Raw genomic sequence first — 63,017 nt, forward strand, 5'->3', positions numbered from 1 at the left:
GTTCAAAAGCCCCGCCTGGCACCTCCCCTGAGAGGAGGGCTGCTTGCTCATCAGCAGCTATCTCCACCCACATCTCAGTGGTCCATATTTGATGACAAGACAGAGAAGTAGCTGTGGCTCCATGTGGGTGTGAATCACTAGTGTCTGAGTTGCCAGAGCATGGCCTGGCTTCAAGATAGCTAAACAGCTCACTCCCGGGAACAGCCACGGAAATGAAAACTCTGAGAGCTCTGCCATCCATGGAAGGGGTTGGCTCTTCTGAGTTGCAGGTGGAAGGAAGAAGCAACACCTGGAACGAACAGAACTGGAATGTTTTGGAAAACTTGGCTTCAATGTCGTTTCCTTCTCCAGGGGATCTTCCCCACCCAGGGATCAAACCTGGGTCTCCTGCATTGCAGGCAGATTCTTTAGCATCTGAGCCATTGGAGAGCTTTTAACGCGCAGACAATACTGAAGAGCACGGGCCAGCCCTGAACCTCCAGAGAGTCCTGGTAGATGGGCGGGAGAGGATGGACAGGCAGAAAGCCTGCTGGCTGTTACAATTCTCTGCAGCCATGCTGCTGGCTCATTTTAATGTCAAAGAACACTTTTAACCAGGCTTGATTCATGCAACCATATTGATGCAGCATATTTATGCAATTTGCCTCAGTTACACTGTCTAGGGACCAGCTTGACAACCCATTCATCCCCTGGTAAAATATCTGATAAAATCAGAGATGGATCGCTTAGCATCCCGAATGTCAGCAGCTCCCATTTTCTGGAAAAGGAGTCAGAGTGCTTGACCTTCTGGGAGGAGGCGGTCGGCTTCGTCCTGTGTCCCCAGAGCCTGGCCTCCCCGCAGTCTGGCCGCTGCCAAGTCACCGCTCGCTGAGGAGGGGCTGCCCCACGTACGCGTGTGTCTTGCCACCAGGTAACTGTAGCCCAGCGTGTTGCCCAGTGTAGGTCACAACAGGAGGATGTGCAATTAAAGGGACAAAAATACCCCAAGGAAATCAACACAGGACTTATTAATATCAGACCCGTAGGTGACAACTGTCAGACAATCGGTCAACAAGGGGCCTGTGTCTGCATGATCCCGGCTAACCCGTCATGATCTTTATGAAGTGTCCTTCTGGGGGGTCTGGATCTGCAGATATGAGGGGGAGCCCCTTCCCTTTTATTAGCAGCTAAGCTCTTTATACTTGGACCATATTGCAGCAGGTTAGAAGTCTAAGCTTTATTGTCTTATGTTATTGAAAATCCAGATTCCGGCAGGCTTCTCCCTCAGGTCACGCTTTGTCTGCGAATACATTCTCATTTTTCCATGTACAGAGACCGTCTGGAGAGAGGCAGAAAAAGATTAGGACTGTAATATACTTAAATCCAATTTATTTGCCAGGCCAGAAACTTCCGCCCTCCACAATTGCTTCCAACCCAAGATGCTATCTTTAATTCTTTCGTGACAGAGAGAAACATGGGTGCCAACCCCACTGGGTCCAGGTGAAGAGGAAGGACCGGGTCCTCCTGTCCCGGCCACTCCTTCATGTCTGGTGGCATCAGGACCACCTGGCCCCTGACCCCAGCTCCTGCCCAGGTGTCAGCCCAACAAGCAGGGTCCCTATGGCCGCTGCCAAGGTCCATCTCAGCCTGCAGTGACTTTCCCTCCAGACTTTGCCTCTGGCCACAGGCAGGAAGCCTGGGAGGGACACGATCTGTGTGGGTTGTTTTGTTAGCTAGTGTGCTCACTTCGGGGCTCTCCAGGCTTTCCCATGGCTCAGATGATAAAGAATCTGCCTGCAATGTGGGAGACGCAGGTTCAGTCCCCGGGCTGGGAAGGTCTCCTGGAGAAGGGATTGGCTACCCACTCCAGTATTCTTACCTGGGGAATCCCATGGACAGAGGAGCCTGGCGGGCTACAGTGCTTGAGGTCAGAAAGAGTGGGACACAACTGAGCGACCAACACTTTCAGCTTTTTTGTTTGCTCAGTGTAAATGATAGGATGCCAAGGCCCACAGGGCAAGTGGGGAGGGCGAGGGGGTGTCCTGGAGGGCGCCCTTCCCACTGCCGCCGGGCTGAACAAAGTTGGGTCCCTGCCTTAGCCCTGGACAGCCCAGTTCGTGCATTTGGCCTGGGCGGCCCCTGATCACTGTCTACTAGCCCTGCCTCAGGCAGTCCAGTGTGGCTCAGAGCACACTGACTCTGTGCGCCCTTCCACGCCAGGCTTTGACAAAGGGAGGACGCAGAGGTGGGAGCCCAGAAAGAAGTGATCCACTGGGGGCCTCTGCGCTCAGGGAGGGGGGCGTGGGGACAGTCCTGGCGGCAGGCAGCACCTGGGGAGGAGCTTGGGAACTGCTGCCTAGTGACCAGCTGGGGCCGGTTTGCCTGGAACATCCCTGTAAACTCTGAGAGTCACGGGTCCCAGGAAACCCTCGGTTGAAGACAGATCAGGGCAGTTGGCTGCCCTGGCAGCCAGAACCCAGCTCAGTGCTGCTGTGTCCCATCTGCCCATCTGGGTGACCCTGGAAGTCAGCTCATGACCTGGGCCTGTTTCCTCATCCAGACACCGCGGACAATAAGGAGGCCTTTTACCTCAAGGAGACCTCTTGGCTTTTCACACACTGTTGTGTCTGGGTCCGTGGCCTTCCCCAGTACACTCTGGATGCCTTTAAGGAAGACAGTGGGCTACCACCAGTTTGCCATCCCCAGAACGCCATGAGCGCGATTCATTCAGAAATGCAGCGAGTCACACAGCCTTGAGGGTACAGCGCTTGGGACAGACACCAGCCAGCCTGCGGAAGCAGTCCACGGTCAGCGGGAGACAGCCTGGAAGCTCCAGTCTCTCGACCACTCAGCCAGTCAGGGTGCCCAGGATGGCCTCCTCCTCTGCCTCTCTCCCTCTTCATGGGGTGAAGGTGAGAGTGGACACACAGATGAAGGCGCGAGCAGCCTGAGCCTGGGCGCCTCCTTTTTTAGGGAATTCTAATATCCAGCAGCATGCAAGGCCCGGGTCCCTGCACCCTCAGCCCCAGTCCCTTTGGAGCTAAAGGGCCGCCCCTGCCAGCCAGCCTGTGCCGGCAGTCCTCAAGGAGCCTTCATGACTGTGTGGCAGCATCTGCTGGTCTCTGCAGTGCAAGGCACATGTTAACACTGGGGCTTCTCCAAGGCGGAGGTCGTGACAAGGCTGCTTTTGCAAAGCATCTCAGGCAGTGGGTCATTCGGTCCATGGACTTCAAATTCTGTACCAGCGTCAAATTCTCCTTACTAGAAATGACAGCAATGGATTCCTCGGTGACTCTCCCTTGGCCTGGCCCATGCCGCCTGCATCCCATGGTAATGGGCCTTCTTCAAAAGAACAGAAGGAGGAAAGACCACGGGAGTGAGCTGGAGACCCACAGAGAGGGGGCCCTGAGGGCTGTGGGGGACTGGGGTTCACTGCATGGTCTCCTGGTCCAGAGCACCATTCCTGGGCATGGGCTGACATGCAAAGGGATACTTGGGTCTTGGTCAGACCTCCATGGGGCCTCCTGGGTTGGGTGGGGGGTGCTGTGCCCTCCTACGTGCTCGCATCCCTTCCTGCCACCAAACGGCAGAGTTGGGAAAATCTGTTCCACTTGGAAGGAGAAAGGGTTCCAGGCTGACATCCTGCCAGGAAGATGCTGTGTTTGAGACAGAGACAGGACATTTTGAGTGCAGGAGGCTTCACAAACTGAAACCTCCAGGGGCCTTGACAGGTGTCATTGTCCCCATGTAGGATATTTGACCCCAGAAGGGAAAGAAGACAGTGGTTCCTCCCAAAGGCTCACAATGCAGCTTTGGGCATAAACCTGTGCACAGAATCAATTTTTTTGGAGGGTGACAAATTGAGCCAAGAATAGGGGCATTTTACACATTAAAAGATTTTGCCAATTTGTCTTCCAAAATGAATGCAACTCTTTTCTTTGCTGTCAACAGGGACTGAATGCCTGTTTTCCAACATCTTCACCAGCACCGAGTGTTTTGCTTTTTAAAACTTCTTGCCAACTTGTTAGTAAAATATCTAATAGATCTGACTTTTATTTTTAAACTTACAAGACATAGCTATAGCAAAAACCCAAATGTCTATCAACAGGACACCAGCAACGTGAATTATTGCTCATATAATTGACGTAATATACGTGGGTCTTAAAATAACGAGCCAGATCTGTGCTGATGAGATATGTTCACTGAAGGGACATCCAGGACATGGTGTTAAATGGAAATGAAAGTCGCAGGAGCTGTGTGTGTGATTTTAAGTCTACACACATGTGCACACGCTCATGTATGTACATATGCACACTCATACACAAGCCCTAGGCGGAGGCCTCAGTGGGCATCGGGTAGGGGGAAAGATCAGACAGAGCTGGCCCAGCATGAGGGAGGCCATTGCCTCGGATGTCAGGGCTGGACTAGTGGCGGGGTTAAATCAGAGAAAGTGCTCGGAGTCAGCAGGAAGATGCCGAGGCCACTCTGCAGGCGTCAGCCAGGTAGGGCAGTTTGGAAGGAACCGAGGCAACTGACTGAGGAAATACACTAGAAAACGCAAAATCCACCAGCGGGATTGAACGTACATTCTTAGAAGAGTCTGTAAATTGGTAAGTGCCTTCCTCCTGTCACTGGCCGAGGCTCAGCGGGACATGCCGCGTCCCAGCGCCCGCCCCGCAGAGGGCTGGTCAGGCCTGCTGGCCAGGCCCCCAAACTAGCATCCTCTGCCGCCTCTTCTCCATGGGCTCCAGGGGTCATTAGACCGTGGGCAGGGCAGGGGGCCCGTCCGGGTGAACAAAGCCCACTCCCTGGAAAAAGTGTCGGACCCCATTCAGAAGCTTTGGCTTTCCTGGAGGGCAGGGGCCAGCTCCGTCAGCCCAGGCCTGGCCCCTGGGGGCTCTGACGGCCTCCCCTGCAGGACAGGCCATGAGGGAGGCATCTCGCCTTGAACTTGCACTAAAGGCAAGCCCCTTCCTACTTGCAAGGCTCAGCCCACGTTCCTCAGGAGACGGCCTTCCCAAACCACGACGGCCGGAACTGCTTCCCGTGGGCCAGGCCGTGCCGCCAGCACGTTTGAGAGCAGAAGGGGGGCTCAAGTGTGTCAGATGTCTGGCACTAGTCGGTAATTAAAACAGCACGCCCCCCCACCCCGGTGTGCTGACGACAGGGCCAGCCACAGCCCTCAGGCGCTCCAACACTGGACTTGGCATGTCCGCGGCACCCCGCCCGCCCCGAGCCGGCATCGTTCGCTTAGAATCCACTGCACAGCGCCGATGGGAGCTGCGTGAAGACCTTCATTCCAGAAACATTTCTCTTCTGGGGAATCTTCATCCGAAGCAGAGGCTTCAAAAAAAATGAATGCAGACAAGGAAGTGTGGGGAGGCGGCTCCAGTGCGCCCAGCCACACCCACACGATGGAGGTGAAGTCACAACTCAGAAAGATCTGTCCAAGAGAGGCGGGGGTCATGGATGCCAACACCGGTGTGTCTCGTGTGTGAGGTGACCGTCCGCTAAACCTACCAGATGCGCTCCCCTATTCCCAGGCAGACTGATAAAGTGGTTTGATACAAGTCAGCTGTAGACTAGATTCTGCAAAGCACATTTTCCTAGGAAACCCAATTGCACCTGTTTTGGTTTCTGGGGCGGCATCCGTTATCCGGTGATGGTACAGGAATTGCGCTGCGGCTCTTTGAGTGGGAAGGACGCGATCCTTCATCCGACGAGGGTGGGATGAGACTGCTCGAGGGGGTTCGGCAGGGAAGGGGCTGCAGTGGGCGCCCTTGGGTCCCAGGTTGGCTGGGCAACCTTGCCAGGCCCCTCAGCTGGTGCCTCCCTTACCAAGACTCGCCCAAGGGGCCCAGCCTGCAGGCCATACATCTGAAGGCAGGCGTTCGGTGGAGCTCCCCGCAATTTATTTTAATTACGTGTGACATAAAAAGACCACCTACAGATGAGACAATGCTGCCGTAAGAGTCTCAAGGTTACTGTAGGGAATACTTCATAACTGAAGTGTGTTTTCCCCAAGGACTTATACTACCATTTGATTTAATTTTTAATTTTTACATTTTAATCAAAAATAGATCAAATGGTGGTGGTCTCTCCGGGGAAACATACTTCAGATAGGAAGCCGGCCATGCTCCTTTTAAATATGTAAAGCTGCCATCCTCCTATAAGTCATGGACGGTGCCGGCTGCCAGCCGCCCCTGCCACGCGCTGGGCGTGTTTCCCGAGCATCCAGGCCGCTGGCAGCTCCACCTGCTCCAACGCGGCATGAGCGTTAGACAGAGGACGAGAAGGTCGTTCAGTTGGTCCCCTCCACACCGCGTGGGGCCTCAGGTCTCCGGGGAGAGGCCAGTTAGGTCTCCCACGGGGAGGCCCCTTACCTTTCCAGGGTGGGGCGGTGGGCAGCGTGAATCGCATCTCAGGGGTGTGTGTGTGTGTGTGTGTGTGCGTGTGTGTGCGCGCGCACACTTGTGTTCTGAACGACAGGCAATAAAACTCTGCAACTGCAAGAAAGGCACACGGTCTTATCCAGGTGGGTCTTCCACCCACGAGCGCCACCCTGCTCGTCTCATCGCCACCTTGCGGGTGACCCGCACACCTGCTGATACGTGGCTGGACTCCAAGAGCAGCCACCGACATACTGTGTGACCTCAGGTGACCCACATGTGCACTCTGCAGCCTCTCTGGACTTGACCTTCTCACCTGTAAAGTGGGGACAAAGCTGGTGCGTGCATTGTTGTGTGGCTCTACTGTCCATCAGGGAACAGGATCTTACTGCCGCCGGGGTCATAAAGGTAGCCTGCTCTTTCTCTCTCCTCCTGAGTGTCCCCACAGGACCCTGGAGACTCTTCTCAAGGCTGCGTGCCTGGTGGGGACACAGCCAGGAAAACGGGGGAGACCAGGGCCCCCAGCAGCCCTATGCTTCCCAGGGGCTGCCTCAACCCTGGGCAGTGCCCACAGCTCTGTAAACTGCCTGGATCTCCCATTTATAAGTAACCGAGACACAGCCTTCCAGGCTTCCAGGCTCCAGCTGCATTGCAAAGCAGACCCCAGGAAGCTGGGGGGACGTGGGGAGGGGAGCGCCCCACCCACTTCCTCTAACTCCTGTTGCTGAGACTGGCGACACCCTGGCCACCCTTCCCTGTGTGTGCATTTAACACAGCCCTCTGGTGCCCCAGGTGATGCAGCGGTCAAGAACCTGCCTGCCAATGCTGGAGACACAGGAGGCGTGGGTTCAATCCCTGCATCAGGAAGATCCCCTGGAAGAGGATCTGGTGGGCTACAGAGAAGCCTGGTGGGCTACAGTCCACGGGGTCACAAAAGAGTCGGACACGACTTAGCGCCTGAACACACAGGCGCTGGTGCCCCAGGTGGGGATGTTCCCCACCTCCGTCAACGTCATTTACATAAACATCCACTGGAGGCGTTTCTTCGGAATTAGCTCCAGGAAAATGACGCAGTTCTTCTGAAGAACGGGTGTGCTTTGCCTCTTCAGACCCTCGGGGCACACAGCAGACCACCTCTGTGCCCTAGAAGCCCAGGGGAAAAGTTCCCGCTCAAGTCAGTGACCTGGCGCCCCGTTCCCGCTCCTCCGCTCTGGGGCTTTGTTGTCCGCCTTCATCTCGGTCGGAGCTCACCAAGACTGTGGGGGCAGCCTGCCTATCTGGGCACCCCCCCCACTGGGCAGGCCGGCAGGTTGATTGGGAGCAGGCAGCCTCTTCCCCCCGCCCCGCCCAAGACCAGCACCCCTGCACCCCCACCCGTCACTGCCCTGGCTGGACGGGCTCAGTCTGCTGTGCCCGCTGCTGGGGCCACCGCAGCCTCTTGCACTTCCTCGGGCTGTGGCCCCTGGACAGCTCTCTGGGCCCCCGAATCAAGGTGCAGGGTGAGAGGGTTTGGCTGTTGCTCCAGGTGTGGGGGTCCGGGGAGGCTAAGGCTTGCAGGGAGCTCAGTCAGCTTCAGGTTCTGAGGACCACTGGGATCCACCTAGTCACACAGGTCCCTGAAGTCCACGGGATTTTCTCATGGACATACACAGCCCATGCGTTGTGGAGAGAGCTCACACGTGATACAGGGAGCTGGGACACGCGCTGTTACAGGACTGTGTTACTGACGCAGAGGCCCCCAGCTGTACGCCCTGGAACTGGGGCTCCACCCTCATCACAGTCCCAGCTGAGTCCCTGGGGGCAGCCGGGGTGGGGAGGAGGCCCAGCCTGGGCCTGTGCTCTCCTCGCCTGTTTGATCCCAGCCCTCGGGGCAGTGAGGAGCAGGCGTCCGGTTCCCAGGCGCGGCCTGGACTTCCGCCTCCAACCACCTGGCCCTGGTCCCCGTGTGCTCTGTTTCTGGCCTCCGCAGTGCACACGCGCGGCTTTTCTCAGCAGGCCAGGGTCAACCCGGACAGAGGCAGGGAGGGTCTGGGGACGGGAAGCAAGTGGTGGGCTCAGCCGGGAGGTCGGAGCTGTGGAAATAGGACCAGGAGCTGGACTGGCCTCGTTGGGCCCCTCCCAGCAAGCCCCCAGCCCACGCTAGCCAAACACACGGCCGGCCTGGGCTCCTGACTTTCAGAAGCTCATTAGAAATCAGTTCCCAGGGCTCCCCGGCCGGCTCAGTGGTAAAGAACCACCTGCCAATGCAGGACAATGAGGGATCAAGCTCTGATCTGCAAAGATCCCTTGGAGCCGCTCAGCCCGTGAGCCGCCGCCATCGAGGCTGTGCTCTGGGGTCCGGGAGCCACAGCCCGAGAACCCGCAGCCTGTGCTCCGAGCTCTGCACGGGGACGAGGAGCCCCCGCTCGCTGCAACTAGAGAAAAGCCTGCCCGGCAGCGAAGACCCAGCACAGCCAAGAGTAAATTAATAATTTTTTTAAAAAGAAATTGGTGTCAGGTGACCTTGCGGATACTCACTGAAGCGGCCTGGGGCTGGGAGCCCTGCCCGCACCATCCTTGCCTCCACTTGGCCTGAGCAAACCCCACCCCCGCCCTCCAAGGCTAGCCTCCCTCAGGGCTCTGCGAGGGGACCGGTAGATAGAGGTGAACAGGCACCCTGGGACTGGATGGGGCGGGGGGCAAAGGCACCGTGACCTGGCCTCATCCATAACTTATAAACATCACTGAGTCACAAAGGCCAAAGGAGAGGGGGTGGCAGGGGGTGAGATGGTTAGATAGCATCACCCACTCAACGGGCATGAGTCTGAGCAAACTCTGGGAGACAGTGGACAGGGAAACCTGGCGTCCATGGGGTCGACAACAAGGAGCCACAACACGCAGGCAAGGTGGAGGAGAAAACTAGGTGTCGTCACAGCAAGACGCCAACACACGGTTTGTAAAAGGAATGGAGAACCCACGTGGTGGCTCCTGCCTCAAAGACGACGGAGCCGTGTGAACTCGCTTCACATAAGCAGTCCAAGAAACACCGAGTCTGAGGGCCATGTGGACGGCACCCTGGACCTCTTACACATTTATACGAATTGTCTCAATACATCTTTTTTGTTAAGACCCAAGTTTCTTAAGACAGGCAGAGCTTGAGAGGATGTAAATGAGGCTCAGTGGCCTCGGGGATTCTGGGAAGTGCTGGGCCTGTCACTATTGTTCACGTGGTCTTGGGGACACACTCAAGTCTTCCAGGGGGAGCCTCTGGCCTTTCCCAGAGCAGGGTTCAGACCGTGATGGCCCTCACTGGGATATGTGCATCTGTTCAGGTTCTGCTGTTGAATGTGAAGTTGGAGGCCCAGCTTGCTGGCTGTGGGACGCTCTGCGGGCCGGGCCGGCACAACGGCCAGCCAGGCGGCTCCAGAGCCTGGACTTGTGGACCAGGGGTCGTGAGCGCCTCTTTCAATTACCCCGGATGCCAGGGAAACCACAGCCTAAGTGGAACCATCTGGGGGGACAAAGAGGCTTTGTGGAAAGTCCCCTCCTGCTCCAGTCGAGAAGCCACTGACCACGCGGAGAGGGTGGAGGGGGCCTTCGGCGGCCACCACGGAATGCAAGGCCCTGTGGGCAGGGGCAGCACCAGGACTCAGAGCAAAGACCAAGAGCGAGGGCAGCCTCCCCCAAGCGCCCCGCGCTCTTTCTAATTTTATTGTGGTGAGGACACTTAACACGGGATCCAGCCTCTCCAGGGCGTTTTGTGTGCAACACACACAGCGTGGTGGACACAGACACTCCGTCGTGCAGCAGAGCCCCGGGGCTCGGCCACCTCGCGCATCCGAAACTCTACCCGCCCGGCACCCACCGCCCTGCGTCCCTCCCCCAGCCCGGCACCCACCACTCTGTTCCTGGCTGCTATGAGCTTGGCTCTCGTTTCCTTGTATCGGTGGGATCAGGCAACATTCATTCTTCTGTGACTGGCGAATTTCCCTTAGGGTCATCCATGTGGTCACACAACGCAGGGTTTCCTTCTTTTTCAAGGCTGAGTAATATCCCACTGTGTGCATGTCCCACATTCTCTTATCCGTTTATCAGCTGATGGCCATTTAACTGGGCTTCCCCGGCGGCTCAGGTGGTAAAGAAGCCGCCTGCAATGCAGGAGCCGCGGGAGACATGGGTTTGATTCTTGGGTCTGGAAGATCTTCTGGAGGAGAGAATGGCAAGCCACTCCAGTATTCTTGCCTGGGGAATCTCATGGACAGAGGAGCCTGGAGGGCTGCAGTCCACGGGGTCGCAGAAAGAGTCACATGTGACTTAAGTGAGCGAGCACCCGTGCACGGCCATGCAGCTAGTTCCCAGGCCTCGCTGTTGTGAACAGGGCTGCAGTGATGAGGGGGTGCTCTCATTTCGAGGTCCTGACCTCCATTCCTTTGGCTGTATACCCAGGACTGGCATTGCTGATTCATCTGATGGTTCTATTTTTAATTCTTTTGATTTTTTTTGTTCATCACGGATTGTTTTTGCATCAATTAAAAAAAAAATTACATTTTTTTTTTGGCCACACTGTGCGGCATGCATGATCCTAGTTCCCCAGCCAGGAATCAAACTCTCACCCCAGGAGTGGAAGTGTAGAGTCCCAATCACTGGGCTGCCAGAGAAGTCCCTCTATTTCTAACTTTTGGGTGAACCTCCATACTATTTCCACAGCAGCTGCACCGCTTTGCACTCTTATCAACGGGGCACATTTCTAATTTCTCCATGTCTCTGTGAACACTTAGTATCTATTGCACCCACTCCAGCACTCTCGCCTGGAAAATCCCAGGGACAGAGGAGCCCGGTGGGCTGCAGTCCGTGGGGTCGCAAAGAGTCGGACGCGACTGAGCGACTTCACTTTCACTTCTCACTTTCATGCATTGGAGAAGGAAATGGCAACCAATTCCAGTGTTCTTGCTTGGAGAATCCCAGGAACGGGGGAGCCTGGTGGGCTGCTGTCTATGGGGTCGCACAGAGTCGGACAAGACTGAAGCGACTTAGCAGCAGCAGCAGCAGCAGCAGCAGCAGCAGCTATTGCTCCATCCCAGCAGGAGCTCAATGCTGTCTCAGTGAGGTTCTGCTTCATATCTCTGTGGTGATCAGTGATGTTAAGCATCTCTTCATAAGCATCTCTTCATCACACTTTCTGATTTCAAAATATATTACAAAGCTATGTAATCAAAAAAAAAATATGTACTGGTACTAGGGCAGACATATGTAGCAGAATAGAGAGCTCAGAAGTAAACCCATGCACGTAAAGGTCAAGTGATGTTTTTCACAGGTGCTAAAAATACACAGTGGGGAAAGGACCGTCTCTTTAACAGATGGTGCTGGAAAACTGGATATCCTCACACCAAATAATAAAGCTGGACTCATACCACACACAAATCAACTCAAAATGGATTAAAGATCCAAAACTGTAAAACTTCTAGAAGAAAACATAGGGCAAAAGCTTCATGATGTTGATCTTGGCAATGACACGGTGTGGCATGCAGTGAAGTGAAAGCCGCTCAGTCACGTCTGACTCTTTGTGACCCCGTGGACTGTACAGTCCACGGAACTCTCCAGGCCAGAATCCTGGGGTGGGTAGCCTTTCCCTTCTCCAAGGGATCTTCTCAACCCAGGGATCGAACCCAGGTCTCCCACATTGCAGGTGGGTTCCTTACCAGCTGAGCCACCAGGGAAGCCCCATAAGGTGTGTGATACGCCACCAAAAGCACGGGCGACAGGGGCAGAGCTAGGCGAGCTGGGCCGCATCAGAGCCAAAAAAAAAAAAAAAAAAGGAAAAGAAATAATAGCATTTGCAGCAACACGCGTGGACCGAGAGAGGATGCAGAGTGAAGCCAGTCAGACGCCAATGACATCACCTATTACGCGGAATCTAAAAAAAGTGACACCAATGGACTTCTGTGTCTGAAAGACTTACAGATATAGAAGACAAATGCATGTCTGCAGCAGAAAAAGGAAAGGTGGGGGGAGCTAGGATAAATTGATAAGCGTTCGGGGCTAACATATACACACTGCTATACATAAAGTAAATAAACAAGGACCTACTATTCAGCACAGCAACGATCCTCTATATTCCGTCTGTTGCGTTGACACGGACTGTACGAACGAACTAGCGTCTTGAAAATTCACTGCAGAGGAGAAAAGGGGGAGGAAGACCCTCGATCGAGACCCAGGACGGATCAGCCAGCCTGGTACAGGGACCCCGCATGCACCCAACTCAAACACGTCATGAAAAACCAAACAAAATCAAAACGATCATCTATGAAGTTGAAGAGGCAGAGGGGTTTGATCAAAGACTAGAGACTTCATAAATAAGGAATTATTGTAAATTTTGTTTGAGGGCTGACGATTGTATTGTGGTTATGCTTTTTATGCCGCTTCTTTGGGAGGACAGATGGAAATAATTATAGCGGAACTAGTATTATGGCTGGAATCTGCTCCCAGGGCACAGGGAGGCGGAGGAGGTGGGCAGGACTGGCCACGGCGACCTTTGTTGCCGAAGGTCAAAGGCTACAGGGTCTTTGTACTATTGGTTCTGCCTACTTTCCTCTGTGTTCAAGATGTTCCAAGTTAATAACAACAATAAAAAGAGTGGGTTCTATCTGGTGTTGGTGGATGGGAAGGGACATGGGACCACCTTTCCAGATGGCAGAAAATCTGAGTAGACTCATTGACCCAGCAGCACAACTTTCAGAATCTTCTCACGAATATAACTGAAAGACCTTATAAAACTGTATATGTAAGACTATTTATCCAGCAATTTTTGTAACAGGTAGATGAAAAAAGGGAACAAACGAATGAGAAGAACATAAATTCACATCAGGGAGCAAGTGGGGAAACACTGCACTTCCAGTCAGTGGAATTAACACCGTGCAGCGTCCTAACCCAACACTTTTTTCCTTTTTTGCCTCGATGCATGGCCTACAGGATCTCAGTTCCCCGACCAGGGACAGGCCACGCAGTCAGAGCACCAAATCCTAACTCCGGAACCACCAGGGAAGTAAGTCCCTGTGCTGACCCGTAGAATGACAACTTAAACACGCGCTGACTTGAGAAGACGTGCGTGACGGTAACATCCCCAGGACAGGCCTGCAGTTGTGTGCGAGCACACAGAAGTTTTGTGAAGATGCACAATGAAATGTGAGCGTTAGTAATCTTTGTGTCATAGGATTATAAATTACTTTTATATCACCTTTCATTTCCACTTACCTATGGGCTAGTTTGTGCCTTTTTTTTTTTTTTTGGCTGAGCTGCACGGCATGCGGGATCTCAGTTCCTAGACCAGGAATCAAACCCACACCCCCTGCACCAGCAGTGCGGAGTGTTAGCCTCTGGGCTGCCAGGTAAGTCCCATGGTGACATTTTTGGAATATGTGTAAGAAACAAATTTGAAGATTAAACTACATTTTAAAAGGAGGCAAAACATTTCAGGTGATGCTAATATGTCTGTGATAACCATTCGCCATGCTTCTGAATTTTCTGAGAGTTTTGTACGTTGTTTCAAGCTTTAGAAACCAATATAAACTTATTTTGTGAAATGATAAAAGGTATTGATATTTTTGTCTCTACACAAAAAGCAAGGACAGATCATGTTTAAAGAAAGAATGGAAAATTGAATGGGTATCAACTTATGTGTAAGTGTATTTAATACACACACAAAATGCCTGGTGTGCTTCCTTGGGGTGTTCCTCTTTTTGGCAAGAACACAGAGATGGAGCACTTCAAAGGTAAATCATAGTTCATGCTTGTCCCACATGTGTCAAAACCCAGTTTCACAGAATCGGTGCAGGCTTTGCGTGTTGCCTAATCTGTTTCGGTCCCTGTGGGGCTGACAGATTGAGGTGCCGGGAGAGGGGGTCCCTGTGTGAGGTCTCTGGGCAGTGGGTCTGCCTCCTGCCTCTCGCAGCTCCTCACATCCAGGCAGGACAGAGTGGCTCCCCGACGCTTACCTGCATCCTTAGAGCCAGCCCTTCCTGACCGAAGGCAGTTAGTGTCAGAGCCGTGAGGATGACGGCCGCTTGTCCAGAGGTGGGGTGCCCCACCACTTTTTAAAATAACATTTTTTACAAGTTTTACTTATTTTTAAACATTTGTTGCCTGCACCCTTCAGCACGTGGAAACCTTGTTCCCCAACCAGGGACCAAATCCACACCCACTGCCTTGGAAGCGGGGAGACTTCACCACTGGACCACCAGGGAGGTTCCCCATCACCTTTTAAAACGATGCTTTCCCACAAAGACGGGGGAGCCTGTTCGCTCGGTAACATTTGGCTGGAAATAAAGAAGTCTGTATCTGCGAGCTTATTTAGGGTTTGCTGTCTAGTGGCTCCAAAAATGCTGGGGGCAGAAAATGCTTTCCGTCCTGCAGCCTGGCAGTGCCCTCTGACTGCGGGTAATCCGTCCTACAGACGGCGCTTGCTCATCTCCTTTCTGCAGCCTGTCTTCTGGCCTCGTCTGTCCAGCCTCGTCTTGCCCATGACTGCACACCATGATTGCCTACAGATCAGGCTCTTCTGAACATGGGTGCTGCGGGCCGGCTGCTGGCAGAGGACACGGCCACGTGGATGGCCTAGGAAACAAGGAGAGCTGGGTGGGAGGGGAGAAGACCTGTGAACAAGCTGTCACCCAGGGTTTCACTGGGACCCGTCTCGAGGTGACAAGGGCAGCCTGGAGGAGCCTGCAGACGCTGGGGAGCACACCAGTCTCCACAGTCAGACCCAGACGCTGAAAACCCGAGGGAAGATGAGAAACTCCCATTTTAATATAAAAGTGGTCCCGCACCTGGTAACTTCAGTTGGGGAAATCACACGGAACAGACTGGCTGCTAACATTTAGGAGAATTCGGTGCAAGATTACAGAGCATTTTCAATATAAAAATAAGACTTTTAATTAAAAAAGAGCACATAAGCAGAGCTGGATACACCCTCGACACAGCAGAAACGCACGGAGCGGGGCTTTCCATCTGGACGCGGACTCCCAAACTGCACACGACGCTGGAGGCCGGACACTTTCAACTCTCAGATAAAGCCGTGACCATCCCCAGCAGGCTGCGCTGGAAAGGCGGCTTCGGGAGGAGTGAGGTCCACAGGCTCTCTGGCTCTGGAGTGAGGAGGCGGGACCTCCCAACGGGAGCACGGCGGCTGCTGTGGGGACAAGAGGGGCCAGGTCCATCCAGGGGAGCACATCCACCACTGCACGAGGGCTCGAAACCATGGCTGCGACCTTCCTCTCCCGGCGCAGTCTCCTACCGACCCTCCGTGTGGCTAAAGTGCCCCTGCAACGAGAAAGCGGTGCTTCGTGGGAATGAACCTACCTTGGCTTCAGGTTCATAGCACTGAGCTCTGCCTTTCAAATGGCTGGGCTAACACACACTCTGAGCTAAGCACGTATTTACAGAACATACATATAATATTATAATTGAGATATTTAAAGTGCTTCCTACAGTGCTTGGCACATAGAATGTGCTCGATAAATGTTACTTCTCTTCTCTCCTATGGTTCTATGAGAGGGGAAAAAAGAGAATGAAAGTATCATTTATAAATTCATAGTTTTTTTTTAAATGATGTCTGAATACTGAATATGGGTTCAGCACGAGTGCACTGCAGCAGGCTCCTCGCAGGGGGGCCGGGGCTGGAAGTGACCCAGCTTCGCGAGGGTCCCACTCGGGCCTGGCCTCCCTGCCCCCGCAGCAGAGCTCCTGTCTCCTCACCTTCATGCAGAAGTGACTGAGATGTCTCGTCATGCCACCCCACCCCACCCCACCCCACCCTGTCTGGATGGGGTTTATCTGGTGACACACCGGAGGCAGAACAAACAGGACAGGCGACAACTCGACACACGGACACATCAAAAGGAGGATCTGAACCTAGAATCTTCTACACAACAGGACCTGCAGGAATCACTCCCTTAAACCTCTCACCCAGTCTACTCCCTGATACGACGTCAGGTTCCCAATCATCGCGTTTTTCTCCCCAGGGTCCAGTTTGCCGATGTCCCTCTCAAAGCTTAGACCCCTGTCCCTGGTGCAGAAGTGAGGTCTCACGTCCTCAGACTCGGAGGCGGCCACTGGCAGGGACCAGCCCCTGGAGCCACGTCTGATGGGGGGTCTGGGCACTGAGCCCGATTTGACAAAGGCACGAGGGAAGAGGACAGATGTGCCTTAAACATTAGTCTCACTGTTGACAGTTCGTACGTCCACTGCCCGTCTGAGAAGGCTTGAAAAGTGGTATTAAAAGCAATAGTGGGAAACACAACACTTGATAAAACACAATTTCAGTATTTTTCCACCAGGCAAGAGAAGAGTGGTTTTTGTTTTGTTTTGTTTTGTTTTTGAAGAGAGTTTTGTTTTGCTTCTAACACTGGGATCAAAAGAGAGTAAGGTCCAAAAAGACACCTAGGTTCTTCAGAATAACACTGTCAAAACCCAAACAGTCTTGAAAGCGGAAAGAAAGAAATGCCACACCAAGTTGAAGGGATCCTCAGCAAGATTGACAGCTGATTTCTCAGCCCAATTCAGAGTGCTGAAGGTCAACCAAGAATTTTGTATCCAACAAAACTATCCTTCAAAAATGAGAAATTAAGACACTCCCAGATAAACAAAAACAAAAACTCTGTCGTTAGCAGACCTACCCTACAAGAAATACTGATGAGGCTCTTTCAGGTTAAAACTAAAGGACCTTAGACTGTAACTCAAGTCCACAAGAATCCATGAAAATGGCATTTGCCCCCTAATTACCACCTAAGAGTCCCCCCTCCACTGAAGCGGTCTCATTTCAACAGCACTCTCTCTGCCTCGGGTCGAAGCTTCTGAAGCTGCACCCTGGCTGCACCCCTCTATGGACGCCCCCAATAGGTCCTGCCCTCTCCGGAGCCTGTCCCCTGGCGGGGAGAGCCTCCCCACCGGAGGCCTTCTCCTGAGATCAGAGCCCGTCTCTGACATGCTTGCTGCAGGCTGAAAGGTCCACCACGGGGAGGTGGGAGTGGGAATGTGCATGGGAAAGGATGCGACATGCTTGCTGCAGGCTGAAAGGTCCACCACGGGGAGGTGGGAGTGGGAATGTGCATGGGAAAGGATGCGTCTGTGTGCTTAAGGCCTCCTGTCAGTCAGGACCGGGCCTGGGCTGGGGACAGGGGTGGGCCAGGGGCCAGCTTCCCCTCACTGCACCAGATCCCAGCATGGAGCTCCAAGTCCACGACTCCCTATTTGAACCTCGCCTCCCACCCTGTGGTGAAGGCTTGTTTGTCAGTGTAAGTCTGCAGCAGTTGGAGAAGCGCAGAGCACACACCAGGGAAAAAGACGACCGGTTCCTGAGGCCAGGTTCTGCCTCCGTCCCAGACTGTCCTGATGCTCCCAGGCACTGGGACCTGTCCCAGCCCAGTCCAGAGAGCCTTCTAGGGCAGAAGTGGATGGTGGGGACAAGGCTTAGTACTTATGGGTACCCAGCAGCAGCTTCTGGCAAGCAGCTCAGAACAGCAGCCAGCACGCTGTTCTGAGTCTCCTACCGAGTATGTCCAAAGCGATCAAGCCTGGGAAGCGATGCATCTTGACCAGGGGAAGGACACGTGGGTGGCACGGGAATCAGGGGGAGGTGAGCTGGAGCAAGGGGACACCCCATGACCGTCTCTGCTCCTCGGAGGCTGAGTCAGGGGCTCAGGCTGGGAGGGAAAACGCAGGCATGAGCCCAGCCCTGGGCTTCTGAGGGGCCGGGCCCTCCTGCCACAGTGCTGATGGGCAACGCTCCTGCCTCAGACACGCAAGGATCAGGAGCTTCACGGAGGAGCTTGGGCAAACAGGTAGCTCTAAAAATAGGGTGTAAGGATGCATGTATTTTCCAGGAACAGCCTTGCGTTTAAAACTAAAAAAAATTGTATGCACAGCTTTCCTGGACTTCCAAAGCAGGCATGGAGGACACTCTCCAAAATCCACTCAGGCTGTTCTCGTACACAAATTCGTGTTATCTCAAATTCACTACGGTGGGCTGGAAGGGAGGGACAGCCTGGCTCCTCACCAGAGACGTTGACCCTTAAGAGGTCTGAGGAACCTGCTCTGCAAAGAGTCTGAGGAGCTTAAAGGGCCCATTTACCCGCTGCTGCTGCTGCTTTTAAAACAGATTCTTGTTGCTGTTTCATTTTAACCTTTTGACTCCCTCACCAATTTCTCCCACCCCTCATGCACCGTCTCTGGCAATCACCAATCTGTTCTATGAGCTTTTTTTTGTTGCTGTGTTTTTGAGATTCCATGTATAAGACAGAATCTGTCTTTCTCTGTCTGACTCATTTCATTTAGGACAGTGCTCCCAGATGCCATCCACGTTGCTGGAAACGGCAGTATCTCCCTCTTTCAAGGCTGAGTAATATTCCACTGGATAAAGGGCACAATTTCTTTATCTCCTCCTCCATCCTATTTTTGCAAGTTCATCTTAGGGTCAACAATCCTGATGAATATTAGTTTTAATACTTTATCTGCAGATTTGCTGGGATTTTCTATGTAGATGATATCAGGAAATAACAACTTCGTTTTCTTCCTCTCCTAACTCTTACAGCCATTGTTTCTTCTTCCTTATTTAACTGTCTGAGTTAGAAACCCTGCTAAGCAGAAGTGGTGATGGCAAACAAATTTGCTTCTCTCTTCATCCAAAGAAATGCTCCCCCTAAGTGCAGAGACCTTTCAACCTCACCAGGAGAAACCCCCTACTTCTGGTTTTGTCTTGAGTGGGATTTGGAATAACTGGGCAGTTTCTGTCTCTATTAAGATGACATTTTGATTTGTCTTTTTTCCTCCTTTGATCAAATAATGCACTTCTTTTTCTAAAGCAAGTCATCTGTTTGTTCCTTTATGTAGAATTTCTTTTAACCTATAAAACCATCTGGGATGGTAGCTTTTGAGAACTTTCCCAAATTATTCCATTGGGATTCTCTCTTCTGGAGTTAGTTCTGGCAACTGAATTACTGTGAGGGCAAGGGAATTCCCACTGCACTGGTCTCCCCAGCTCTGAGCATGTTACAGACACACGTTCACAGGACAGTCCCCTTAGCATTGCAGAGCGTTATTCCAAGGTCCTTGGTGTCTGTAACTAATGGGGGTCTGCTGTCACTCAAAGCACTGTTCCTTCATGGCTATCAGTTTCTCTGATAGCTGGTTTCTCTCCAGCAGCTCTCCACAATTCTCTCTCACCATGATACATCAGACGTGCAGATACACCAGGTCCAAGACTCACCAGGACTTTTCAGGAATACAAAAAGGTATAGACAGCAATATAACGAACATACACGAACCATTATGTGGCTTACGAGATAAGATGCCACAGGCAAAATGTCATCCATCCTCACTGAAGTATGTGTTTACTGAATAAATACATGCCAGTCCACTTACGCTGGCTCAGCTGGTAACGAATCTGCCTGAAATGCAGGAGACCCAGGTTTGATTGCTGGGTGGGGAAGAGCCCCTGGAGAAGGAAATGGCAACCCACTCCAGTATTCTTGCCTGGGGAATCCCATGGACAGAGGAGCCTGGCAGGCTGCAGTCTGTGGGGTCACAGAGTCAGACAGGACTGAGCAACTGAGCCACTTACCCATTCTCCTCCTGATGGGCGTGGATGTGGTTTCTGGCTTTCTGCTAAGCAAACAGCGCCACAGGTGTTTTGTGCACATCTCTGCAGGCCCACTCCAGGACCAAACCCGACAGAAGCCAAGTCCTGATGACAGCCGCAGGGGAGTGTGTCTGTATCTACTGCCCTGCTTCTCTCCTATGATTAACAACGCACTTAATGTCTTTATCTGTAGCATATGCTGGTTAGTCCAACATGCTTGTAGGAAATCTAAACTCCATTCTTTAAAAAACACGAGCTTTTCTGTGAAGATCCGTTTCACTGTCTCCTCACGTATAACATTTTATCCCCAGAGAAAGAAGTTTTAGTTTTGTTCTTTAGTCACCTGAAGGTTCTCTATTCCTTCAGAACCTGAAATAATCTCAACAACCCAGTAAAAAAAATTTTTTTAACCAATTTTCTGGCATCCATATTCAGAGGAAACGTTTACTGTCAGAGATTCTATTTGAGGATTCTGTCAGCAAGTCTATGCAAACTCATCTATGGCTACACCAACACAGCCAGACTCCTCCTTGGCCCGCTGCCTCTCCCACCGTCTGGGGGACTCAGCCCTGTCTTGGCCACGAAGCCCTCATGGGTCTGGGAAGGATGTCCATGAAGCCCTGTGGCCTCATGGCTGCGCTTCTGAGCATGTCAGAGCAGGCCGCTGCCATGCCCGGTGCGGGAGTGATGGGGCCACAGACCAGCCAGGACAGCGGGCACAGGAGAGGCCTACACTGCGGGCTTGGAGCCCAGCCTCCCCACTGACCACAGCGCAGGGCGGGCCGGTCACCTAGACCCACGGACTGCGTTCCTTATCGGTAACCTGACCGATGACCTCTGGGGTCCCTGCCGAACCCCGGGGAAGTGCACAGGGCACTCTGATTCCTAATGATCAGTGAAATTCCCGGTGACCCCTCTGTGACTGTTGTCTTCTCTCAGGACGTATGGATAAAGGGCCGATAAGATCTAGCTGCTGCTGAAACACAGAGAGTGACCCACTGCCCACGCGTCTGTGTTACTCCATGTCAGAGTCTGCTGTGCCCACCCCGGCCCTGGCTCTGGGCCTGACCCCCGGGGCCAGGTGGCACTGCCCCCATCACCGCAGGCAGGGCACAGAGACTCCTGTCTGCACCGGCTTCCCCCCGGCCCTGGGTCAGGGCAGTATTTATAGATGCCGCAGATGCAGGGAGCAGTTGCTAATGAGACAGACAGGTAAATAAGACAGAGCAAATACTTTAAAGGTCACCTGTTTGGAGATAAGAAGCCGTACAGGGGAAACATGCATCCATCCAGACTCAGAACGGCCATCCTGGGGGGCCCCCCTCCGCCCTCCAGGGAAAGCCAAACCCCGACGGCAGGCTGCGGACCCCTCCCCGGGACCACCCCTCCCGCCCCCCGCCCTCCACTTCTGTCCCCACATCGACCACCTCTCTTCTCCCAGCCCCCCCTGCTGTTGTCAGGCCATGGGTTTCAATGTCAAAAAGGGAATAACGTAGAAGCTCGTTAAGATGCTCCCCTAGTTTTTGCCCTCAACACTAATGAACAGGCTGTTAACCAAGTCAGTTTGTTGGGGATTGGGAGCAGTGGGGTCCCCAAAACCAAAAACACCATTCTGCATGTTGGCTCTTAAGTAGTAACTCACTATCAGCTTGGGTAAAAACTCAGTAACCTGAGATAAACCCCAGCAGAGGGGACTGGCTCCCAAATGCTGAGCCTGCTGGGCAACCAAGACTCCAGGCCTAGTTAAAGACTGCAGGCTTTCTGTTCTCAGGAGGATCTGTCCACTCCTTAGCTGGTTAGCCCAGGTGGGGTCCAGACAGAACAGAGACTCAGGTGAGGAATGTGGGCTTCACAAGAGGAATGTGGGCTTCAAGGTCACAGGTGATGGAAAAGAAGAGCACCCACAGGAGGAAGGGAGGCACCTGTTCCCCAGGAGGGGCTCCCCTCTCAGGCGGGGGGCAGCTGGGAGGATAAAGGGAAGAGATGGGGTGACCGCAGAGCCCGAGGGCTGCCACCTAGCAGAAGCTGGGAGCGAGGGGGCCAAGTCCTCAGGAGCTAGGACCCTGGAAGTTGGGGGGGAGGCCGCCTGGGGTGGGGGGAGATGAGGGGAGGGAATGGTGCCGAGGGGGACTGCCACGCTGACCCATGAGGTTTGGGGGGGCCCTCCCTGAGGAGCTGCAGCACACCAGCGGCAGGTGCCACTCAGAACAAGGGGCGCTGACGAGGCAGCACCCCCCCCCCGGGCCAGCATCCTGAACCCGCTCTTCCTGTGGCTTCCGGCCTGGTGGTGCCCCCTTCATGCACCTTCATGTGGCTATCCTGGAGACCTCTCACAGCCTCGCGAGGGTCCATTTAATGGGAAGAGTTTCTAAGAAGAGCATGATTTCATGGCACCCTTGGCTACCATGATCCCACACTGGACAAAGACTGCTGAGCTGAGTAAGGGAGGGAGCCGGCTGCATGGCAGGCCCAGCCTTGGGAGCACTCGAGGAAAGGAGCCTCCTGCAGGCGGAGACCATTGCCCTGGCCCTGCAGCCTGGGTGGTGCACAGCAGAGGGCCACCCACCCGGGGGCAGAGCAGACACCCTGAATGACAGAACACCACGGCCCAAGAATCAGGGATGGCTTCACCCCAGCTGTCAGTACCATGAGCGGGGTGAAGGAGCTGCTTCTTAATAATAACGTGTATTAGGAGCTGAACCTGAACACTGATCACCCTAAGACGTCATCAATGAGCTGCAATGGGCCAAACGGGAGGCTCGGGTGTCAGCCTGGGGGGTGAGTTTGAGAAGGTCTACAGGGAAAGTCCTTGCGTGCGTGAGCAAGGACTCACGGTGACCATCAGGAAGAGCCTCGTGGGGGAGAGCCAACAGACCCAAGCGGTGAGCTGAGACAGCCACGTGAAAATTCCGAGCAGAACCAACCGGGTCAGCTGACACCTGCCGAGGTTAGAGACACGGCAGACAAGGGGGACCCGAGGAGGTTCTCAGGGAAAAGCGTCCAGCTCGCTGAGGCACCAAAGCAAGCTTCCCGCCAGCGACTCCCCGTGCCTTTCCTAGGGGCGCTGTGGTGAAGAATCTGCCTGCCAATGCGGGAGGCGTGGGCTCAGTCTCTGGGTCGGGAAGACCCCCTGGAGAAGGAAACGGCAAGCCACTCCAGTATTTCTGCCTGGAGAATTCCATGGACAGGGGAGCCTGGTGGGCTACACTCGATGGAGTCACAGAGGCGGATGTGACTGAGCACGCATGCACACGGGGCTCCCACACAACCCCCAGCGTGACCCCTGCTGCTCTCTGAGCCAAGCTCGCCACCGGGGGAAGCCACGGGAACGGCGGGCCTGGACAGGCAGGTTTCCGTGCGAACGGGGCACACCGTGAGCGGAGCCCCGCGTTTAATGAAGTCTTCTGAAATTTGGAATTGCTGCCCATAGGTGATTTACTGTTAAGCACTTCTCCCTGGGATCTTGCATTTCTAAAAATACTATTTGCTTTTTATTTAACACTGAGCCTCTTGATGTTCTGGAATACAAAAATAGTGTCTTATTATTTTAAAAGCTTAAGAGAGAAACTAGCCATATTATTAGAAAAAGAAGATATATGCAGCTATAGTCTGTTCAAATATCAAGAGGTGTGACTTTTCAAATTCACATTTCAATCTTTATTTACATAAGACTTTTAGAAATAGTGGGTGTAAATATTAAATCACCCAAGCCTGGGTGAAATTTTATTGAGAATAACTACAAATAAAGGGAAACTGATTTTTTAAAGTCACTTTCTGAAAATTTAGATGGAAAGAATATCGAGCATTAGTGAAAAAAATGATATATTTACATATCAATATAGGCTTTCCACGCACAGACTCGTCTCCTAGGAAACACACAGAGGCAAGCTTGGGGAATCACAAGGGAAGGAAACCCTAATCACACAGGTGCTGCTGTTCAAACAGAACATCAGCTTAAACGATCCAATCAGCTGCTCGAGCCAAATTTTTTTTTCCTTTAAGCTGTTCATGCCAGAAGACGACCTCTTGGAGCATTAAGAATCCGTACTACATTCCAACTGTCTGCCCAACAGATGGGGGATTTGAAAGACACATTCCATGGAAATGGGACGAGAACAAGGAAGGTTTCAAGTTAGTCACCAGCAATAATGCACTCTACCCACAGTGCGGTCATAATATTAGTTATCAGAATCCAGGGCACATTTGGCAGTTACATGAATCAACCGAAATACAGGAAGTTGCTGGATCTCTAGTTTCAACATTATTCAGGATTACTGGAGGCAAAAGAATCACCTGCAATGTAGGAGACCTGGGTTCAATCCCTGGGTCGGGAAGATTCCCCTGGAGGAGGGCATGGCAACCCACTCCAGTCTTCTTGCCTGGAGAAGCCCATGGACAGAGAAGCCTGGTGGGCTACAGTCCACAGGGTCTCAAAGAGTCAGACACGACTTAGCGACTAAACCACCACCACCTCCACACCACAAAATGCAACACAACCACGGAGGTTTTCCTGATGATGGAGTACGAAAGCAGGCAGGCACATCTCCACGGGCAGGCCCACCTGGCCCTGGTCTTCGTACTTGTCTAAGGACTTCAGAGGCCCCCTGGTGACTGGCCTTTGTTTAAAACAAAATCACCGCCTCCCCCTACAAAACAGTTGCCCACAATGCACCACGTGAAGACTCTGCAATTTACTGACTCAAACGTTTGCTGATCAAAAGCAGCACTGTGTTGCCTCTAAAGATCTTTAGGGGGAAATCCTGAAAACACTCACACACACACACGCTCCTGGTTTCTATGTGGAAATTAAACACAATTCTGTTTTATGGCAATATGAAGACTGCAAGCTAAAAATTAAAAAAAAAAATTATAGAGGCTTCAAAGCTTTTAGAACAAGCCCAAATTTAGGAACAAAGGGATCATGATGCTAACGTGAATGAAGCACAGGGAAGCTTGGGGTGCTTGGGGTCCACGGGGTTGCAGAGCCGGACATGACAGCGACTCAACAGCAACAACGTACACTTCCTGATTTTCTGCCCAGCACAGGGGACTGAGAATCTGACTCTAGTGACACTAAGACGTCCCATTCCTTTGAATTAATGGTGTGAATGCTGTTTCTCCTTCTGAAATTTGGGATTTATGTGAAGTGTATGCAAATAGGAAAGAAAAGCTTAAGGAGGAAAAGAAAAAGCAACACTGATTTCCATTTGGGTAAGTATATGAGTTAAGGGCATTTCTTTAAGAGGTTCTCAAATTAGCTCTATTTTAACCATTTCCAGGACCTGTTCCCTTCTCTAAACCCTGTTTTTAGAAAGAATTTTAAATGTATATTCAATTTGTAGTCTCAGTCTGAAGCTGGAAGCAAATTAGTTTGCAGCCGAGTAGAATGCTCAGAAAATCAACCTGCACCTTTTACTTTACCCCCCTCGTTCCTTAGGAACGAATCGGCCGTCTCTACCACCCTTGTTCTACGGATCCAGGATTTAAGGTCAGGCCTTTCAGGTCACAGCGAGCAGGGGGATGTACTTACAGACTCTCCCGCGATGCACCGCGGACAAGGCTGGGCCCGGCTCCTTCCGCCGTCCGGAGGACCCTGTCCAACAAACCACAGCCGCGGGTGAGCCAGGGCAGCGCTTATTCACACTTTCATCGAACGGGTAAAGGCTGGTCTGCGGGAGCAGGAACCTACCCCCATGCCTGGTCGGCGCTGGCCGCTGTCGGGCCGTGGTGAGGGCAGGCGGCCTCTGCGCTGGGCATCCAGGGACTCGGGCTCCTCGCTGCCCCCGGACGCTGGGATGCGCACCCTCACCTGGGGGCAGTCCCGCTCTGGCGCCGCGGCGTCCAGCCTCCTGCACGCCCGCTTCTGCAACGACAGTCTCACTTTAGATGGCCTTGGAAAGCACACGGCGCTCTGACTGAAGCTGCCTCTGAGAACCTGGCTGCAAACACAGACCCCCGAGGAGCTTGGAAAGTTTATAGGATGTTGGAGAGACAACTTCCAACTTTATCTTCCGAGAATAACCACCATCACTTAACCTCATTACTTCCAGCACAGTCTGATATTTACTTAGCTTTACAAGTTCAAAATAGTCATTTGAAACAATTTTGGTCAAAATTCTTATAATAGACTGTTGTGCCTGGTTTATCGATATCGAGAGTGTACAAGACCTATAAATTTTTGTTCAAGAAACTAGTTATGCGCTTCGATACTTTTGCCAGGTCGGTACTTTCTTAATACAATATCAAGTTATGTACTTTCTTTATACGATATGAATAATTCCATGTGGATAAGTCTTTGTCTTCCTGACACTGAAGAGTGGCTGATTTTATTTATGTCACGAGCTGCACACACAGCCCGTACGGGATAACCTTCGGGAAAGGCACTTGACTTTGGCATTCCTGTGAATTGAAGATGAATTACAAAAGCAGTCTTCCAAAGCTGAAGGAAACGGCTGACTCTCCAAGTTCCAAGTCTGTGCTCCGTGGGGTAAGGATGTGTTCAGCGACACAGAGCAGATGGGCAGGAGGCCTCTGCAGGGGACACAAGGTCCACCCTGTCCTGGGTCCCCGCTGCTGGACGGTGCCCGCCAGAGTCAGGAAACACCCCTGGTTCACAGGTGGTCCCACACTCTCCTCAGTCACCGGCAAACCATCGTCATGATTTGCGCCAAATCTGTTCACGATCCATTCTATTATTTATTCATTATTTTCTAAATGGACTTTTTATTTTATGGATTTATTTAATGTAGAAACCTGGTATCAAGTGCTAGTTTTACTCTTCCTTAACTAACATGTCTTAAAATAGATAGCTGAGGGGGAAAATGGCAAATGCTGGCCTCTGAGCCCCTAAACCAGAGAATAATGCCCTGCGGTAAATACAGTACAGACTCCGGGAGCCTGAGGCAAGGACAGAGGTAGCCAGCCCCCCATCACCCACGCCACCATCCTTCCTGAACACAAGAAGTCCAGAAAGGTCAGTCACTGCTGCAGAACCACACCCGGGCACAACCTGAACCGGAGAAGGCAGACATCTGAGAATACGGCCCGGGGGACAGAAAAGCCACCAGACCCCAGCGCGGGTCCGCTCTGCTCCAGCCCACAGCCTCCAACGTGGCCCTGCCCTGACAAGGGCAGGAGGAGACGCCGTGAGCGGGACAGGACAGGGTCGCCAGAGAGGGCAAGGTGCCCGGACGCGCAGCGAGGAGGAGCCTGAGCCCCAGAGCCCAGAGGCGGGCAGGAGCTCAAGTCCGCATGGCGGCCACGGACACAGCACTCAGCTCCCGGGAGGGGCACGGCAGAGGGGAGGGCTGGCGCCCAAGGGGCCGGGTGGTGGCAAGGAGGAGGAGAGAGAAGGTGAGTCTGGGGTCCAGCAAGTGAGGATGCCCATCATACGAGGGGGCTCACCGCCACCCCGTCCACCAGCAGACAGACAGACACCTGCTCCACCTGCGCTCAGCCACACCAACAGCAGAGATGCCTAGCGGCAATCTTTAAAAAAAACCCAGAACATAAGAATTCCTCCTGAAAAGACATGGGTCAAAAGGAGACTGTAAGTCTAACACTCTTAAAAACATAAACACTCAAACAAACATTTGAGGATACGAAAACCCATCCTGAGTTAGCAATGTAAAAACAGAAAGGACAAAAATGGGGAGAAGCCAAGAGACTTGAATGAGTTCAGAAAAGTAGTGGAGGGAAGTGAGGGAAAAACTATAAAATGCACCAAAGAGGATGAATTCAAGTGAAAATTAATAGAGGACACCAAAGAAGGGCAGGAGCATAATCAAGAGAAGAAAACGACGTAAAGAAAAACAGACGGTTAAAAAAAATGCAGCAGCAGGAAGGGAAGACAAAGAAGCAAGAAACGGTCGCTGAGTCAGAGTCCTGCAAAGAGGAGAGCAAAGTAACAGAGCAAAGCTGAGACTGAAAACTACGGCCCGAGAAAACTTCACGGAAAGAGGAGACTGGCTGACGCTCAAAATGAGGAGGCTCACGGGGCACCTGGGAAAAGTAACCCAGAATGACCAACACGGAGACACCCTAAGAAAGCCGGGGGACTGCAAAGAAGAGACGAGACCCTCAGTGCCCCTGGGCGCGCAGGTCAGAGACAGTGCAAAGGAACTGGACAGGCATCGGGCTTCTCAAGGCCAACACGTGAGTGAGACAGCGGAGAAGCATGCTTTCAAAACTCAGTGAAAGAAAACACAAGCCAAGAATTTAAAGTCGGCCACGCTGTCCCTCAAATATCAAGATTACAGAAACAGAATTTCAGCATACCTGAATTTAGAGACCACTACAGCCATGAGCCCTTCTAGAGGATTCTATGTGAGGGTAAGCTGCATCTAACTAACCAGTGACGACTGGGAAAATTCCAGTGTAAGGATTTTTCGTAAGCATCTGAAGGTATTAAAATGTGCATCTCAGACTAAATTTAAAATAAAGGTGGAATTAGGCTGACAGACAAATGTGCAAATATTACATCCTCTGACATGGTGGAAATAATTCCACTAAAACACGAGAGATGAAGCGAGAGGGAAAGTGGAAAAATTCTGTAGTACAGGTCAGTACTGTACCAGTGACAGTCGTGTATCAAAGGGACCAAGAAAAAGATTAGTAAGTGTTAAACAAATGAGGGAAAGACAAAACCATCACGAAGTAAACACACAGTGGAAAATATTTTAGGCAAGATTTACTAATAGATGCTAACTCAGAAGGCAAAGGCTTAAGAAGAAATATGCTTTCTCCCCCAAGGTATTTATTAATTTATAAAGTTTCAGTTTTGTACATAAAACTGTTTTACATATAGTTTCAACATATATTTTCATGTTTCAACATATCTCCCCCAAGGTATTTATTAATTATAATAAATAATTATAATAGTTATAATTTAATTTATAAATTAAATATAATTTAAGTGCAGTTTCAACATATCTCCCCCAAGGTATTTATTAATTACAAAGAACAGACTGGTAACTTCACAGTTGAAACCATCTTCATCCAGAGACAAGGTCAGCATCACAGTACTGAGACATCTTGACATCACAGTCCCCATAAGATGCACTAAGAAAGCGTAACACCACCTCGTGATACTCGTGCCACAAAGGGCGTGGTCTTAACCTCATCACAGAAGATGCTGGACAACCCACATGGACTGACAGTCTTCTGCCAGATAGCTGACCGCTGCTCCATAGACGTGCCAGGGTCAGGAAACCAAGGACATGTCAGTGACTAGAGGGGTGAGCAGGACTCGGCACAGTGTGGGGTCCTGGAAGGACGCGTCAGTGACTAGACGGGTGAGCAGGACTCGGCGCAGTGTGGGGTCCTGGAAGGACACATCGGTGACTAGAGGGGTGAGCAGACTCAGCGCAGTGTGGGGTTCTAGAAGGATACGTCGGTGACTAGAAGGGTGAGCAGACTCAGTGCAGTGTGGGGTCCTGGAAGGATGTATCAGTGACTAGAGGGGTGAGCAGTACTCAGTGCAGTGTGGGGTCCTGGAAGAGATCCAGGACAGAAAAAGGGTGCTAGTGGGAAATCAAGTGAGGCTGAAGTGAGGCTGGAGCCCGGGTGACGGCCGTGCATGGGGTGAGCCTAGCCATCTGCCGATCGTACTGTGCCCACGTGCATTGTCCCGGTCATTTCTCTATATTACAGTTGCTTTTCCCCAACCTTTCTGTAAGTCTAAAACTGCTTGGAAATGAAGTTTTAAAAATGAAGATAAAATCTCCTGCACCTGCTCTGGTGAATACCACACATCTAGAAATACAGATATAAGCCAAGTCACCTTCCCACGATCCTAATTTTTCCTCTTGAGCGACATAAAGAGTGACGTGTGTAAGACAAAAGTCCTTTCCCACGTGTGAAGACAGCTCTCGGACACCTCTGAGGCTGCTTCTCTCCAACCAAGCATTCCTGCTCTCTTTCACTCTCCCATATCTGAGAGGCTTTCCAGAATCTTCCTCCTCTAGACACCATGTCCTAGAGTTTCTAGATCGTCATTATTCCTCTTGAAATGCACCAAGTAAAATACTCCCAACATGCTGTCACCACTGCGGAGAGCTCCCCCGCCCCCACCTCCAAGACATAGTCCCAAGTCCACAGGGAAAAAAGCCTGGCTGAGGAGCCCCAGCGACCCGCCACCCAGGTCCACACGAGGCCGGCACCCCCCAGCTCACGGCTGTCTCCCCCACAGGACGCACAGCCCGTTCCTGGGGACTATTGAGGGTCCTTCTGCTTTAAATTTAACCCCAGGCTCTGCTACCTAACCCTTAAGTTTAGTTTCCAAGTCTAATCTGATTTCCTTGCTATTTTCCAGTGTCTCAAAGTACTGCCAAATACCGCCACCATCATACGATCACCTTCATGACTGGAAATGGTGCCGCCTTCCGTGTTCCGCCTGCATCGGATGGAAGGGCTGAGGAAGAAAAGACCAAGGACCGCGATCTCCGGTTACGCAGGATCTGCTCAGCCTTCACACTGCAGAAAGAGGCATGCTGTGTAAAGGGGTTTCCTGCCAACCCCCAACTATCTGGGTGGGACTTGTCTGGTGGCCCAGCGCGTAAGCCCCTGTGTGACCACCGCAGGGGGCCTGAGTACCATCTTGGGTCGAGGAATAAAGATCGTGCATGCCAGGCAGTACGGCCAGAACAAATCCAGGCAAAAAGAAGTGGGGATACTGACTGTGCCCCACGTCGTCCACACGCAGGATGTGACCTTCCTCCTGCGGCCACATCCCAGCCCCGTGCTCCTTTCTGAGGAACATCACTTGCCAAAAAGGAGAGCAGAGGGGCGTGGACGGGTGACTGTGAGCAGGAAGCGTGCTTCTCGATGAGGTCTACACACTCCATGTTTCTCGATGAGTTAGAAGGATTCTAACTTCTTCTCTGTGGGATCAAACAAGGCCTGGCACAGCGGGTCAGCAGACCTGTGGCCACCCACGGTGGACACTCCTCGAGAGGCTCCGGTGGTGGGGGCTGGGTCCCCATGTGGCGGGGGAAGGGGAGCCACGCTAACCCCAAGTCAGTCATCGAGGGCTGGGCTCCTCCAGGGAACATGGTGGCCCTCGGCTGGCCGAGGGGATTCAATCATTCATGGTTTCTGCTTTAAACAGGGATTAGTGAAAGCTGGGTGTATATGACACTGACTCGCATATTTACTCGGCAAATATTCCAATTACCATGGATTATGAGGGCTGAGAGGCGCTGAAGTCCGGGACGCGCGTGTCACGTGCCCCGCTCTCTCCACTCCCTTCTGGAGAGGCTTCAGTTAGCCTTCATCAGGGCACGTGAAGGTTTACCATCTAGCTGCAGACAATGACTGCAGCCATGAAATTAAAAGATGCTTGCTCCTTGGAAGAAAAGCTATTTAGACAGCGTATTAAAAAAGCATAGATATCACTTTGCCGACAAACACCCATCTAGTCAAAGCTATGATCTTTCCAGTGGTCATGCAAGGATGCGAGAGTTGGACCATAAAGAAGGCTGAGCGCTGAAAAATTGATGCTTTCGAACTGTGGTGCTGGAGAAGACTCTTGAGAGTCCCTTGGATTGCAAGGAGATCAAACCAGTCAATCCTAAAGGAAATCAACCCTGAATATTCATTGGAAGGACTGATGCTGAAGCTCCAATACTTTGGCCACCTGATGCGAAGAGGCAACTCACTGGAAAAGACCCTGATGCTGGGAAAGACTGAGGACAGGAGGAGAAGGGACAACAGAGGATGAGATTGTTGGACGGTCTCATCAACCCTATGGACATGAGTTTGTGCAAACTCTGGGAGACGGTGAACGACAGGGAAGCCCAACCTGCTGCTGTCCGTGGGGTCGCAGAGTCAGACACGACTGAACAGCAACAACTGACTCTGGCACTGTGTAAACAAAATTCGAGTCCTGAATAAACACAAAGACCCCGTTACTTAGTAACTACAGAAGACCTATCAAGCAGCAATCTCACCAGAGAAGAGTTGAAAAAGAAACACAGTTGAGTAAGAGAAGACACTTGATAGGATGCCCCCTCTGGAAACCCATTTCTCGACTCTGCACGCAAAGAGAATGTGGAGGGTAAAGAAAGAAGATGCCAACTTCCTTGAATGCTTTGACAGAAACACCTTGTGAATTATCTTCAATCAGCACAGCAAGAAAAGTGGCAGGTTCTTGAAGAGCCTCAAGTCAAGCACATGTAATATATATGCTAATGTATGTTAAGCACATATACTCTAAGTTAGAATTCCAATGTAAATTGACAGAAGTTGGTAATGCAATTAAAGGCAACTCTCCAACTACACACATACATGCACAATAATCTCATCTTTCATTTGAAGGTATTTTAAGGATTTTTATTGACCAGTGGAATTTATTCTAAAGATCACTTGTATCATGAATGTGTGATGCTGACTGAGTCCCAGTTTTATCAGAAAGTTGCTGAGTGAGGTATTCTAGGTCCCAGTAAAGAAAGTTCACTTCAGCTGGAGCAGCTGACGCGGACATCCACCAGCTCTGAGACAGAACCGCTAGCGCCGGGGAGCAGGACTGCGGAGGTCTGCAGACTGTTGCTGAGAAAAGCGTGCAGAGATCCCCCCTTGGGGACAGCCACTTGGAAATGACCTTGCACTCTTGGGGGTGTTGCTTTCTGCAGCACAGACTCAACTACAGAAACCAGTGGAAGCAAGGATGCTTACTCTCAACCCTGTGTGGCCAGGTGCCCTGGGACTTCAGCCACGGGGACCATAACGTCGGGATGCTGCGCGTCATCAGCTGCCCTTTCCGGAAGACTCCTCCCCGTCCCGGGCACGGACTTGCGTCCACACCCCAGACCAAGTCCTGCTCAGGAAAGAGAAAGCAACCGACGAGGAGACAAGCGAGGTAAGCCACGGGCACCACCGTGATTCCATGAAAGCTGGCTCCCCAGAGGAAGGTGGTGGAGGAGAGCAAAGAAAAACCACTCTTTTACTTCCAATGAAAATGAAAAGATGTAAACACACTCTACACTGAGCACTAATTTTGCTTGCATGATTTACCAAGGACAGTATAAACCTAAATTATAAAAAAAATCTGCTTACCACAGGTGGGACCTAGTAACTGTCCTTGCAATGATTTAAAAAATAACTACAGCATGGAGTGTTTCTATAGTTGTTATTTCAGTAGCAAACCAGAGCCCGTGCTGCCAGAAAAGCAGGGCATTTTACTTCTATTCTGCACGTGAAGAAGATGAAGTCCACCAACCCCAGCTAACTTGCCTGAAGTCCAGTGACTGGAAATGCCAGACCTGGGGCTCAGCATGCGTTCAGACAAGACTGAGACATATACTAAAGAAGCACTAAAAACTGAACAATGTATGAAAAATGTATGAAAGCTTAACATAAGGCTGCAGGAATCAAGACAGCGCAGTAATGGCACGGGATACACACAGAGATCACTGGGGCAGAACCCAGAGTCCAGGGGAAACCCTTCCCTTCACAGTGAACTAACTTTTGACAAGAGTGTGGAGACAACTCAGTGGAGAAAGAAGAGCCTTCATAAGAAGTGGTGCTGGCGGAACTCTCTATCCACATGCAGAAAGAGGAATTCAGGGCCCTAACACATACCACACACAGAGATGAACTTGGGATGATCAGAGAGCTAAATGTAAGGGCAGAGAACATTAAATTTTTAGAGGAGAACATAAGAGAAAATCTCTGTGATCTTGGGCTTGGCAAAGATTTTTTAGATACGACACCAAAAAGCATGACTCGTAAAAAAAAAAATTCATAAACTGGATTTCATCAATATCCAAAACTGCTTACCATATGCAAGCTAATGGACTTGTCTCCAGAATATATAAAGAAGTCTTTCAACTCAACAAGATGGCACAATTTTTTAAACAGGCAAACGATATGAACAGGAATTCTGCTGACAAAGATATACATATGGTCAGTAAGTACATGAAAAGATGTTCAACATCATTAGTCATTACAAAAATGCAAATCAAAACCACAACGGGATACCATGTCCCACCCACTGGAATGGTTATAATCCAAACAAGTGTTGGCAAGGACGTGGAGAAAACAGAACCCCCATTTGTTGCTGGTGGGAATTTAAATAGTGCAGCTGTTTTGCAGAAGAGTTTGGTGATTCCTCAAAATGCTAAGCACAGAGTTACCTAATAACTCAGCAATTCCACAGCGAGGCACCTACCCAAGGGAGATGAAAACACACGTCCCCACAAAAAACCTGTACCTGAACGTTCACAGCAGCATTCCTCAGAAAATCCCCGAAGAGCAAACAACCCTAATGCCCATCCACGGAGGAATGCTTAAATAAAATGTGGCGTTATTCATATAATGTACTATTTAGCAGCAAGAAGAAATAAAATACCGATACGTATCTCAATACGGATGAACCGCTTACAGTAAGTGAAAGAAGCCAGCCACAAGAGACCAAATATTCTGCGACTCCATTTATACGGAATGGCCAGGACAGCCAAGTCGGCAGAAGACAGGAAGCAGACTGGCGGCTGCTCAGAGCGCGGAGGGCCGCGGCACAGGGGACCAGGCTCCTCTCAGGGGGATGAGAACGTCCTGAAGTCAGGCTGTGACGCTGTTTACACAGCTCCGCACTACACTGAAACCACTGACCTGTGCAGTTTCAGAGTGAACTTCACTAGGATACAAATCTGCAAAGCTCTGATTTATTATATATTTATTATTTATTTATATAGGTATATATGTCTAGTCAAGGCTATGGTTTTTCCTGTGGTCATGTATGGATGTGAGAGTTGGACTGTGAAGAGAGCTGAGCGCCGAAGAATTGATGGTTTTGAACTGTGGTGTTGGAGAAGACTCTTGAGGGTCCCTTGGACTGCAAGTCCATTCTAAAGGAGATCAGTCCTGGGCGTTCATTGGAAGGACTGATGCTGAAGCTGAAACTCCAGTACTTTGGCCACCTCATGCGAAGAATTGACTCATTGGAAAAGACTCTGATGCTGGGAGGGATTGGGGGCAGGAGAAGGGGACGACAGAGGATGAGATGGCTGGATGGCATCACCAACTTGATGGACGTGAGTCCGAGTGAACTCCAGGAGCTGGTGATGGATAGGGAGGCCTGGCATGCTGCAATTCATGTAGTCGCAAAGAGTCAGACACGACTGAGTGACTGAACTGAACTGAACTGATATGTATATAATAAATATATATGTTATATACAGACACACACACACACATATATAGTCATTCAGGTGACCAAAATGTATTTTTAAGATACATCTGGTTCCTGGACTACAGCTCCCAAAACCCCTGGAATTTCTAAGCGACCAGAGCAATGGGCGTATTTTCTGTCACAACACGTGGGCCCTAGTCCTCAGTTCCTGAGGTCACTTCAGAGCCAAAAAGGAGAAATGGGTGTCCTGTTACTCACGTGAACAAAGTGACTTTTGGAAGGCACCTGAGGGGCTTGGGGGGACTGGCTGCCTGAGGAACCAACCAAGAGGAGCTGCTTGGGACTTTCAGTTCCACCCTCTGATTTCTGGGGAGTGGGGAGGGGACAGAAGCTGCGTCACAGAGGCCACTGTGCAACCCAAGAGGAGGGGTTCCTCGCGCTTTCAGGACGGGAGCCTCGAGCTGGTGTGGCATGCGGCCGGGGCCCCAGGGGGACAGAGCTCCTCTGGGCGGGGCCTCGTCTTCCGTGTGCTTCCTACGGCTGTGGACTCACGTCTTTCGATATCCTTTACAATCAGTCATCTGGTGAGTCGAGGGCTGCCGCAGTTCTATGAGCGGCTCCAGAGATCCCTGGATCTAAGGAGGGGGTGGTGGGGACCTCTGACTTACAGCCGGTGGTAACAACCTGAGCTTTGGTGTCTGGAATGGAGGGTGGCCTTGGGGGCCTGGGCCCTCTACCCGTGGGCTCTGAGGCCGTCTCTGGGTAGTCAGTGTCAGGACTGAGTTGAAGTCTAAGACATCCTGCTAGGGTCCAAGGACTGCTGGGGGAAGCCTCCACCACACACTGGAACTAAGTTCAGAAACCCATTTAAAATTACACATAAATGAAGCTATTTTTTTATCTGGGAAAGATTAAAGGCAAGAGAAGGGGATGACAGAGGATGAGATGGGTGGATGGATGTGAGTTTGAGCAAACTCCGGGAGTTGGTGATGGACAGGGAAGCCTGGGGTGCGGCAGTCAATGAGGTCACACAGAGTCAGATATGACTGAGCGACCGAACCGAAAGCTATTTTTTTAATGAGCAAAAAAATCTGAATAGACAGTTCACCAAAAAGATGTGAATAATTAATAAGCATGTAAAAAGATGTTCAATATCAGATATTCATCATTAGGGAAATAAAAATTCAGATTGCTGTGAACACCTAACTTCACATCTACTAGAATGACTACAGTCAAAACAACACGTGTGAGGAAGATACGGACAAACCAGAACCATCTTAGGATGCCAGCAGGGCCGCAAACTTGGACCACAAAGAAGGCTGAGCACCAAAGAACAGATGCTTTCAAATTGTGGTGCTGGAGAAGACTCTTATGGGTCCCTTGGAGAGCAAGGACATCAAACCAGCCAATCCTAAAGGAAATCAACCCTGAATATTCATTGGAAGGACTGATGCTGAAGCTGAAGCTCCAGCTCTAATACTCTGGCCACCTGATGCGAAGAGCCAACTCATTGGAAAAAATCCTGATGTTGGGAAAGACTGAAGGCAGGAAGGAGACAACAGAGAATGAGACGGTTGGACGTCATCACCAATTCATTAAATGTGAGTTTGAGCAAACTCTGGGAGATGGTGAACGACAGGGAAGCCTGGTGTGCTGCCGTCCACGGGGCCAAAGAGCCAGATGCTGATGAGCAACTGAACAAGGGGTGGAAAATGCTGCCACCACTTTAAAGAACAGTTTGGCAGTTTTCAGGAAGTTAAACATAAATTTAACATTGGAACCAGTCATTCTAGCCTCGGGGACTATTTAGCAGGAAAGAAAACGTAAGTCTACACGACGACCTCCATGCGATCCTTCCGAGTTTTTAGCACTATTTGTAACAGCCACAAAGAAAAAACCAGCACCAATGTCCATCCACTGATCAATCAGTAAACAAAATGTGGTACATCTATACAATGGAATAATATTTAGCAATAAAAAAACAAGCTACTAATATATGCTTCATTGTGGACGAACCTCAAAACCATTATAAAAGTGAGAGAAGTCAGCGGCAAAACCGTACATTCTATGATTCTGTTCACATGAAACATCTAGAAAAGGCAAGTCTAGAGAAACAGAAAGCAGATCAGTGACAGATGAGACCCGGGGCGTGAATGGAAGTGCAAATGGGCACAAGAGAGCTTCCTGAAGAAAGCAGTCTGATTATGGTGATGGCTGCACAGCTAAAGTCACGAAAAATCACTTCACTGTACACTTAAAATTTTTAAAACTGTAATCCATGTGGTCTTGATGGTAAGTGTGAAAGGGAAATCTGAGAAGTCATAGCCACGGGACCATTCGGAAGGGGCACACTACACCAGGCGATTTATAATTTTCCCTAAATAAATGATACACATTTCGAAGATAACCACCACTTGATGCATCAGTGTAAGTCTCCCGTCATTTCTTTTCAGTTAAACATACACACACTCTTCGTGGGAAGCAATTACAAAGTGGGTGTGAACGCCCTCTGGTGTGCCTCGCTTGGTCTTGGTCCTCCACGTGAGGACAAGAGACACCCAAAAGGGCCCAAACCATCCAAAACTGCCTCCTGACTGACCCAACCTCATCTTGACTCTTCTGAGTTATGTATAAAGAAATCCGCTGAAACCAAATGATTGAGGCTGCGTGTAGCTGGCAGCATGAGTATCTGATTCGAGTAACAACTGAAGATGAAATCACTGATAAATTTCCTTTTTCTAGATGGGAGGATTGTTGTTGTTCAGTCACTCAGTCACGTTTGACTCTTTGTGATCCCAAGGGCTGTAGCACACCAGGCCTCCCTGTCCATCACCATCTCCCAGAGCTTGCTCAAACTCAAGTCCATTGAGTTGGTGATGCCATCCAACCATCTCATCCTCTGTCGTCCCCTTTCTCCTCCTGACTTCAGTCTTTCCAGCATCAGCGTCTTTTCCAGTGAGTCCACTCTTCTCATCAGGTGGCTAAAACATTGGAGCTTCAGCTTCAGCATCAGTCCTTCCCATGAATATTCAGGACTGATTTCCTTTAGGATGGACTGGTTGGATCTCCTTGCAGTCCAAGGGATGCTCAAGATTCTTCTCCAACACCACAGTTCAAAAGCATCAGTTCTTCGGTGCTCAGCTTTCTTTATAGTCCAACTCTCACATCCATACATGACTAGTGGAAAAACCATAGCTTTGACTAGATGGGCCTTTGTTGGCAAAGTAATGACTCTGCTTTTGATAGCTGAGTACAATTAAACTGAGTAGACCAGACAATACAGAGTAGCTCAGTGGATAATTTCTAAAAAAAAAAAAAAAAAACAGGTGAGAGAAGTAGACAGTTTCTTGAGGAGTGGGCTGCAATTATTTAGAACGAAAAGAGTGGCCACTGAAAGGCAGAGCCAAACGGTTTTGTCAGGGATCCACACCATCAGCTGCTATTCACTAGGTTTTCACAGTGGGGATCTCATTCAGCAGATGAGGAAGAAAACCTATGTCCTACGGAGCAGAACAAGCAAATTTAATTCTGAATTTCTCAGTTTGTAAGTTAGACCCCATAAGGTTACTTGGATGGAGGTAGAGACATCAATACATCTGAGTGGTTTTGCTGACAAGAACACCCAGCTTTACTGGACAACCTTTCAAGTGTTAGCAAAAGTAGATCTATCAAGTTATCCAGAGAAATATCATCAGCCCTCAAATTTAGGGGCAGCTATTCGTAACATCCAGGATTGGTGAAAATGGCAGGAATTTTACAATTTACTCACGTCTAAATTTCAACAGCTGAATCAAAAACATTCCAGACCGCAACTCACTTACATGCCCTCCCACAAAGCTCAAGTGTGCTCACCCTGGGACTGAAGGCATGGCCTGTGTACAGGTGTACTCGGAAGGAAAAACATGTCTGCCGATAGAATGTGCACCTAACCGGTTCCAGACTTGCAGAAGAGCCTACAAAGCAGAGCTAAACAAAGCCACACAAGGGCTGACGACTTAATGTGTTGAAAACACTAACCTGTTAGTGGCTTTAGTCAGCAGTGACATTGCTGCTGTAGCGCAGAACCTACACGAACTCTGAAAGTGTTAGTTGCTCACGTGTGTCCGACTCTGCAGTCCCATGAACTGTAGCCTGCCAGGCTCCTACATCCAGGGAATTCTCCAGGCAAGAATACTGGAGTGGGCTGTCATTCTCTTCTCCAGGGGAACTTCCCAACACAGGGATCAAACTCAGGTCTCCTGCACTGCAGGCAGGTCTGAGCCACCAGGGAATGTGTGTTAAAGGAATTCCTTCAGAAAGAAAACCCAAAATTAAACCAGATGGAAATAAGAATATACAAAAGACTGAAGTGCACTGGAAATGGGAACTCTGTGGGCAAACAGTAAGTTTTTGTTCTTGTTACTGAACCTCTGTACTCTGCCCAGAGAGCCTGCTCTTTACAGAGCTTTTTTGGAAAAAGAGTCTTCAGGGAGATAAAAGGCTGAGGCGTAGACATGAATTTTGGGCATCTGGGTTGACACTTCCATTCTGAAAGGTGTGGTAAATGAGGTGGTTAGGGACTGCAAGGAGCAGGGCGCTGGATGCCCAGCCACGGGCTCAACCTAAGCAAGGCCTCCCTTCTCTTCTTCCAGAGCCTAGAACAGTGCTGGTACACAACAGGTGCTCAGAAAAATAATTTTTAAAAAGTCTGTGCGACAGAAACGATAAGCACTACTGCTATTTAACTGCCACCACATTCACTAACCTTGCCGTGATCGGGACACTCCCAAGAGGACAGGAGAGACTCCTGACCCTGGCTCATGAGGATCCTCATTCCAGAGACGGTCCTGGTGGCTGCAGCTCCTAATCTCTTCTGCTGGCTTTAACACACGGGGTGCAGAGCCACTGGCTATCACAGAGGTACAAAGGGACTCACGCTTCCCGAGTAACCAAACTGAATGGGTGTGTGTGAGAGAGACAGAGAACAAGAAAGTGGAAAATGGAGGGAAGAACTTGGCTACTTTATGAAGCTCAATCCAGATTATCAGATCAAAAACTAGGACATGATACAACATAAACAAGAACTCTATCAGATCAGAAGACAGGACACCCCCAGCACTACACACCCTCACCCTTGTCTGGCAACAGTCTGGACGTGCTGCCTGGGCACCTCATCCCACCAACTCTAACCTGAAAGACCACTCAAGGTTTCTTCTACTAAGCCTCTCCCGCTTCCTCTGATCAACAGTGACCTATGGCTCCCCATCCTCGACAGTCCGGCGCATCACACCTTTCATCAGTTTGTGGCCAACTTCGGACTTCATCTTCAAGTCTCACGTTTTAGTTCCACAAGCCCCACGGAGGAAGCTGTATAGCCCAGTGGTTAAGAACACAAGCCCTGGAGGGCGTTGGCAGGGTTTAGGACCTACGGCCACCACTTGCTAGTTGATCACTCTCTCTGTACCTCGGTCTCCTCGTTGGTCACATGGACATCCTAACAGGCCGCTGTGAAACTGATACCCCGCATGGTGGCCACCTGAGGACTGGCAGCATCGGCCACACCTCAGCTAAATGTGTCCAAGATGTCCTCTCCTGCGGTGCCAGCACCGCTGCACACCCAGGAGCTCAAGTCACAACCCTGGGGGTCATCTGGACTCCTCCCTTCACGCTCCCTTGCACGCCCACTCCACCAGCAAGACCTGCCAGCTCTTCCTCCAAAATCCACAGCCACGTCGGTGTGCTGCCATTACACTCCCGTCAGGCTGGGCCTCTGACACCTCTCACCATCTGTACATTGTGCCTCCCCCCGACCACCATCCCTTTCATTTCCCACAAAGCTGCTCTGGGGAAAGGGTGGCCCTTTAAATGTCAGGATGATTGTGTCACTTTCCTATTTACTTCCCACTGTCTGGAGGATGGGGCTTCCCAGGTGGCTCAGTGGTAAAGAATCCACCAGCCAACGTAGGAGACACAGGAGACATGGGTTTAATCCCTGGGTCAGGAAGATCCCATGAAGCAAACAACCTACTCCAGTGTTCTTGCCTGGGAAGTCCCATGGACAGAGGAGCCTGGCAGGCCACAGTGCACAGGGTTGCAAAGAATGAGACATGACTGAAAGGTTGGACACACACATGCCTGGAGGACAAGGGCTGCTGAAGCCATGGGCAGAATGAGACTGGGTGCATGGATGCCTTTGATCTGGGTACCACTAGAAGGCATGAGGAGAAGGGGATGACAGAGGATGAGATGACTGGCTGGCATCATCGACTTGATGGATATGAGTTTGAGTAAACTCTGGGAGTTGGTGATGGACAGGGTGGCCTGGCCTGTTGCAATCCATGGGGTCGCAAACAGTCGGACGCAACTGAGCAACTGAACTGGACTGAACTGTTCCACTGCCCTGGGCTCACCTCCATACTGCTATGCACAGAGCCAAACTTCCCTCAGGTTTGAGCCAGGATGGTCTGAAGTCTCCCTGTTACAGAAGCTTAGGCTATGCCCTGTGAGATGGCACCAGGGAGAGGGGTGCTGCACCAAGAACATAAGCAATACGAGCTCATGGTCAGGCAGTGGGCAGAGAAGAAAGAGGCTTCAGGGGAGAGAGTGCCTCACTCCTGACAGGCTGTGCAAAACACTGGAGAAAAAGGCTGCCTGCACTAACTGGGAAGGCACAGGCCATGCTTATGGAGCCGGGAGGAGTCGAGGAAGCATATAAATAATTCTGTCACTCGGTAAGGCGGTAGATGGCTGCTGCTCTTAGAGGGATCCATGAAGTAAACAGGATGAAATGAGAAACGGTGATTCGCAGGCAGAGGTGTTGGACAAGAGCGCAGCTCAGAGGCTCTGCCCTCCTTGTCACAATCCCACAGGGCTTCTGTCGATTCCCTGAAAGCCTACGCACTTCCTGCCCACACTAATTTTCCCTTCAAGCCTTGCATAGACTCGACGACACACCCACCCCGAGCTTGATTAGGGACCCTGCCATTACCCGTCACCTCTTACCCTGCTTTCTCGCAGCAAACGACTGGAGTGTCTGCTGGCCTCGCACCCATACCACACCCAGCCCAGCGCCTGCACGTGGCGGTTTGACTCAGGAACAGCTGCGCGCAGAAGGCGAGAGGGCCCTTGACTTTGGACACAGAACCTCCGAGGCCTCCGCAGCAGCCATAAGCACATGTAACCAGCCCTGGGTTTCCAGGACCCCGAGGTGCACGGGTCTGCATCTCTGCGCAGGCGCGGTCTGAGGGGCGACCCGCCCCACGCAGGCCCCGCCCACTGCGCTCCGCCCAAGTGGGCGCCCTCTGCGCCCCCCCCCCCGGGCCCGCATCTCTGCGCAGGCGCGGCCTGAGGGGCGGTTCGCCCCACTCAGGCCACGCCCACTACGCTCCGCCCAGGCGGGAGCGCGCCGCCCTCCTGCGCCCGGCCTGCGCCCGGCCTCCTCCCGCTTCTGGCGCCAGGAGTCGCCAGACCCGCTGGGCGTTCGCCCAGCGATTCCGCCTTCCCCTTCGCAAGGCCCGGGCCCCGGGGGACTCACCGCGTCCCCCGGGACCTGCAGATCCTCGGGCCTCCGCCGTCGCCATTGGCCCAGCGCCAGGGTGTCCATGCGACCCCAGGCCCCAAGCGGCCGGGCCTGTCAGCCCCCGATAGCGGCCAGGTGCCGCCCTCCTGGCCCAGCCCGGGCTGCCGAGGCCACGCCCTCTGCGCTCACGTGCCCCAAGGGAGCCAATAAGGTCCTGGAGGCGGGGTGCCGCCAGGAACTCGCGAGCTCTGGCTGGCGCGGCGACAGGCTGGAGTAGCGGAGGCCAGAACCTTGAGGAAATGAGGGGATTTCCTCCCTAGGTCGTTGGTTCTGTCACTTCTCTAGTCACTGTCACTCCCCAAGGTCATTGATTCTGTCACTTCGCCGGTCACCGTCACTGCCCTAGGTCGTTGATTCTGTCACTTCGGTCACAGTGTCGTCCTTGGGGCTCCAGAGAACCTGTTTAGGGTTTCGCCATGATTCGACTTGGGGCCTGCGGTCGAGGGGAGCGCCCGTCTCCCCTCTTGTGATTGGTCGCTGAGCCCCGTCTGCCGTCGCTGGTTGGCTGATAGGTGGCGCAGCGGGCCTATCAGAGGGGAGGAGCGCTGGCGTCTCTGGGAGTTGTAGTCCTTGGGAATCTATCTCGCTTCCGGGCGGGAGCCACGCTCCGGGGCGTAGTGTCCTCCAGTCAGGTATTGCCCGGTGCACGGTGGCTTCTCGTCCAGAGGCGCTGGGAACACCCCCGGTTCTCTGAAGCCGCAGTTCTGAGCTGCCTGGGCCCTCGGACCGTGCGGAAAGGGTATGCGAGGTCGTGCTGCCCGCGGCTGTCGTGTGGTGTGGGATTCGGGTCGTGTGCCGTCCCACCCGCGGAACCCTGGGCCTAGCTGCGCCTCCCGCTTCTCAGGGCGCAGAGGCCCAGGAGTCCGCCAGTCTATCCAGGCTGGACCGTGCACCCCGCCGCGGAGCCCCGGATCGGTTCTGCAGCAAACCGCCGAGCCGGAGATCCTTTCTGCTTAATTAAAGTTGGTATAAGCTAATCCTTTGACAGTGATGGGCTGATGGGTCTGTTGGGGCACGTCTGTCTCTGGGACAGATGTTCTTTACTGTTTAAAGAGGGATGTGCCCCCAAGGTCCCCCACAGTCCTATGTACTGAGCTCTAACTGACTTTTACTGTTCTGTTAGTTTACTGTGTACAATGCAATGATCTGATATATGTATATACTGCAGAATGATCACTAGAATGAGGTACAGTTAACATATCCAACACCTCACCTGGTTACATTGTGTGTGTGCGCGTGTGCGTGTGTGGTATGAATGGTTTAGAACCTACTTTCAAGCGTCTTTCAAATACACACTACAGCAGTGTTAACTATAATCACCATGCTGTATATTACCAGCCCAGAACTTAATCACCTTGTAAGGACTGTCAGCTGAGTGTGGCACAGATAATGAACTCCTTATTGCCAAATTCAGACTCAAATTGAAGAAAGTAGGGAAAACCGCTAGACCATTCAGGTGTGACTTAAATCAAATTCCTTACAATTATACAGTGGAAGTGAGAAATAGATTCAAGGGATTAGATCTGATAGACAGAGTGCCTGAAGAACTATGGACAGAGGTTTGTGACATTGTATAGGAGGCAGGGATCAAGACCATCCACAAGAAAAAGAAATGCAAAAAGTCAAAATGGTTGTCTGAGAAAGCCTTACACATAGCTGTGAAGAGAATCGAAAGGCAAAGGAGTAAAGGAAAGATATACCCATATGAATGCAGAGTTCCAAAGAATAGCAAAGAGAGATAAGAAAGCCTTCTGTGATCAATGCAAAGAAATAGAGGAAAACAATGGAATGGGAAAGACTAGAGATCTCTTCAAGAAAATCAGAGATACCAAGGGAACATTTCATGCAAAGATGGGTGCAATAAAGGACAGAAAAGGCATGGACCTAACAGAAGCAGAAGATATTAAGAAGAAGTGGCAAGAATACACAGAAGAACTGTACAAAAATGTACAAAAAACCCAGATAATCATGATGGTGTGATCACTCACTAGACATCCTGGAATGTGAAGTCAAGTGGGCCTTAGGAAGCATCACTACGAACAAAGCTAGTGGAGGTGATGGAATTCCAGTTGAGCTATTTCAAATCCTGAAAGATGATGTTGTGAAAGTGCTGCACTCAATATGCCAGCAAATTTGGAAAACTCAGCAGTGGCCACAGGACTGGAAAAGGTCAGTTTTCATTCCAATCCCAAAGAAAGGTAATGACAAAGAATGCTCAAACTACCGCACAATTGGTTTCATCTCACACACTAGCAAAGTAATGCCCAAAATTCTCCAAGCAAGGCTTCAACAGTAGGTGGATTGTGAACTTCCAGATGTTTAAGCTGGATTTAGAAAAGGAAGAGGAATCAGAGATCAAATAGCCAGCATCCATTGGATCATCAAAAAAGCAAAAGAGTTCCAGAAAAACATCTACTTCTGCCTTATTGACTATGCCAAAGCCTTTGACTGTGTGGGTCACAATGAAGTATGGAAAATTCTGAAAGAGATGGGAATACAAGACCACCTGACCTGCCTCTCGAGAAACCTATATGCAGGTCAGGAAACAACAGTTAGAACTGGACATAGAACAACAGACTGGTTCCAAATTGGGAAAGGAGTAAGTCAAGGCTGTATATTGTCACCCTGCTTATTTAACTTATATGCAGAGTACATCATGAGAAACGCTGGGCTGGAAGAAGCACAAACTGGAATCAAGATTACCAGGAGAAATATCAATAACCTCAGATATGCAGATGACACCACCCTTATGGCAGAAAGTGAAGAAGAACTAAAATGCCTCTTGATGAAAGTGAAAGAGGAGAGTGCAAAAGTTGGCTTAAAGCTCAACATTCAGAAAACGAAGATCATGGCATCCGGTCCCATCACTTCATGGGAAATAGATGGGGAAACAGTGGAAACAGTGTCAGGCTTTATTTTTGGGGAGGCTCCAAAATCACTGCAGATGGTGACTGCAGCCATGAAATTAAAAGATGCTTACTCCTTGGAAGGAAAGTTATGACCAACCTAGACAGCATATTCAAAAGCAGAGACATTACTATGCCAACAAAGGTCCGTCTAGTCAAGGCTATGGTTTTTCCTGTGGTCATGTATAGATGTGAGAGTTGGACTGGGAAGAAGGCTGAGCGCCGAAGAATTGATGCCTTTGAACTGTGGTGTTGGAGAATGCCGGGGTCCAGCCCCGGTGGATCCAGGGAATTCGAAGCGTGGACGGCGTTGGCGAGGAAAACTTATTTATTTATTAATATAGAAATATAAGATTAGATTAGGAAGAAATAGTGTAGTAGGAAAATTAAGTGGAGAAAGAGGGCTGAATAACTTGGATTACGTGGAAGACCAATAAAATTCCAGACAAGGAATTTGCACCATCTACATTGGGCCACCGGCACTGGCTTGAATATCTAAGGGTGCCTCACCTTAGGCTCCCTTTCGCGCGGGTCTTAACAGCCAGGGCAAGTAAGTAGACTTGGCGAGCCTCCGCGCCCCAGATGGGAGTTCAGCCTGAAATTAAAGTAAAAAGGAAAAAAAGAGAGAGAGACACGGGGGAAACCAGTCCAGCGACTGGCTCTGTTCTCTATTGTTCAGAAGGCCTTTTATACTTTTGATAAAACATGGAGATCAATGGGTAACACAAAGTTATGCAGCGTTAGCAGTCTAGACTCTTATCAAGACCAGGCTTTTCTCTCTGCATACCTAATTGCATACACAAGTCTTAGGTAATTTACATCATCTTCCAGCCAAAAGGGCCAATTAACATTTTATAGCCTTTTTTCTGATAAGGGTTTGTCAACCAGAAGACTTACTTGTGTTGATCTTCCCAAAGTCTGGTGCCATTCTCAGAAAGCACTAAATAAAGTTACATTCTTACATAGCAAGGACACAAGAGGAGTGCAGTGATATATAACAAAGAGAAGTAATTAACTCAAAAGTCTAGTGTTGCTAACATCAAAACTACTATATATCTTTTTCCATATCCTGTTTACATTGATTAACATCCTCCCAGTTGCCTAAAAGATAAAGAATATGGAGGCCTGGCAGCAGTCATTGAGTCAACAGTGAAAACCCTCTACCAATATAATTTTTAACTCTTTAGAAAAGGCTCTGTATCTTTAAGATGCTTTTAAGCTTTGTGCCTCTCGCAGTTGGGGGCTGTAAGCAATTCACAAGCTGTAAGAGGTCCAGGGGAACCTGTTAGGCAAGCTAGAGAGCTATCAGAGGGGGTTTAACTGAAACATCCCTTTCAAATGCAGAAGACTAAAGCCCTGATTTGACTTTTTCCAGAGAATATCAGAAGAGTAGAAAAGCAGGCAGATTTTGTTTTTTTGTTGGGGTACATGCTCAGGAAATTCCAGGGGGGCCCCTGGAGTCTGATCACACCTTGCGTATGTCAGCTTCCTTCCTCATGACCTTGACACGGGCGGGATTCCTCATACTGGCTCCCGGCAGGAGAAGACTCTTGAGAGTCCCTTGGACCGCAAGGAGATCAGCCCTGGGATTTCTTTGGAAGGAATGATGCTAAAGCTGAAACTCCAGTACTTTGGCCACCTCATGCGAAGAGTTGACTCATTGGAAAAGACCCTGATGCTGGGAGGGATTAGGGGCAGGAGGTGAAGGGGATGACAGAGGATGAGATGGCTGGATGGCATCACCAACTCGATGGACATGAGTCTGAGTGAACTCCAGGAGTTGGTGATGAACAGGAAGGCCTGGCGCGGTGCGATTCATGGGGTCGCAAAGAGTCGGACACGACTGAGCGACTGAACTGACTGACTGACTGAAGTTTAGGAAGCTGTTTTGTTACAAAGACCTATCCTTATCCATTGTGGTGAAATGCATGAAGCCCTACTCAGCTGGGCTACTTGCTACATGATATTCAGTGGATTAAATAGCTAATTACCTCAGTTTTCTTGTTTCCAAAAGAGCATGGGCTTCTCTGGCAGCTGAGTCAGTAAAGGATCTGCCTGCAGTGCAGGAGACCCAGGTTTGATCCCTGGGTTGGGAAAATCCCCTGGAGAAGGAAATCCCATGGGCAGAGAAGCCTGGTGGGCTGTAGTCCATGAAGTTACAAAGACCTGGGCACAACTGAGCCACTAACGCTTTCACTTTCTCATGGTATTGGGAGGATTAAATGAGGTACTTACATAAAGTACTTAGAAGAGTGACTGATACAAACTAAATACTTGATAGTACTGGTAATATTTCTAGGACTACTAGTTAATCCTGTATCAAAATCCGTTGGGACCTTCCAGTGACAAGGTAATTAAGTTCTGGACTTGTAATATACAACATGGTGGTTATATAGTTAACAGTGCTGTATTATATGTTTGAAAGATGCTTAAGAGTAGGTTTTAAAACATCTCACACCACACACACATGAAATGTAACTATATGAGGTGTTGGATGTGTTAACATATCTTATTCTAGCAATCCTTTCGCAGTATATACGTATATCAGATCATTGCATTGTACACAGTAAACTAAGAGAACAATAAATGTCCACTAGAGCTCAGTAAATATGAATGTGGGGGACCTTGGGGCCAGATGTGGTTTTGGAATTCAAAATTTTTTGGATTCTGTTTGAAAGGGCAGTATATATACAACAAGAAACCTTCAATGGGGTGTGGAGCCACATATAATCAAAGACAGTATTTCTGTAGCAAAAATGTGTGAATAGACACAAATATTACCCAGAAATGGGATATATAAAGGCTATAAATAGTCTCAGTCTCAGTTCAAATGAGCTTGCTCCAAACTTAGGGCTTGCCTTGTGGCTCAGCTGGTAAAGAATCTGACTGCAATGGAAACCTGGGTTCGATCCCTGGATTGGGAAGATCCCCTGGAGAAGGAAAAGGCTACCCACTCCAGTATTCTGGCCTGGAGAATTCCATGGAGTGTATAGTCCATGGGATCGCAAGGAGTCGGACACGACTAAGCGACTTTCACTTCACTTTCATTTAGGGGAAAACTTGTAAGTCTTAGAATGTTTTGCATTTCAGAATTGAAAAGAAACTACTATTGTAGACCTATATTTGGAAAAGGCAATGGCACCCCACTCCAGCACTCTAGCCTGGAAAATCCCATGGATGGAGGAGCCTGGTAGGTTGCAGTCCATGGGGTTGCTAAGAGTCAGACATAACTGAGCGACTTAACTTTCACTTTTCACTTTCATGCATTGGAGAAGGAAACGGCAACCCACCCCAGTGTTCTTGCCTGGAGAGTCCCAGGGACGGGGGAGCCTGGTGGGCTGCCGTCTACGGGGTTGCACAGAGTCGGACACGACTGAAGCGGCTTAGCAGCAGCAGCAGCAGCAGCAGCAGCAGCAGCAGCAGGCCTATATCACTGCCTCTGCTTTGAAAGCTTTGCGTGTGTCTTGCAGTTGAGATTAAATGACCCGCTTGGTCGTCAGTTTCGGTCTCACTGCTCTTCGCGCCGCGGGCTGCTTTTTCAGATGCCTGATCCAAACATTGGCTAATAGGGGCACAAAAGCTTAGTCCCTGAGGAAGGAACAGGTGGTCTCCTTGACCAAATTCTAGTCAGGCTTCTCTGAATCCTCTTATCAACTAGGCTGTGACCTTCAGGCTCCCAGGTTCACCCCCGCGTTTTCCAATTTTGGCACAAATTCTGCTGAGTCAACTTAGCCGGAAGCCCTCGCTCCTGGTCTCTGATCACCCTTGGTCTCTAATGGGGCTCCTCATCCTCCACCGTCCCCCAGGGGATGTCTGATCCTGGTGCTCTGTGTTCAGCAAGAATCCTGCTAGGTTAACTTGGCCAGAACCTCCCCTTATACACGATGTTTCCTCTTAGAAATTTGTCTATCCATGGACCCCACTCTCCCTACCATGCTCCTTGGCTATAAATTCCCCCTTTCCCTTGTATTCAGAGTTGAGCCCACTCTCTGAGCTCACAAAATTCCATTTCAGTAGTCCCTATACCCGCCCCAGTGGTCCCCCTGCATTAAGGCTGCCTGATTCCTTAACAAGTGTCATGATTCTTTTTTCCTTTAATATAACTGGTGTATTTAGAACAACACAGTCTAGTGTAGCACACTGCCAAACATTGGCCGTTTGGGTACCAACCACAAGATGTGTACTAAACCTCTCCTGTTATTTACCTAATATATTTAAATTCTTGTATCTTAAAAGTTAAGACTTTAAAAATACAAAGTATCTAAAAAGTGATAGTTTGAAGCATTCACTATTCTAATGTATTATACACAATAACAGAATAAAACAGGAGAAAGCTTCATGACATTGGATTCTTGCATATGATGCAAGAAACAGTCAATAAAAGGAAAATTAGGTAAATTGAACTATATAAAAATGTAAAACTTTTGTGAAAAGATGCTATTAGCACAGTGAAAAGCAACCCACAAAATGGAGTAAATATTTGCAAATTATATGTTTGATGAGGAGTTAATATCCAGAACACATAAAGGACTCCTACAACTCAGACAACTTGATTCAAAAAAAGACAAAGTACTGGAATAGACATTTCTTCAAAGGTAATATACAAACAGTCATGAGAAGATGCTCAACGTCACTAATCATTAGGGAACATGCACAGCAAAACCACAATGAGATACCTCCTCATACCCATTAGGAGGGCTGTTAAAAAACTAATAAGTGCTGGCTCGAATGCGGAGAAATTGGGGCTGTTGTGTGTTACAGCAGAGAATGTAAAATGATGCAGACACTATTAAAAATAGGATGGTGTTTCCTTAAAAAGCCAAAGATAAAATTATCGCATCCTGCAATTCCATTTCTGAGTATCTACACTGAATAATGGAAAGCAGGGAGCAGCACCGTTCACAACGGCCAAGGGGTGGAGGCAAGCCAGGTGTCCGCAGGTGGGTGACGGGACGAGCAAAATGTGGTCCATCCACGCAAGGGAATCCTATTCAGTCTTCAGAGAAAGGAAATTCCAGCACCGGTTACAACATGAGTGAACCCTGAGGACATTATGCAAAATGAAATAAGCGGGTCACAAAAGGTCAAGCGCAAAAGAATTCTACTCCTGTGAAGTAGTAGAGTCGTCAGACTCACAGAGACAGACGTGGTGGCTTCTGGGGACCAGGGGAGGGGGATGAAGAGTTTAACTGGGGCAGAGTTTCAGTTCAGTTCAGTCGCTCAGTTGTGTCTGACTCTTTGCGACCCCATGGACTGCAGCACCCCAGGCTTCCCTGTCCTCCACTATCTCCCAGAGTTTGCTCAAACTCACGTCCATTGAGTCGGTGATGCCATCCAACCATCTCATCCTCTGTCATCCCTTTCTCCTCCTGCCTTCAATCTTTCCCACCATCAGGATCTTTTCCAATGAATCATCTGTTCAGTTTATGCATGTGTGTGTGTGTGGGTCTGTGAGTGTCTGTGTGTGTATTTGCCAGTTCATGGCAAATATAAGGGGAAAAAGTGGAAGCAGTGACAGATATTCTTTTCTTGGGCTGCAAAATCACTGTGGATGTTGATTGCAGCCATGAAATTAAAAGATGCTTGGTCCTTGGAAGGAAAGCTATAACAAACCTAGACAGTGGGTTAAAAGGCAGAGACATCACTTTGCCGAAAAATGTCCATCTAGTCAAAGCTATGGTTTTTCCAGTAGTCATATATGGATGTAAGAGTTGGACCGTAAAGAAGGCTGAAGAGAAGTGGAAGTCGCTCAGTTATGTCCGACTCTTTGCAACCTCATGGACTATATAGTCCATGGAATTCTCCAGGCCATAATACTGGAGTGGGTAACTTCCCTTCTCCTGGGGATCTTCCCAACCCAGCGATGCAACCCAGGTCTCCTGCATTGCAGGCTGATTCTTTACCAGATGAGCCACAAGGGAAGCAAAGAAGGCTGAGTGCCAATGAATTGATGCTTTTGAATTGCGGTGCTGGAAAAGACTCTTCAGGGTCTCTTGAACACCAAGGAGATAAAACCAGTCAATCCTAAAGGAAATCAACCCTGAATATTCATTGGAAGGACTGATGCTCAAGCTGAAGCTCTAATACTTTGGCCACATGAAAGAACCGACTCACTGGAGAAGACCCTGATGGTGGGAAAGATTGAAGGTGGGAGGAGAAGGGGTGACGGAGGATGAGATGGTTGGATGGCATCACCGACTCGATGGACATGAGTCTGAGCAAATTCTAGGAGATAGCGGAGGACAGAGGAGCCTGGTGTGCTGCAGTTTATGAGGTCACAAAGAGTCAGACATGACTTAGTGATTGAACAATAACAACTGTGTGTGTGTGTGTGTGTGTGTGCTGTCCCTTATGTAGTGGGGCACTCCAAGTTTACTGTGAGACCCTGTACAGTGCCCAGTAGGATGTGTGGTACTTGGCACATTTGCAGTTCACCGTGGCTGGTGTGAGGAACCTCTAGTCTTCCCTAGGTAATTGCTGGATCATTTGGAGTCCAGGAAGATTCTGGAAAGGTTCTGTCTGCTTAACTAGTGAGGTGTGCTGAGAAGTGTTCACAGCCTCAGTCTCCTCAGGTATAAAATGGGAGTGAAGCCTCTCAGGGGCGTCAGGGCTTCGTGGAGTAGCTGTGGATTGCCTTCGATAGCATGCTTTCTACAGTCTCTCTAATGGGAGGGAGGCTGTGTGCACACATACATATCTTGCGTGTCTGTGTATGTCTTGTGAGAAGGGGGTGAGAAAGTTTTGATTCACCTGTTGCAAAGTCATTGCTTCTACTTTTCCACTGACTTAGACTTCCTCCTTTAAATCTTTAATGACGTCTGTAAAAAATAATACTGTGGTGGGTGGCCATTTCCTTCTCCAGGGCAGCTTCCCAACCCAGGGATCAAGCCCATGTCTCCTGCACTGGCAGGTGGATTCTTTCCCGCTCAGCTACCAGGGAAGCCCCTCTTTTACGCATTGATAGCCAGAAGCACAGAGCCTGGCACGTAGGAGGTATTTAATACATGCTCTTTCCTGTCTCCTTGCCCTCTTATTTTAAAAAAAGTTCCCAGCACTTCCTTGGGCACTAGTATAGATTATTGACTATTTCATTCCTTTGAAATTCACAATTTCTTTAGCTATTCTGTGACAATGCTGTTTATCATCTTTGCCTGGAAACGCGTCTCCCTAAACGGCAATAGCTCTCCTGCTTATTTTCCGGAGCTTGAAGAAACCATCCGCTAAGCCCTCCCCGCCCCCCCCCCGCCCCCGCCCCAACACGCCATCTGCCTGGCTCCAGTCCCCCAGGGCACTCGTCCCTGGGGAGCGAGAGTCTTTCTTTTCCGTCCAGTGATGATCTCTGTGTCCTCCCGGAGGGCTGGCCTCCCCGGGGCGGAACCTGGCCTGCAGTCGCGCTCGGGGAGTCCCCGCCCACCGGTCGCTAACCATCTTTAGTGGTCACTCCCGCACCCCTAATTGGCTGTCACCCTCGCAGCAACGCTGCGGATTTCCCTGGTGGCTCAGACCAGTAAAGCGTCTGCCTACAATGCGGGAGACCCAGGTTCCATCCCTCGGTCGGGAAGATCCTCTGGAGAAGGAAATGGCAACCCACTCCAGCACTCTCGCCTGGAAAATCCCAAGGATGGAGGAGCGTGGTAGGCTACAGCCCATGGGGTCGCAAAGAGTCGGACACGACTGAAAGACTTCCCTTTCGCAGCAACGCTGCAGGTCTGTCTTCAGGTTCCGATAAAGAAAGAGACGTCAGCCTCAGAGACGCGGCTGCACAAGGATGAAGGGCGGGCCTGAATTCAGACACAGCTCTGTCTGGATGTCTTCTCCTGCCCTCGCCTTTCGTTCCCGTGGAAACCCTCCTCCTTACGTACGTCGCAGGTCTTCCTGAAACCCAGTGAGTTTGGCCAGGCAAACCACAGCAACAGTTCACAAACAAAACAGCTCTGCTAGTTGCCCCAGGGGCCTTGATGTCCCCGCACGAGTTTCCAGGCATGGCTGGTGGGTACAGAGCCCCCGTGGGCTTCCTCAAGGGGCGCCTCTGCTGTGCACAGACGTGAATAATCTTTATTCTGAACACCCACCTTGGCGCTCAAGGTGGTTCATGCGTGGGAGTGTGCCACCAAGGGCTTCTCTTCCTAAAAATCTGTGTCCCCAGTGCCTAGCACAGACGCGACCCAGCAAGGGTGCTCAGGGCTGAGCCGATGAATGAATACGTTCAGCAGAGGTAGTTGTGTGGGGTCACCTGCCCACTCTGGGCTGTTTTCAGCTAGAGACAGCGGCGTTTCTGGGATGTTAGGTGGGACACCGAAACAATGGGAATGGACAAGCTTCACCTCTTGTCTTTGTGATTTTATCTCATGCTTCCACGCCCCAGTCAAAGCGTTACTAAAGAGCGGCTGGCCAGGACTGCCTTCAGGGCCCCGCCTGCAGCCGCCCCTCCTGCCTTGGTCTTCAGGTGGACAGCACATGGGTACCTCGAGGGGCCCACTCACCATGGACAGCTGCTCCATCCCAAGGCAGTTAGCGTTCGAAGGATGCCCGTCTTTCTAGAAAGTCACCACGTGTTCGTCTTCCTAAGGGTCATGGTTTTATCTCCACATTATTTTTGCTCAGGTTATTATTATTTTTTTTTATGCGAGACTCAGTATAAGATTTTTCTAAATGCAATCCTTATATGATCCAGGTTGATTTCATTAAGGCAAATCATAATGATAATAACAATAATAATAAACCACCATTTTCAACTTTCAAAATAACATCCCTACACGAGACCTTTGGGATCTAAGCCATTTCCCTATATTATTTCCTGGCATTGTACCTATGCTCTTCAGGGATGATCAAAAAATAGAAAATTATTTGAAAAGCTTTACAACCAGTGCAAATTAGAGATTTGTAGGATACTGTAAGACACATGTGCCTCCATCCATCCCATAATGGGACTGTAAGCACTTGCTACCTACAGTGGGCAGGGATTTTATAGTCCGTCACTTTGCATTTTCTACATAGGTGCTGTAGAAAAATTAAAATATTAATAAACCACATATGTGCTTGCAAAAGCATTTAGATTTTAATATTTTATCTCATTTTAACTCACCTCTGCTTCTAATTGCTGCATAATGGTTGTTAAATGCCAGACACGAGTGTACTTCCTGTGCTGTGTTGTGCTATATTTCGGCAGTAGGCGGAAATTTTAGCATGATGTTTTATATTTCATCCTAAAATTTTTTTATTTGCAAGTGTATGAAGTCACATTGGCTATGTTTGACAATACATTTTTGGCATGTATTTTCACATAAATTATAGGGTGTTCCTGCCTCTTGGCTCTCACAACATAGTAAGGAGAAAGCCCCAGGCTGTGGAAATATGACTGAGGCCGCGTTAGCATGTGGGTTGGAAATAATAAGGATTATAAATGACTCGGTAGGTAGAGAAAACAAGGAGAGAAGACTTATTGGGGAGAAGTAAAACAGCTTGCTCTGTTTATGCGCAGCTGAAAGAAGGCTCCCTGAAAGATATATCACTAGTCACCTTCTTTTTATTTCTGAGGGGCTTTTATTAACCCCTTTTTATCAATCAAAATAAATTGATTGCCAGTGAATGCCATCTTTTCTGACTGTTTGAAATTATAAAACAAAAGCAAAGGCACACAAACTCACATGCTGCATCTTTCGGTAAAGAAGAGACAAATCCCCCCATAGGGATTGCTAAATAGTGTTAAAGATTTTTATCACTGTCCTTAAAACAAAACATCTCATTTAGGGGTGGGAGTAGGCCTCGGGATTCTTCTAAACTCAACTCCCCTAGCTGTGACAGTGGACAGGAATTCCAAAACACTGTTACTTAATATTTAGGTCCCGTCGTAAAAGGACATGTTTCTGTAGGGTAAATACAGTTATGCCCAATAATAACTCGGTGCGGGGTAAGACCTGATTCAAGGGGAGCAAAAAGCAGGGTGGCCAGGAATCCCTGTGACGCGCATCTGGTCATTTCTAGCTGTGAAGCCGCGACAGAGGCTGTGCGGAAGCTGGAAAACCAGCCTCTCATCCAGGTGGGCAGGAGCCCCCTCCGGGTCCTCACCCGTCGGAAAGGCCTGAGAGTCTGGGGCAGTGGGCATCAGACACAGCGCTGCAGGGGGAGGGGCTTCCGGGGGAGGGGCTGGGGGCGTGGCGTAGCAGGCTGAGTCCTCAGACCTCCCTGAGGTCCCTGGAGCCTGCCTCGTCCTTCTCAGCCTTGGGACCGCTGCGGCCTGACCTCTGAGGGGCTCGGCGCCTGGCAGAGCCAGGGCTGGGGGCCGTGTTTGCTTCTTCCCTCAGGTTCACACCGCAAAGGGCTGCCTTCTGGGAGGCCCCGACTTCTCCTCTTATCTTAGGAAGGAGACCTTCCCCTCCGTGGGAAGGTCTGTGTCATAGCTAGAAAGTCTGAGGGTCATGTGGGCATCGACATGTTTACATGAGATATTTATCCTAATTAAAATAGTGAAGCTTATTTCATACAGAGGCGTGAAGAATAGATCCTAACTTAAAGCTGGAGCTAATAATGGAGTCACTAAGGTTTTTGCTTTACTCTGAAGGAGGTTTAGCTGCTTTATCATGAGAATGTGAAATCCTGACCCAGGTTTAGGTTTATCTTTTCAGACTTTTGTGTTTTATTTCAGAAGTTGAAATAAGACAAAATAAAGGTCTGCCAAGTCTTAGGGAAGGAACATGAGGGTACCAAGGGTCAGGAACAGCAGAATGGCAGCATTGGTACAGACATAGCAAGAGCATAGAGCTCGGATCCTCTGGATAAAGAAACGAACGGGCAAAGTGTGTTCTGAACATAAGTTACACTTATTTGCTGTTCAAGGTGATGAATGCTTGCAAGGGAGCACTCACCACCTATCAAAATGTGTGTGTTTGGGACGGTGGCCACTGGTATTGGGGCTGGAACTGGCCCATTTATTTTATATACACACTACAGGGGACTTTCATGGTGGCTCAGCTGGTAAAGAATCTGCCCGCAATGCGGGAGATCTGGGTTGGATCGCTAGGTTGGGAAGAGGAAAGGAGAAAGGAATGGCTACCCACTCCAGTACTCTGGCCTGGAGAATTCCATGGAATCCTGGGGTCCAGAGGAGCCTGGTAGGTGACAGTCCATGGGGTTGCAAAGAGTCGGACATGACTGAGTGGCTTTCACTTTCACAGGGCAATAGGCCTAAGCATCATTTAAAAATCAGTGGTTTGCTTTTTCCTTTCTTGTTTTGTGCTAGAGGAAGAAATTTAAAGTCAGAAATTTTTGTTTCGTTTCTTTTTTCTTTTTTAACAGAAAAATCATCCTAGCCATTGTAATCTGAGGTGGGTGAGCCAGTCGAGAGACCATGGGAACTGGGAACGCTTTCAGAATCTGATGCGAATCTAGGTCTGTTCCCATCATCCGGGGTTATTGTACCATTCCTCCACCTTCCTGGAGTTGCCCCTGAGCTGCAGCAAGAGCAGCGGCCACCACGCTGTGGGGTGGGGGACTCCCGCAGCTGCTCAGCGGGAGACCACCAGCATCCCTGCCTGTCCTGCCTGCTGGACTCCAGCGGGGCTGTGGCTGGCCAAGGCTCACACAGCCTGCCTGACAGCACTGGAGAGGTTCAGGAATACAGATTTCTGAGTCGTATTGATGTGTGGCAAAAACCATCACAGTATTGTAAAGTGATTATCCTCCATGTAAAATAAATAAACTTCAATACACATATCAGATGATTAAAAAAAAGATACTTGGTGTTCCTTTGCCCTACACCTGGAGGAAATGCCACCGTTATCTTTTAGGTAACAGAGAGGCTGGGAAGAAGGCCTTTGTAGGTGTGGCAGACTTGTGAGGCATTTTGTCAAACCTAGGATTGTTGTGTCACTGGTTAAACCAGCTAGCTCTCCCGGCTGGGACGGCTCCGTCCTCGTGTGGGAGGATCACCGACTGGCCGTGGCTTGGCCGCCAGCACTGCACAGCAGGGTGTATTCTTTAGGGGTGTGTGTTCTCAGCATACCCTGAATTCCGTGCACAGGTAGGAAGGGCCAGCTCTGCTCACGGCACTTGCTGGACCCTCCAGACATCCGCTCTGTGAGGAGAGAGGTAAAGGCAGAACCGGCCCTCGAGAGTGCCAAGGTCAGTGGGACAGAAGGCCTGTGAACTCCAGGGTGGAAGGGTCCCTCTGAGACAGGACATCTCAGAGCCACATAGCCTCAAGGGGCTTGACTGCTTAAGACTTCTTAGCTCGCTTTAGAATTACCTCGGATTTTACAGGGGATCTTGTTTGTGACAGCAAAGCCACTTGTATCCTTAAATAAGAATTACCAACAGCAACAGAAAATTAACTCCAAAATAACCTGGAGAATAAATACACAGACACATCCGCGCGCACACACACACACACCCGCACACACACACACCACCGTTTATATGTAAAACGTTTGACTCAAGACAACACACAGCTGCACACAAACATACACAGTGACGCTGTACACTCATGATCAACAAAGTGTCATCACAGCTGTATCTGGGTGGTCACGCAGAAAACCGAACCGTTGGGTAGACAAAGGTGTGCGTAGCAGCGTGTGTGCGGGTTTCTCCTCCTCTCTTACCGCACATCCCAGCCCCGGCCCCCGTACCAGCCTCTTTCATCTGTATGGGACAGACTCGGTACATTTTACAGCACCTCACATATGCTGCTGGTTGAACTGAGAAGGCAGGAGAAGGTATTAAAAATTGGCAGGTCAGTGGTGAAGCATGTTTTCGGAGGATCAACAGAGCCTCTACAGATAGAGCATCAAGACAGAGCATCAGTTTGGGTTAATCCTGAATTGCGGCGTCTCCAGGTTGAATAAAGAAACCACTCAACAAAGGATGCTCCTTCCCCAGGCTGGAGAAGCGGCTGGTGCCACCTACAGCCTGGAAACTGGCTCTACAACCGGCACCTGCTGCCCTGGCTCGTCCTCCGAGGAAGACAGATTAGAATTGATGCAGGGGATGGAAAATGGGCCGTCCGCTCTCAAGATGAATTTCCTCTGATAAATTGCTAACAGCTAGAAGTGTGTTTAAAAATGATTTTGGCTAAAGAGATTTTGAAGATTGTAGCAATTGGATCAAGATTTGTGAACTTCATTTCTTATAAATGTGTTTCTCCTAGAGTGCACCTTATGAGATGTGGTCACATCTTTTTTTTTTTTTTTTGGGCATACAGCAATCCCAAATCATTCAGCCCAGTCCTAGATTAGGTTAGTGGGCGCACATGTATCCACACTGTCCTACCTTCTTAGGGGAAACGGGATTACTATGAAACCATCAGAGAGCACATACTTCTGAAAAGAAATGAAATGTATTTTTATTGGCGGAGCCAAGATGAAGTATGTCTTGAAATCTGTTTTACAAATAAACTTGCCCATAAATTGTCCATTCACTGCTTCGAAATCTTTTTTCACATTTGAGGAGCTGTCAGAGGGTCCCTAATAAACATGAGTCTTATTTAGTTTACTGGATGTGTAATTCTTCTTTTCTTTGAAAATAATTATTTTTCAAGCAAGTGCAGCAAAAATACAACCAATAAAAATCTTGCTATGGCAGCATAAACAACCTTTATAGCCAGCATATACATAGAGTTCTCCCAATAAAAGCAGTTCGTGGTAAGGAAGGGGACAGAAAATTGGCCAGACTTTGCCAGGATCGTGTGCAGGGCTCCCAAGGGTTGACAGAGGAAATCTCACACCCGTTTCCACCTCCCTATCCCAGACTAGTTCTTGGTTATTAGGAAGACAGTTGGAGCATCTCAGTTGCCGAGGAGGCCCTTGGGCCACAGAGAACAAGGGGTGGTCACTTGGTGGGACCCCCGTGTGTCCAGTTTATCTCAACATCATTTGTGAGGCAACCTTCCCAAGGCCCATTCTCAGAGCCCTCAAAGCTGATGGATAGCGGGGTGAAAGTCCTTGGGGGCTCCTGAGGGGTAGAACACAGACCATCCACCTCTTAGTTACCTCATTCTCATTCCAGGCCCCTCAGCAGGATTGTGCCCTGGTGGCTGGCAGGGCTGGGGAGTTCCAACGGGGGTGACCCTTTGGGGCTCTTGGGGAGGATCGTTTGCTCAGCCCTCCCAGGCCTGCGGCCCGCCATGGTCTGTGGTCATAACCCCCCCCACCTCGGGACCACCCCAGGAGACAGCCCCAGTCCGGGAGCACGCCTCCCCCAGAGCAGAGGTGTGGGTGCTCATTTATGCCTTTTACAGTAGCTTGAGAAGATGTTATCGCAGCTTGAGAACAGAAATTAAAGCATGTATCCTTCAGGTGCAAATCTACTGTACTTACAGGTTTTCTGTTTCTCTGCAGGGGGGCTCCATTAATCTTGTAACAGTGAAATTCCTGAGGAAATTAGTTTCCTCCAGTTGGGTTATTCTCAACTGGTCTTTGGGGGAGGAGTAATTAGGATTTAAGACTCCCTCTTAAAGCAAAGGAAGTATTGACCATTTTACCTGAGTAACAACACTTTTCAGTGCCATGCTTTGCTCATTAAAAACCTGTGTGTCTTTCAGCTCCTCGACACAGGGTCTGCAAAGATTTAGCCAGGTGGGAAGCCGATTCCAAGTGCTCATCTATCGTGACCAGGTAGGTGTTTCTCTCCGCCTGGGTCATTTGTGCCCACCTAGCACTCAGCACTCGCCCTGCTGGGGAGTAACTCTTGGGCCCAAGAGGGAATAATGTGCTCTCAAAAAATGGGATGGCTAAAATACGTCCTCACCTACTCAGAAGCGCTGAAATGTTAGCTGTCACCAAACATGATTACACCTCAAGCACACTCACACGTCTCTTTTTGAACTGGGGTCAATTCACAGACGCAGGGTGCAGCACCTTGGCTGCAATAAATGCTGTGCTTTTCTCTCCGGCCTCCCCCCTGCCCCGGAAACCTGGGGCTGGTAGATTGGCCTTACTGTGGGCAGGCAAGCGGACCCAAGTTTGGCTAGGTATCACAGGCAGTGATATTTTTGCATCATGGACTGGAAAGAGCAGGGGCTTTGGAAAGCTGAAAAGCACCCTGTGGCTGTGTATAACCTTGTCTGCCTGTAACTCAGATGTGACAAGCCCTGGTACATGGCTGGGGCTCAGGGCTTCGTGGAGTGGTTTTTATTGCTGAGCTCAGAGACTCACCTGCTGAACATTAGACCTGTTGATGCAACAGTGGTAACTGCAAAAAGGGCAGATGTCCAAGGAGAGGACATCCCTGGTGGTCAGAGGCTAAGAATCTGTGCTCCGAATGCTGGGGGCCTGGGTTCGATCCCTGGTCAGGGAACTAGATCCCACATGCTGCAGCTAAAAATTTGTATGCCACAATGAAGAGCGAAGATCCACTGCGCCACCACCACTAAGACCTGGCACAGTCAAATCGACAAATATTAAAACTCCCCTGTTCTCACTCTCTGGGAGCAAGCTTTCCTAACTCTTCGGGGCACATCCTTCTGAAGACTTTTTCTTTGCGACATTCACCTATACAGTAATGTTGTATTTATACAACTCTGTTTAAAGTTGGTCATCAGAGCAAACACCTTGTGGTGCAACATGCTGTTTTCTCCCCTCTTGTTGCATCTAGATTTTATTTACTTTTTAATAAAAATAATTTTTATTTAAAAATAACTGTAGGGTCACATGCAGTTACAACCCACTCTGGTATTCCTGCCTGGAGAATCTCATGGACAGAGGAGTCTGACAGACTACAGTCCATAGGGTTGCAAAGAGTTGGACATGACTGAAGCGACTCAGCAGGCACACAGTTATAAGAAATAGCACAAAGAGATTCTGTGTATGGTTTTTCCCAAGGACAGCATCTTGAAACACTGTAGTACAATATCATAACTAGGATGTGGATATTCATACAATCTGTCCATCTTCCTCCATTTCCTCAGGTTTACTTTTTGTGTGTTTTTTTTGTTCTGTGCTATTTTGATCACATTCAGGTAATTTACCATCTTCAGCTGCATCTTCTCAGGCAGAGGCACACGTGTAACTAAAGGCCCCTTACAGTCACTGGCACAATGCTGCCCAAGACAAAACATGAAGTGAGCCCAAAATGAGTTACCTGCACACTTAAAAAATCTCTAGCAACCATGTTTAAAGGGTGAAAGTGAAAAGTGGAAGTTGGTCACATAGTCATGTCCGACTCTTTGCGATTGTATGGACTGTAGCCTACCAGGTCCTCTGTCCATGGAATTCCCCAGAGTATTGGAGTGGGTTGCCATGGGGACCTTCCCAATCCAGGGATCGAACCTGGGTCTCCTGCATTGCAGGCAGATTCTTTACCAACTGAGCTACTAGGGAAACCCCATTTAAAGGGTAGAAAGAAGTAAATCTAATTTTAATAATATATTTCACACAACCCAGTATATTTCGACATGCAATCACTGTAAAGATTATTCACTGGATACCCTGCATGAACTTCTTTTGATAATGAGTCTCTGAAACTCGGTAAGTCCACTTCCCCCCCCCCCCGCCCCCCCCCCCCACCACCCCCGCCGGCCCCAAGTAGAGAACATGGTTCATAGCACCTACGACGTGCCGGGCTCTCATTCAGGCTCTGGGATGGAGACACAGCTCCCGCCCTTGATGCGAGACCACAGACGCTTCTAACACGGTGAGGTGTGCCCGCAGTCCAAGGCGCGCAGGAGCCCTGAACACCTGAGGGCGGCTCCGCGGGGCCTGTCCTCCAACCCGGTACAGAGCCAGATGAGCCCAGGAGGAGCCCCACGTGTCTGGGTGGAAGCAATGGCGGTAGTGAACCTAGGATCCAGGAGGAAGGGCGCTTTGGAGACAAGGCCGGGGCTGGTCCGGGGGGGAACCTTAAAGAGACCACCCCCGCCCCACCCCCGGCCCTCCCCCAGCCATGGGCACCGGAGGCAGGGGAGGGCGCTCTGCGGGAGGTTTCCCTGGCGATGGAGGGTGCCGGGATCATGGACAAGGTCATGCAGGCTGGAGAGGAGTGCGAAGCAGTGGTGGAAAGGTGGGAGGAGACACTGCCTGGAGCGTCAGCATCAGGAGGTGCCCAGGGGATCCGGGGGAGGCCTGAGGTTAGAGGGGCGCGGGGCGCGGAGCCGGGCCTGATCTCACAGTGGGTGATGGTGGGCCATGTGCTGACGTGGCTTCGGGTTCTTCAGGGCCGAATTCGAAACTCCTTGTCAGCGTTGAGGTTCGGGGAGGGCGCAACCTCCCTTCCCCTGATCTCCCATTCTTCCATCCCTACCTTTTGGATTAAAATTTCAGCTTGTTAAATACACGCTTCCCTGGTGGCTCAGATGGTAGAGAGTCTGCCTGCAGTGTGGGAGACCCAGGTAGGGAAGATACCCTGGAGAAGGAAATGGCAACCCACTCCAGTATTCTTGCCATGGAGAATCCCATGGACAGAGGAACCTGGCGGGCTGCAGTCCATTGGATCGCAGAGTCGGACACGACTGAGCGCCTTC

The 63,017-nt window shown here is 50.1% G+C and overlaps 1 protein-coding gene and 1 long non-coding RNA gene across 7 annotated transcripts; both read right to left on the reverse strand.

Annotated features, from left to right (window-relative positions):
• Positions 1 to 15,250: 15,250 nt before the first annotated feature.
• On the reverse strand, positions 15,251 to 43,131 carry C22H10orf143 (chromosome 22 C10orf143 homolog). Of its 6 annotated transcripts, none has more exons than XM_069567763.1 (5): positions 42,618 to 42,768; positions 25,667 to 25,840; positions 25,508 to 25,570; positions 19,960 to 20,133; positions 15,251 to 15,662 (listed from the first exon to the last, which is right to left on the reverse strand). In XM_069567763.1, exons 1-5 carry the CDS (start codon positions 42,684 to 42,686, stop codon positions 15,633 to 15,635), a joined length of 510 nt encoding a protein of 169 aa, XP_069423864.1. In that variant the 5' UTR covers positions 42,687 to 42,768; the 3' UTR covers positions 15,251 to 15,632. The 6 variants fall into 6 exon arrangements, with proteins under 6 accessions (XP_069423864.1, XP_069423863.1, XP_069423866.1 ...); XM_069567762.1 differs by lacking the exon at positions 42,618 to 42,768 and adding an exon at positions 42,086 to 42,305; XM_069567761.1 differs by lacking the exon at positions 15,251 to 15,662 and adding an exon at positions 16,700 to 18,043.
• On the reverse strand, positions 37,359 to 40,037 carry LOC138427793 (uncharacterized). The gene is made up of 3 exons (XR_011252179.1): positions 39,849 to 40,037; positions 39,122 to 39,393; positions 37,359 to 38,407 (listed from the first exon to the last, which is right to left on the reverse strand). It is a non-coding gene; the product is annotated as an uncharacterized lncRNA (long non-coding RNA).
• Positions 43,132 to 63,017: the final 19,886 nt, after the last annotated feature.

This window comes from Ovis canadensis, chromosome 22 (assembly GCF_042477335.2).
Source record: "Ovis canadensis isolate MfBH-ARS-UI-01 breed Bighorn chromosome 22, ARS-UI_OviCan_v2, whole genome shotgun sequence".
Lineage (NCBI taxonomy): Eukaryota > Metazoa > Chordata > Mammalia > Artiodactyla > Bovidae > Ovis > Ovis canadensis.

Coding starts and splice junctions, on each gene's coding strand:
- C22H10orf143 (XM_069567760.1), bottom strand. CDS start 42,259: ATGTGCTTATGGCTGCTGCGGAGGCCTCGGAGGTTCTGTGTCCAAAGT. Junction 25,841..42,085: donor GTTTGCTGCGAGAAAGCAGG/GTAAGAGGTGAC, acceptor CTGTCGTTGCAG/AAGCGGGCGTGCAGGAGGCT. Junction 18,044..19,959: donor GCCCATCAGGAGGAGAATGG/GTAAGTGGCTCA, acceptor TTTCCCTCCCAG/CCTGAGCCCCTGACTCAGCC.